This window comes from Protopterus annectens, chromosome 2.part2 (genome assembly GCF_019279795.1).
Source record: "Protopterus annectens isolate FY-2018-M chromosome 2.part2, PAN1.0, whole genome shotgun sequence".
In the NCBI taxonomy this organism is placed as follows: Eukaryota; Metazoa; Chordata; order Ceratodontiformes; family Protopteridae; genus Protopterus; species Protopterus annectens.
Window position 1 is genome coordinate 1049053885 of NC_056730.1, and position 72089 is coordinate 1049125973.

Genomic DNA, 72089 nt, shown 5'->3' on the forward strand with positions numbered 1-72089 from the left:
TCAGTCATACGCATAGACATTTATATATATATATATATATATATATATATATATATATATATATATGTGTGTGTGTGTGTGTGTGTGTGTGTGTATATATATATATATATATTATATATATGCATATATATATATATATATATATATATATATATATATATATATATATATATATATATTCACTTCAGAAGCTCAAAATACTGAAATTGAGAATTTCAGTATCTTGAGCCTAAGAAGCCAAATCCACACAACAACGAAAACTGAAAACCACGAAATTCAAAACCTCGAATACCGGAGGTTTTGAACTTCGTGACAGTACTACACACACACACACCATTCTACACACAAACACACACAATCTCCCTACTACATGAAAGCAGGGGGGTCAAGCCCCCCTGCAACCCCCCACTTAAATATTCTCACTCCGAGGTTGCACTACATACAAACACACACAAAACACCACCACACAAGCTACATTCTCCTCACACACACACACACACACACACACACACACACACACACACACACACACACACATCGCATCAGCAAAACACACTGACGCACACCATAGCCCCTATCTAAACCCCTTAACACACACACACACACACACACACACACACACACACACACACATGCTTACCTGAAGACATGACCACAGTGGAAGTTTAGAAGCGTGAAATTCAAAACCTCCAATATTCGAGATTTTGAATTTCGCACTTCTGAACTTTCGCTGTTCTGTGGATTTGGCTTCTTAGGCTCGAGATACTGAAATTTGAGATTTCAGTATTTTGAGCTTCTGAATATACCCCAGGGATTACCTCAGTGTCACTGCTCAACAGAGGCACAGCAAAATAATGGGTATAGTTCCCCATACTAAAGGGGTGGCGTAAGCCACAAAACTATGGGCTAGGCTTGTAAATGCCCTCGGGCAGATAGCCTAGTATGAACCTATGAACCTATGAACCTATGAAGGGAACCTATATATATATATATATATCTATATCTATATATATATATATATATATATATATATATATATATATATATATATATGTGCATAGATAAGACATCTCATAAAGGGTGTCTGTTGCGCCTGCTCCATGATGTTGTCATGACAGTACATATGTGTGTGGGATAAAGAATATTATGTTGTGTACCAGTGCATTTTGCTGTTTACGTGTTGCACATTACTGTGTGTGTAATATGTACACAGATATATTACTGTGTGTGTAATATGTACACAGACATGTTTAGCGCCATCAACTATGCTGTTTACTAATGTAAAATACATTAGTCTTTCACTTCATTGTAGCTTGGGTTGAATTCCCCACCATATGTTGAATATATGCAAGTGCAATGTGTCTCTTGATATATAATTGTCCAGCTTTATTGTGCACCTATTTCATTTGCTTGCATTTCCTTATTGATGTAGACCTCTGTTGTCCACCCTCCCTTCTTCCCCATTTTACCTTTGTCAAATATGTTGCACATGTACATTGCATACATTTAGCTTCCTTGACATTAGCATAATTGTCATGTAATTTCACTGTTAAAATAATACCTTGTCCAACAACCTCGACCTTATACGCTTACAAGGCATATGCACGCAAAGTAATTTTTCTTGTTGTATTTGCGTTTTGAGTACTAAACAGGTCTTTTTTTTTTTTTTTTTTACTTTATTCCGTGGCACAAGCTGGTATTCCTTATCTAGCTACATATACCTTACTTACTGATTATTATTCCATGTTATTGCTGTTTCTATGTGTACTGACTTTGCTTTCTGATTGGATTCTGTCCATCCAATGCAGGTCACATATATACGACAATGCATCTGTGTTGCCTCTGACATGGCATATGTCTTTCACATCTCTTGCACATCTGTAGTCCATTTCACATTTATTTAGGTTGTGTACACATAGTTGTGTAATACACAGTCGCATACTTGGTTTGCTATATTTCCATTTGGTATTGTGTTTGTTTGTTTATCTTTCACATGCATGGTTGGAGAGTCAGGTATAGGCATTTCTCGTATTCTCCTGTGTTTACCTGGCTGGATTTGTTCATCCACACTGTAACTTGGCTTACACTTACACTACTGCAAGACTTTATTGATTGGAATCAGTATCAACTGTGTACTGGAATCACCATTTATGTCACTACAAACCACTATAACAGGCAGTCATACTGTTTGGTTTTACTGTCGTATAGTTTGCAACATCTCCGCACTACATAATACATAGGTACATCTGTATTTCTGCATTGCATAATGGCTGGTATGCATCCCTGCCCTGTCTATTTTCACCAGTCTTATACAGTGTGCTCTCTGTGTACTTTACCTCACCTTAATGTTTCTTTCAACCTGTGTTTGACATGTATTGTGGTATCTGTTATATGTTTATCCCTGCTGTTTTGCCCTCCTCCTCCTCCTTCCCTGTCTTTTCCATTCCGTCTGCTCTCCAAAAAACAAAAAAGGGCCTATTTCCATAAAAAAGAAAAAATAATAATAATAAAATGCCCATGCCCCCTCTGACTTTCCCTCAGATTTTCCTGTCTTGGCATACCTCTTTGTGTCCCTGTTCTTCACCCCTACCCCAGATCTGCTGTTCTATATTCCTATTTCCCTGGGTGTGTGTTACTTGTGTTCCCCACATGGGTCTCACACATTGTTAGCCATGGTAAAGTGACTGTGATTGCCCTTTGCCTTAATTATTTTTTATGTGTAAATCTACAGATTCCATTGGATTCTGTATATTGTAATGACTGTACCTCTCTCTCTCTTTATCTATATATACAAATATGCAATATGACAAACTCTGTAATTATTTGTGAATATTATTCACTTGACTGTTGTTGTATCACATCTGTTGGTGTTTGTAAATATTTTCATCTGGTTGATGGATTGCTGAAGATTTGTCGTTCTTTATTGATTTTGTGTGAGGCTGCATTATTTAAATTGATGGACATTGATAATGCAGCCCGGTTAATGAAGCACTTGCCTGGACATATACTGATTTGCCATGCATGCTTCTGAGTGTGCTGACCTTGTTGGATATATCTGTTTTATACTGGGTAATTCTATGTACACTGAAGCATATTAGCATACTGGCTGCCTGGCTAGGCTGGAAAAGACTATAGGGCTGTTAATCTAGTATCCTCCTATGATCCCAGATTACCTGTGAAAATTAAACTTTTGCATGAAACTCAACAAAATGTGCCAGATTCAGTGAACATTATGGAATCCAGACCAAAATGGTTTGTGCTGAGGAGGAATCTGTTCTATATATACTATCAAATATTCCATAAAATCTTGAGTTATATATTTTGTGTAAGCCACATCCCCAGGTGGCATATGCATACTGGTGAAATAACAAGATTGTTTGCTTTTCTTTGAATAACATGGCAAAAAAGATCCTTCTATTTCCACTTCATAAAATTATATTTTTCATAATTTTCTTTAGATTATTCATCTGATATTTCTTGTATAATTAGTAAAATGTACTGTTTACTTGTAAAGCGGCTTCAGTTATTCTCATCTATTCTAATAAAAGATTGTATTTTGCTTTTTCATTTTAATTTTTTATCTATTTGAAGTAATAATCCAAATATATACACCATAAAATTGGAATGAATTTAATGAGGTCTCATTATTATCTAGAATTCTTTTATGGCATTGATAATTTCCACCCTATAAACTGACATTAATTTTATAATTAAAGCCTATATTAAATATAAGTATGTTTTTTTAATTTAACTTAAGAATCAGTAAAATAGTAGAATGATCTGACAGGATCCTTGGATAATTTAAATTTTCACTTCTGGAAAAAGAGAAAAAAAATTGAAGCTGAAAGAAAGAAATAGTCACATCTAGCTAACATTTTTTATTTTAATTCAAGATCTGTGTGTAACCTGGTAGGGAACCAAGATTGCCACAACTGCAAATATGATATTGTTCAAGTTAACAAAAAAATGAATATATGACTTAATATTTGCTAGAATATAATGCTTTCAGCTAATAAATGAACCTTCTGTAAACAAAATCAGGTTGTGATTGATTAATTAATTTAAAAAAATCAATAAATTGTTTATTTTGTCAGAGTAGTTTAAACCATTCACATTAGTTGATACAACTATCTTAATAAACTAGTAGGAGAAAAACAATTCCCCCAGTTGTCCAGGTGACCCCCCCCCGAAAAAAAAATAGAAAAGAAAAGACAACAAGTCAATACCTCTGGACTATTCAAATTTTAACTGCAATTAAGGGACAAGTTAATTGCACATAATTCCTTTTCTGCATCTTGAATGGAGTTAAAATCCAGAGCTAGCTAATTGTATTTGACATTCAGTATAGCTGGACAGATGAATTTATATTTCAATGATGCCTGCTGAAAAAGAGTCTTATAGGGCTGAATGCTGTTCTCTTGATAATAATATTTTGGGAAGATCCTAAAAAAACAGAACTGCAGACTGATGAAAGTACATGTTTCTGTGCCTTGAAGCTACCCACAAGTCTTTATTTCTGTCAGATAGAAATAAAACATGAACATTAATGCATCTATTTTTCCAAGACTATGTGGGCCTAGTCTATAGGCTGAATCTATTGTAATGTTTTTTAAATAAGGATTCTGAGTTATTTCAGCTGAAGTTTTTAAAATCCTTCTGTTATTTTATTTGGTGTGGTTTTCCTTATCTAAAGATTCTGGACACACAAATTACATCCATAAGAACATGCTTTCAAATTTAGCACTACTTCCTGTAAAGTAGATAATTGTTAAATCATTTCAAAAACTAGATTGTATTAAATTATCTTGTTTTATACCATACATATCAGAAGCAATTTCTTCCTGTTTATTACACAATTCTGCTAATGTTGTTGCTTGTTTTATAAGTGCAGGTTTGATATATTTTATCTAAACTGAAAGTTTTTTTTACCATTCCCATCAAAGTGGATAAACAATTTTAGAAACTTTCCTAGTAGCACAAGGAGGAGGATTCTTATTAGCCTCTGCATCTTTGGTATATCAGCCCCACAAGTTGCACTATAAGTAATCAATGGACCTGACATCACAGCATTAGAATAGAAAAGAGAATTAACAGTACCTGAATTATGTGGCAAAATGTTTATATCACTTGACTCCCATCAATGAGTCTGAGGCAGATTTGGTTGAACATAAGTTGCCATTGGAACAGGATGACTGTGCAGTGCATATTATCCATTGCTTGAAGATATTAAGCATTTGGGGCCTTAAATAAAAGATATTGTAAGATTTTTTTCCTTGACACGTGTCTGTTCCAGTGTTGAAAAACAAATTAGAAACGCCTTTTTCTGGCTCTGGCTCAGAAGTGTCTTTTTGAATGTTGCATTTCTCATCCGCAATAAGTTTCCTCTTTTTACCACTTCATGTTTTCCTCATATACATTACTTTGGCCACCATTCAATGACTATCCACTACTCTAGGGCACGTGACATTTTTTTAATCAATAAATGTCTTAATTCCGGAAAAAAATTAAAAAATGTTACACCTGCTCTGGATCACGACAGCAGGGTTGCAGAGTTACCTTAAAGCTTCCCACAAAGTGATGCACAGTGCATTAGTATGTCATCTCTGTTCCCTCATGGGAGAGTCCCTCCTCTAATAATCCATGATGGCCTAGTGATAGTAAGCCTTCTTGATACATAAAGGAATACAACAAGCATTGCCATCCAAACAGTTTAAACATGGGAGGTGTGGTGACTTTTACAGCCCAAAACTGAAGATAAAATAACTTCTCACGAATATTATGCCTTCAGCAGGTGGGACTTAACTGTGGATTTTGACCTTTGTCAAGGCAGTTTGGTGGTTCAAGTTTGAATCAAGATCCTAGGCGATGGGGATAGCATCAGTAAAGCAGAAGTTACCACTCAAATGTATTTATGCATTTGTAAAAAAAGAAAAAATAAGGAGTCCTGGAGGTGTTTAAAAATATGAAGATTACTAGTTGTGAGAGGTATGGCAGTTGTTGAAGTTCATAACCTCATTATCACTGAACATATCATATCAGAACTGGACACTGTAGTACTTCAAAATTCCCAAAGTGACACCTGTTTGGCCAACTGAAATAAAACAGTGACCTTAATGTCCTTAATTAGTTGTAAACATGGCCAGGTCAGCTGGTGATCAATTATTTTACCTTCAGTTTGCTAAGTGGGTTAATCAAACTGACCCTTTTGGCCACAGTTCATGCTGAAGAAATAGCAATGACCTGCAGCATACATTATTTACAGGAACAGATAATGCATTAGCAACAACAGCTCAGCACTGATGACAGTGTGGTATGGAACAGTACATTCAAAATAATGTTGGTAGCATTTTTCTGCAAAATACATTTGTCATTATAATCCACATTGTTGTAAAGTAGTGAGGCCATTATAACACTATTTTATTTCCACTGTAAATTATGCATAAAAAGCATTTAATTAATTTCTCATCCATTGTCTATGTAACATTCACAATATTTAACATTTACTTAATGTGATTTTAGTTTTGTTTGGAAATCTTTTATAGTATGTTGTTTTCTGGTGTTATTTGGGAGGTGGTTCCATGTATCTGCAGCAGTTTAAAAGACCCATGGAAGTTCTTTTATCTTCCAACCGGACTCCTAAGGGAAGCTGATAATTTAAATGTTACAGACATAAATAAAGGGGATTATGCCAGCCCAAATTCTCCAAGTAACAAAAATATATCAGACTGTACAAGAATCAATATAGCTTTGATATTGAAACACTAAATATAGACCATAAAGTTGGGATGTTCCAGGTCACCTTCCAAAGGAGTGAGACTAGTGTAGAGTACTATGTCTCCAACCATCACTGTCCCCAAACAAAAGTGTTAACTGCCCACTGTGATTTGGGACATACAGAAAATATAGACAAGAGAAGGACAGTGATCTGAAATGCCAACTCATGTATGTTTTTATAGTTTTTGTCTATTCAATTTGAGAAGGTAGAATGATTCCAAAAAGAGAATCAAAGGGCTTTGACGTTATAGTGAATACTAAAGCAATTCTCTGTCATCATCGTATCTTGTCTTCTTAGAGGAAGCCAATACCTGGCATAAAGAATGTTAAAAGGGCACCTTAATATTTGAAACCCCAGGCTTAGAATACCACGTCCAGTGACTTGAATAAAGGAAGTTACTGAGCGTCAATAAAAATTAATATCAGCTGTTCCATGAAATATGACAACTTCATGTCTCAAAAACTCCCATACGTATGGAATAACCATCACCCCCCCAAACTCAGCTTATCAGTTCATACCTTCTCGAAGGAATTGGATAACTGCATGAACACCTGTTAGTTCACAAATGGAATCCAAGGAAATAGACTAAACAAAAAATACCAAAACTAAGAAACTGGATGCTCTTGTCTATGGATATGGATAGCAAGATACAAGCAGCAAACATTTTTTTATACTTTTTAGTTTTATACACAGGTTAGGCATATTTTTATCAACCAGAGAAGTTGTGGATAGTAATTAATAAAGAGTTGAAGGATTTTATCTGGGAGGGGAAGAGGGCAAGATTCAAGTGGGATAACTTGATCCTTCCAATAGAACAAGGTGGCTTAGGATTACCCGATTTGAAGGGATAGTTTACAGCTATACAGTTAAGGTTCTTATACATAATAGGTTCATAGGTAGGTACTAAACTATCGGCCCAAAGGCCTAGGTAAGCCTAGCCAACAAGGTTCCCTGGCTTATGCCACCCAAGAAAGTTATTTTCCTGTGCCCCTGTCGAGCAGAGCCACAGAAGTGATCCCCAGGGTGTATTTCCTATTTCCCATCCACTTATCAAGATTTTTCTTGAGTGCTAATGAGGAACTTTGCTTGACATAGATGGGTAGCTTGTTCCAGAGTATGGAAAGTCTCTGGGACAGGAATCTATCCCACCAGCATGTCCTGTTTATTGTGGTGACAAGGTTTAGGTCCCTAGAGCATGTATCTCGGAGGGATTGGGATTTCTTTAGGTGTAGCATGTCCAACAGCTCTGGGTTTGACATAGCTTTATATGTTAGGCAGAGATCACCTCGGAGTAGGTGATATGCAGTTTTTTGAGACGGTCAGTTTAGGACAAGGAGAAAGCTATAATTTAAAGTGAAAAGGGATGATGATGAAGTGGGGGGGGGGTCAAGAAATAATGAGAGAGTAGTATTTTGTATGTAGATCCTTTAAGAGAATAACAACAATCATACAGAATATTATATTCATAAAATAGCAGAAAGTATTCTCAGAACTAAGCCAAAACAAGAATGGATAAAGGAGATTTTGTCTATAGAGATGATTGCAATTAGGAGTACAGAGAATAGGCAAGAGGGGGCTGGAATTTATTGGAGGAAACTGGCAAAGGAACCAAGGTATTGGAGCAAATAACTAGAGAGGGAAAGCTATTAGAATGGGAAGTAGCAAAGAAGCCATTTGGATTGCAGGTTATAGACTGCTGTCTCTATCAGGGATTGACATCAGAGTACAGGAAAAGAGAAAGGGGTAGGGAAATCCTAATTATACCAACTCTGCATCACTTTACTAGACACTATAAAACCACAGCCCACCTGTGCCCCTTTTGTTGCAGTCCCCCTAGCATTAGGTGCTGTGAGGCAGAGCATTAACTACCTTAGTTCACTGACAACCCCTTATTGTTATCAGACAAGGAATACTCTTGTGAGAACAGTAGATATAAATTTAAACTATAAGAAGACCTTTCATGTTCCTCATCTACCATGTCTGCATGTGCTCACAACACAACCACACTACCACATCACACAGCTAACACCAAACCAGTTTATGCTGAGGTACTATGTAAATCCCTCCCACAGTCTCAGAGGCACCAAGAAGGGATACTAATATTGTACTTTGAGCTCAGTCATACCTCACCCACCAAACTCTTTATAATGTTTCACTCATAAACATAGGACGCCAATAATGATATGCAGAAAACCCTTAGGATGGCTGAGCATATTAATACAAATGAGAACATATTTGCTATAGTTGACACCATAGTTAGACATACTGATGTTTTTCTCACTAGGATAAAGAAAGATAAAGTAACAGTCAACTGTCTGTCTGTCAGGTGGCAGAATGCACAACGTTACCAAGGTAGTTATATTCCTTCACACCAAATATGTATATAATCTGGTAGTTACATATGTGGGAGTCAATGATCTTCAATTTTCAAGATTGGAAGGTATAAAGACTTACATAGCTGAGCTGTTGTCATATACATTAGATGCTGCAGAAGGTCAGGCACCACTGGTGACTTGGGAAGAGCAGTGTGGAATCTTAGAGTATGAGGCCAAAAACTCTGGCTCTCCAGCATGCCCTTAGTCAGCCACAGGGCCTTCTCCTAACTAATGGTTTCTTTCCAGTGGGCCATGCCTGTCTACACATACACACACACACACACACACACACACACACACACACACACACACACACACACACACACACACACACACACACACACACACACACATGCATTTAAATGAAAATAATCCCTTAAATGCTATTTTCTCACTTTCCTTTTACCATTCAGTTAAAAATATATACATCCAAAATGTACTGTCTGAATAGTGGTACTGTTAGAGAAAGGGTGCTTAGCACTCTAATGTGTAGTGCTGGGGTTAGCATTAGCACATGACTATGGGTGGGGAGGGTGGCTTTATCTCCCTTTACTACCTTACTTATGCTTGTTAACCCTAACACTACCCCTTAACCCTAACCCCAGCACTAAACATTTGGGGTGCTAAGTACCCTTTCCCTAGCATTACCAACAAACAAGACACATTAACACACTTCAAATATACAAATACCCAAGTACACCAAAACATCTCTCCCATTATCTTGTCCTTACTCTAACCCTAATTCATAAACACTCATACATACAGACACAACTTCAGTTCTTGTGAAAAAGGAAAGTTTCAACATTGCCACACTGTTTCACTTACCTCTTTACATGCTCTGGTTATTGAAGCATATGTTTGACAAACTGGCAACAGAAAACTCTTACTAAAATTTACGCACACACACACACACACACACACACACACACACACACACACACACACACACACACACACACACACACACACACACACACACACACACACACACACACACACACACACACACACACACGCGCACACACACACACACACACACACACACACACACACACACACACACACACACACACACACACACACACATAAAAGAAACCAGAGCAACCATGAAAACCCACATGAGCACAGGAGAGATGGAGAGACCCTGCAAAGGAGGCATCCCAGCAGAAAACTGAACTGGATACCCAGACACTATGAGACTTACTCATGAGTACTGACAGTTTGGGACTGGATTCAAAAATTACTTAATTGTTGAAGCAACACACTGTACTTAGCAGTTATTCTGTAATCAAGTCCAAAAGCTAGGGGTCCACCAGTCCTCATTCAGAGTATGCTAATGGCAACTGTTGGACCCCTGCACCTGATTCCAAAAGGAGAGTCAGGCTTGCCTCACCAAAATAATTCAACATTGTTCATTGGCAAGGCTCACTTCTGTACTCGTCCATTGACATGAATGGGATTCTCAGTGAGGCAAATGTATGTGAGACTGGAGATAGTTCCTAGTGGGAAGCCAGACTGCCTTCAGTAACAAGTTTCATGTATATGTGGAGCTGTACTGAAGGTTTTAGGATGAGGCACATGTCTGGAACTGTATGGTTGGAAGGCTGTGTGTACTGCAAACAGTACCTTGAACTCCTGTGGGAATGGCCCATGTCAGTGTTTTTTTTTAAATGGATTAAAGTCTTGGTGGCTAGTGGTCATGCATAACCATTCTTCTTCAAAGAAAGAGTGAATTCAATCATGACAGCCATGCTGGTCATCATGCGGGCACTCACCAGTCTGCCCTACAGGTGAAACTCTTGCACTGGATGGCTTTATGGCTGTACAGCCCTACCTGTATGTCAGACCTGGTATTGCAGGTAGGCTCCCTGCCAGGATTGGACTGGTGCCGCACCCAAGGCCTTTGACCAGATTCAGTCACCCCAACATGTCCTTGAGTAAGCTTGCTGATACACTCAGAATATGTAGAAAGATTCATTAGCATAGATTGATATCCTTCCTTATCATTGTTATAGTATTTTTTACTCTTGGGATATCCTGCTGAGGATAGCAAAACACCCAGCCAGCATACCACAGCTTTACATCTTGTGGATGCTGTACTTCAGATGTATGTCCTGCATGCAAGTCATAAGGTAAGTATGTGATGTATGAATGGCTTATCCTCAAAGCTTCTTTGCCACTATCCCTAAATCAACATTTGAATTCAGTCTGCAAGCCATTGCCCGAGATGGTTCCACTACCAAGCTGTCTACAGATAAGTGCCCCACTGGAGTCTTTTTATTTCTTTCTTCTAGCTATTACCTTAGTTTATATGTCATCCAGGAAGGAGCAAATGTGAGTGTGGGAGGCAGATTTCTCATAAAGATAGACATGCTTGAGCAATGCTTAATTAATGCTTTAATGCTTCAGAGGCACGGAAAAGCATAGGAGTAAACCAGAAGAATTACAAGCACTTTGGAATTGAAGTGGAATCTGGGATTCATAGATTGAGATGAACAGGAAGAAGACCAGCAGTACGGAAATTAATGAATAAATGTGACACTGAAAGGCATCAATCACATTTGTAAAATATGACTGTACAAGAAAAAGTGGAAAGAATGGACTTTATTGACTGTTAAACTTGTGGAGAACTGAAAGGCATTTGTTTTATTTCATGTCATTAATGTTTGGAAAGACACAGAAGGGAAGGGAAGAAGTAGGAAAGGGTGAATGCAAGTTACAAAATCTGTTCTTAACAGTATTTCTATCAAATATTTCATGATATAAATTGCATGTTTATAGCAAAATATTTTCAATGATTATTGTATGTGATAAAGATATTAAAGTATCTTTTTTTTCTTTTTTCTTCATTTTTAGTATTAAGAAATGCAGGCAGTACAATGCAAAGAGAGAAAGAAAGGCTAGACAAAAGCATGTTTAAGTTAATCGTCTGTAATCTTTGGTTGCTGAGGAAATGGTGAGGTGCAAAAGTGCTCAGATTGTTATATATTCAAAAAGTACTCAGATCATAGTATATGGAGGGCTGATATGATCTGCCTTAGTTGAACATCTGGATTAAAATGATTGGCTTAATCTAATAGCAAGTTTTAAGTGTAAAAAAGTAAGTAAAAGAACAGTGAATATAATGAAAAAAAATTCCTTTAACAATAAATGCTTAAACTTTTCTTTAGAAGCTTGAAGGTCAGGGCTACATTTTTTTAGTATGTTTCTTTGGGTTCAAGCTGATTATAGGACAATAAAAAAGCCAAAGCACTTGTTTTTTCAAGGCTAAAAATAAATGTTTTCTAAAAGCATGCAAGTTGTTGTGTTTTACATCTGAGAGGGGAGTAAAGATAAAACAAGAACAGATGCCAATTAGTGTAGGTGGGAGCACAGACAGTAACATGAGTCTTGGCATGAATAACCTCAACTTTGGGTTAGGTAAGGCTTCTGTTTGCAGCTGTTTATTTGGGACAGTTACTCATATTAGGATGGTAAAACTTCATTATTTGTAGATGGATGTACATAGTTTTGTGTGTTTATATTAAACTAACAAGTTATGGGGATGTTCTTGGGGGGGTTCATTAAAGCAAAATGTCATAAAATGTGACATAGGTTCAATTGAGGATGATAAGAAAAAATGTATAAAGGATCAGTCTGCCAAACATTAGTGGGTGGATACATATCACAAAAGCTGGAAACAGACATTCAAAAAAGCTGTCATATATAATAGATGGGAATAATGATTTCTTGTCATAATGGCAACACTTTCCATATTATCTTGGAATGTGAATGGTCTCACAGGTATAGACAAAATGGAAAGCATATTTAATTATATTTATATTAAGAAATACAGTGTGCAAATAGCAATGTGAAAGGAGACACAGTGGAGGTCAGAAAAAGATTGGGAAGACAGATTAGAAATGCAATTCACAAAGAAACAATGGAACAACACATGTATGTCTTTCAAATATACAACAAAGTCTTGATTTAGGATTTTTGCTTGGAAGTGTTTGCATCAGTACTTTTTTACCCCAAGCAGAGTCCAAAAATGTTTTCTCAAGTAAATAGCAAATGTTGGAGGTGTGATATGGAAGAAAGGTTGCTGGGAGCATATGTTTTCAGAGTATAATATGTTGGCAGACTTTAACAATTCCCTATGAAGTACTCTGTCAAGAATACTGAGTAGGCAAATGAGTGTTACTAAGGAAATAATTTTTTTTGAGCTGGGATACAAGATCTAAATTGCCCAGACACAGTAAGGCCTTGTTAAGTTTAATTCTGGGTGCTGCCAATAAACTGTTACTAGAAAATGGAAATGAATGTCTAAACCATCTGTACTTGAAGTAGTGAATATTTTATAATGTTTGTAAATATAAACTTGTTAATATGATATGTTTACTTTTATATACATGTAAGTTTCTATGTCACAAGTAATAATTCAATAAAGTTTTTTTTTTTTAAAAAAGGGTCTCTGGACTTCAAGCACTCATGGCAGTTCCACCTTTTTTGTTTTTCTACAGGCACAGGTTGTCTGTTTGTATCAGTCATCCTCCCATACTTTATAGTAGCTTTTGCATTCTCCCAAGAGTAAAGCATAGTGCAACAGTGACAGGAAGGACATAATACAGTTGTGTAAGATTTACCATAACAACAGATGTCCTACTTCTCACTGTTGCAGTATTCTGTCTCTCCCTCCTACCCCTTGTTACTTTCTGTTGTTTTCCTTCTGGCCAATGGGTCTTTCTATTTCTTCTTCCTTTCCTGGATGCATGTGTTATTTCTTTCCTCTGGGAATCATTGGCAAGGAAAATAAGGGACTCAGAAATTCAAGGATATAACTGTTGCTCTGATTCGTCTAAGGCACCTCAGTTCTATGGATTAGGTGCTTGTATATTATATGTACCTTATACTTTGCATGTAGGATATATACCTTATGTATGGCACCTGGAAGATGTCAAGGCTTTGGTATGCTGGCTCAACATTTGGCTTTCTTGGTATGATATCTCAAGAGTGAAAAGTACTGAAACAGTACGAAGTAGGACAACTACTGATATGGTAAGCTCTTACACAACTGCCCTTTATGGAATCTCATTATCTGCTCTGGATATAGCAAGACACCTTTCATTTAAATACCTCAGTGTTCCAAGGTATTGAATTTAGCAAACTCTGCCCCCCAGATGACATCAATTTAGGGGCAGATTGGATTTTACTGTTTAGTGTAGTGAAAGCAGGATGGTGGGGGTGGTTCCCTCTCACTATGCCAGTATTTTGAAATTAGGCCTGTTAATTTATTTATTCAGCACAACGAAAAAGTTGAGGTAAAAAACACACCTTTATCAAACACAAAGCTTTCAGGTACAAGACCCTTTCTCAATGATAGACACAGGTACATTAAAATCAGACATTAAATGCATGCCCAACACATCACGTGACCCGCAGCCATGGTTATGTGACTAATACATTAAAATAATTGCATGTACTTATAATTTTAAAGCATAAACAAGTAAAATTAGATAAAATTCATACATACATATATTCGCTTACTTTTGTGTACTTATATATATACGTAAATACATTACCTATGTTACTTTATCTTAGTGTGTTGTATTTTTATTAGAACAGGTTTTAAGGAAACATCAAAATTTAATCCAGGGGATGTGTTAGCTGCTAGCCTTACTATCCACTCGTATTCTTTATTATCTAAATGATTACATAAATCCCCTCCTCTGATAGAGCTAACAACACATTCTATTACTCTAAACTTGAAACTGTGTGTAGAACCACAATTTAAAATATGCTTAGATAGAGCATTAGTCTCCACTCCTCCTTATACTTGATTTATGCTCTATGATGCCCTTAAGTTTTCTAGTCGTCTTACCGACATAGAAACAAGCGCATGCCTCACACGTTGCCAAATAGACAATGTTACTTGTCATACAAGTTGCATGGCACCGAAAAGTAAATGTCTTCTTAGTGACAGGATGAACAAAACTACTACCACATTCTGAAGAATCAGCTTTTTGTTTGTATATATCACTACAGCAACTACAATTATAACAACTAAAGGTACCATTACCTAGTCCATTAAGGGAAGTAGCATTCACATATTCAAAATCTTTGTAAGCTAGAACATTCTTAATAGTTCTCATATTTCTATATGTGAACAAAGGAACTTCACCTACAACTAATCTAATATCTTCCTGAGCTAATAGCACCTTCCAGTATCTCCTTATTATAGTTCTGACTGCATATGAAAGAGAATTGTAAGACATAATAAATCTTACATTAACCCTTTTGTTTAATTTGTCCATTGGGGCAACAACATCTGTGCTTGTATTCAAAAATACAGATGAGTACATGGAATATCTATTAGATACTACATGTTCTCTAGCTTCTACCAGCATACCTTCTGGATAACCACTTCTTCTAAAGTCTCCACATGCCTCATCAATTTGCTGTAAACACCTGACATTGTCAGTATTTAACCTACTAACTCTTGCCAGTTGCCCCCTTACTATACCCCTAAAAATATGGGGTGCATGCATACTAGACGCATGCAAGTATCTTCCTGATGAAACTTCCTTCTTAAAAACAGAAGTGTTAATAACATTGTTCTCCTTAGTTAAAGAAATATCCAGAAAATTGACAAATGTCTTAGAATAATCAGCCTTAAAGTGTAGAAAGGAAGTAGTATTATTCAAATATATAATATAGTCTTGTAACTCACTGGATGTTCCTTTCCATAAAAGAAAGCAATCATCTACAAGTCTCTGATACAAAACTATATTTTCATTCATAAAGGTAGTTCCATTACTAACATAAGATTTCTCCCATTCATAGAGAACAATGTTTGCATATGTATTTGCTACCTATAGCCACCCCGCTTGCTGCAAATAATATTCCTTGTTGAATATAAAGATATTATTTTTTAGAACTATATCCAACAACATGCAAATGTTCTCTGTGTGCCTAACAGTAAAAGTGGAAGAGTGACTTAAAAATTCCCTTATTGAATTGATGCCATATTCATTTGGTATGACAGTGAATAATGAAGTAATATCTAACACAACCATGTATATATTCTGACAATCCATGTTAGATTGCTTAACTTTTAAATACCATGTCCTAAGTTTAATAAGAAAATCAGTGCTGTCTTTAAGGACAGTTTCACATTTACCCAAAAGTGGTTGTAACTGCCTCTGTAAATACAAAGAGATAGGTTCTGTTATCCAACCATTTCCTGAGACAATAGGTCTCATAGGGGATTTTCACATGATTTATGCACTTTCGGAATGCCATATAGTTGGGGAATGACAGGACTAGAAACAGTGAAAAAATGAAAAAGATCCAAAGAGATGTCACCTGACAACTGTAAGTCATATATACACATGTTAACATAACAAATACACTTTTTTACATCAGCATATTGTATCAGTTTGTATGCAGAAGCATCCCCAATCAAAGATAATACTGAGCTTATATACTTATTCCTATCCATTAGAACTATGGAGCCCCCTTTATCAGCCTGCTTTATTACCATTATTAATGTACCTGTGTCTATCATTGAGAAAGGGTCTTGTACCTGAAAGCTTTGTGTTTGATAAAGGTGTGTTTTTTACCTCAACTTTTTCGTTGTGCTTTGTACCTTTGACTCTGCAGCAGTATAATTTATTTATTCAGGCCACACTTATTTTACTGTTTAGTGTAGTGAAAGCAGGATGGTGGAGGTGGTTCCCTCTCACTATGCCAGTATTTTGAAATTAGGCCTGTTAATTTATTTATTCAGGCCACACTGTATTTAACTGGAGGTCATGAGCCTGAAACTGGGGCACTCATGTGAGTCCATTCATACATCTGACTGATGAGGAGTTTATATAGAGAGATCACATAAGGACAGAAAATTTGACAATTTCTATAGGAGCATATAATCTTACAATTTCTAAAAACCTCTTGGCCTATGTAGCATATATTTTTGCAGCCTTTCTCATAAACTAGAAGTCAAACTTAACCAGCCGTATATTTTTTACCTTGTCCTCTCAAGTTGCCGTTTGTCTTTTCCATGCATTCTTGATTTATTTTTACTGTATTTGATTCTACTATGTATTGAGGGAAGCTGATATAATTATTCACCATCTTCTGTTTGCAGATCTCTTACAATGGCCCATATGTAAATGTTATGTTGAGAGTCTGCATTAAATGAGCAAGTATGCATGTAAGCCAGGGAGGTATAGCTTACAGAAATGGCTACACTGTAGACTTATTTCATACTGACCCTGAAATGAAAATAATAGACTGCTTGATTACCAATGATTACCAGGAAACTACTGAGTCCTTTCTCTTTTTTTAACTTGAAATAAGTTTGTGTTTGTCTGTGTCTCATTATGGATTCATTTGCAGACCTTCAGCATGGCATGGCATACCATCAAGGATCAGACTAAAAGTCAAAAACTGTAATGACAATGGCCCTATATCAGGAACACTCTTTAATGCATGTTTAATCAGTGTAAATGTACATACATGTGCAATCTAGTCACATCATGGACCTTCCAGCTGAACAGTAGAAAAGGAAAAATAACGTGACTGGTGTGCCATCATCTTTGAACTTTGCCATATGAAGGGTTATTAACCTTTATGAAATAACCATTCTCATTCAATGACGGAGTAGTCTTCATACTCTTATCTTCATATAATGACAGAACATGTACATGGCAATATAACTGTGACATGCATATTTGTAAATAGTGATCTCCATTTAGTAAGAGCAGTGGCAAACCTAATGCTTTTCTTCCATTACTTAATTTCATGTTATTTCCCCTTTTGGTACATATTGAATATAGGTCTCTTAAACATTTTCCCCATTTCCCATGACCTTTAACCTGTTAACATTTTTATATTTACAAGTGTTGATGCACCAGCTTGGAGATTTATATTCTCCTTATGAATTAAACCATACTTCTAAAAATACATTCAAAAGCTAAATAAGATATCTGCAGTAATACAAAAAATAGGTTCCTTTAGAAACATGATTAATATTTTACCACACATGCTCTCATTCCCAACCTCACAGATACAAATATGTTTCTATAGTAACCCTCTGATAACAATGTCACCAGGCTGCTTTTACTGTCCTTTGTTACCCCTGGCACTTGCATCAGCTACCCTCTTATTGACATTCATAAATGATATAAAATCTTTATTGTCACAGAACTCCATAAAAAGTCTTATTTACCTTAAATGTACCCATACACCCTGGGTGCTTTGAGTAAACATCCAGTATCTACTAAACTTCTTGCAAAATGCTCCATTGAAAACACAGTAAATTAAAAAAGTGGCTCCCTTTTCATAACATAGGTTCTTCCTCACTATGCCCAATACAATACAATAATCTATATTATAATCCATGTAGAGATTAACAGTAAACAGGGCTCTGATACTAGCATCCAGTGTACTGCTGACAACTAAATTAATACATTTTTAATCTGAAATCTGATGGACACAATGGTAAGGGTCTCAAGAAATACCACTTGTGAATAAAAAAAGCACACAAATCTAAATTACTAAGTAGTTTTCAGAGTGTAGCCTGATCGGAAAAACATGGCAAAATATACACTGTTGCCCTGGCTATGAGCTTACACCATACACACCCAAATAGGGTTTACAATAAACACCCTGGCAAGCAGAGTCTTTGGATTAGCTCCTCATACCACCTTTCTCATGACTCTCTCTTGGTTTTAGTGCATTCCAGTGCTCAGTGAACCACAGTAACCACACACATACATTAATTTCCAAGAAAGTCTGATAGCATATATGTCCTGGAAAAGGAATTAGGCTGCCAACACCCTACATTACCAGGCCAGAGACCTCCCAGTTACTGTTTTGCTCTTGTTAAAAAGCCATATATTTATAAACACATAAAAAAGTTTAACAGAGGCATCTGGCTAATTAGAGATTGACGCCAGTAGCATATCACAATTTTATGTTAAATATTCTCATCAGTTAAAATACTAGACAGTTAGCTACAAACATTTTTTAAAAGTGAATTAATGCAAATACTTTAGAAAAAAATCAGTTATGTAACAGCGTTATCTCTTAAAAAATAGCAATATATGAAATTACTCATGGAAACATAAAACAATCCTTATGGCAAACAGAATACAAAAAAAAAACTGTCTATAGCTAGTCTTTTCCTTAACTATTTCTTACCCAAAAGAATTACAGAATGCTACCTACAACAGCAATAGCTGAATTTCCAGAATGAATTTCCAGAATGCATTAGGCAAAGACAAAGTGCAGAGAACTCGCAAATCATGGGTTAAAGGATAGCAGTCTTTCTTAGCTATCTGGCTAATATATTTTCATACAGATCACATATGCAACTAAGAAGAGTCATGTTTACTTAGTGATGAGTTGTCTACCTGGCCTTGGCTAGTTATCTCCTTATCAGAACTGCTTAACTATTCTTTTATGACCCTTTAGCTTCCTGGCCAAGGAATAGTTGCATATCTTGAAAACACAAGGCAGAATCATTACATTTCCACAACCTATATATAATTGCTATAATCCCAAGCAGAATATATTTCACAGTTTCAATTACAAACTTTATATTCATTCATAGAAAAAGGTCACAGTTTCATACATCTTTTATTGCACTGGGAAAAACACATTGTAGATAAGTTTACTTGCTGTTGACTTTGCAGTGTTTAAGTGCAGCTCCCAAGTCTGTTTCATTGTAACTCAGGAAATAGTGGTATATTTATTCACAGACATCACAACCCAAACTATATCCATTTGTGACTCTTTATTTCATCTTTGAGACTGTTAATTGTTTGTATAACTACTGAAAAGCTTTTGCTGATCATTCCAATCTCTCCTTGCCTAAGGCACCACTCCAGCCATTTATACACTTCCCTAGTCAAATGCTCACACTGTCCAGGCCCATGTGACACTATATCTACCACTCTTTCAGTGGACTGGAACCATTTTTCCCCTGTGTACTCTAACGGGGAGTCCCTATAAGCACTGGTTATTTTTGTTTTCACGATCTGACTACTCCAAGACCTTTAATCCTTTATACTGAAATCTGCATCAGCTACTTCTCATACTTCTCTTTACTTTGCATATATAATTCCTTTACGTTTTAGTGCTGAAACATTGAATGTACTAGCAGGGATCTTTGTTTCCTTTACAGATTCTAACATTTATAGATGCTAATGGGGGGGGGGGGCAATTCAAAACCAGCTAAGTCAGTAAGGTGGCAACTCATTACCTTCATAGTACTTTCTACCACATATGGACATTTCAAGTTTTTGAGGATACAAAATTGATGAAGATAAAACAAAAACTATAGCTGTAAATCATGTAGCCACACATGAATTGTTTCAGCAATACTCATATTTATGGGGACATGATAAAATGAAGAATTTAGGATTATGAGTTTAAAAGGATTATGTCATTGCAGCTAAGGATATGTGGAAAGAGATTAAACAAAGGGTAATACAAAAACTGAGAAACTGGAAGCTCTTGCCTATGGTTATTGATAGCAAGATTCAAACTGTAAAAATGTTTTTAGTCCCTTTAGTTTTATACACAGGTCAGGCATATTTTTATCAACCATTGGAGAAGTTGTGGATAATAATTACTAAAGAGTTGAAGGATTTTTTCTGGGTGGTGAAGGGGGCAAGAGTCAAGTGGGATAAGTTGATCCTCCTAATGAAACAAGGAGGTTAAGGATTACCTGGTTTAAAGGGACAAGCAGAAAGTTACAATGTAAAGTGAAAAGGGATGATGATGAAGCATGGGGGTAATTCAAGAAATAAGACTGACTAGAATACCCCTTTTTTAGATCAACTGAAATGCTAGTAAAACAACTGTACTTCTGTGACTTTCTCTTAAAGTATACTAATCAATATTTAATCCTTAAGAAGCTTCCACAAGGCAAAAGTATAATTTCCTTCATATTGTACAGAATATACTGTGTCATGATTGTTTATATTGAATGTACTCAACAAGTTATCCATTCATATACTGTGCAAGTTATACTGTCATTTATTTTCACTGCATAATGACATTGTACTCCATATTTCTATCACTAAGAAATGCTATTTATATTTATATGGCTTCTTATTACTGTAAGTCTTGCATTGTTGTATAACAATTTTTGTTTAGTTGTTTGCTGTAGTAATTTTTAATTTGTTACTGGAGCTTTTCTCCCCGGGCCTCCACTGAAAATGGATTACTCTGACCCAGTGGACTTTCTCGGTCAACAAATGTCAATAAACAAAAAAATTAATTAATTAATAAGGACAGTGTGGGCTTTTGGATGCAGATCCTTAAGGAGAACAGCAGCAGCCATACAGAATATTATACTCACAAAGCAGCAGAAAGTATAGGAAAAGAGAAAGGGATAGGGGAATCCTAAGTGAAAGAAGACACATGGACACATATTTTCATCTGTAGTGTTGAAGAGCCTTGACCCATGTGTTTAAACGCTCCCCTGCAACCAAGTTTCTTTCACATCTTTTCCCAGTTAGGGTGGCAAAAATATTTACATTCATCATAAATCCTCATTTTTCCAGTTCATTCACTTTTGCTTATATGCCCAGTTCCATGGGGGAATCAGAGAGTTGCTGATGTCAGTATTAGCTATGCTATATTAAAGATCCAGTCACTGCTTTTGTACCTTATATTTCAAGACGACCTTCATCCTATTATAGCAATCAATGTATGTCTAACATTCTTATATATTTTACGCATTTCCTTGCAATTCTCACAGCAACTCTATACATTCTGTAGTAGCTGATAGAATGCTTACTCAGAAAGAAAACTGACAATGCCCAACATATACATGCTGATATAATCTTTAAACCTCCCCCCTTGATCCAGGTTCACCAATGAAACAATCTGATCTGACATGCTTTGCAGTTCCTCTCCAGCTCACATAGCAGATTCAAGTTGAAGGCTGTGGTTCATAGGTTCATAGGTGGTTACTATGTTGTCAGCCCAAGAGCCGTTTTAAGCCTAGCCAAGCTTACCACAAATTTACCAAATTTGCTGGTGTCAATACCCCAAGGTATTTTATGGTTATAATATAGGCTTGTACACATTAAGTGCTCACAGGTTATCCCTGTCATTTAAAGACATAGGTCCCAATCCAAGGATAAATTTGCAATTACTCATCCATTGGCCCAAGTTACATTTGAATAGGCTTAGGAATGAGCTTGTTTTTTTATGGATGGGAAGCCTGCTCAAGAGAATGAATAATCTTTGAGATACATATCTGTCCCTCCAACATGTCCTGTATATGTTGTAGAGGTTTAGGTCCTTAGAATGAATATTTCTGATGCTATTTGTTTTATGGACGTGCAACAAATTGATCAGTTTGGCATCAGAGGATGACTTGTTGGCTAGGCAAAGATCATTAGCAGCAATCAGTGGGACAGTGTGTACAGGCATAGGGCTATGATATTTTTTGCATAGGACTTGTTTACTCCTGTGACGTCCGGCTATATTTCACTGGACTAGCAACAATTAAATGACATCTCTTACTATCCTGGGTCAGTAACTAAGGAGCTTCAGTCCTCACTACTGACTCCAGTATGAGACTGTCACTTAAACTGAAGTAATATTTCACATTATACAATGCCTCCTCTAAAACGTGCACGCTGATTGGCCAGCCCAACCAGCATGCCCGTTGTAAATCCCTCAATATACTAACGGAAAAAGGTCCGGTCGCCTGGACTTTTTCCGTTAGTATAAAACACTGTCCCGCTATGTTAAAAGAGTTTAACATAGCGACACAGGTTTAAAAAAAGCAACGCAGATCTCCGTTGCTTTTTTTAAAACTGTCTCGCTATGTTAAACTCCTTTAACATAGCGACACAATATAAAAGCAACGGAGATCTTGCGATCTCCGTTGCTTTAAACCTGTCTCGCTATGTTAAATGAGTTTAACATAGCGAGACAGCTTTAAAATAAGCAACGGAGATCTCTGTTGCTTATTTTAAAGCTGTCTCGCTATGTTAAACCCATTTAACATAGCGAGATAGAAAAGCAACGGAGATCTTGCGTTCTCCGTTGCTTTTGCCCACAGCTCTGATGTACTGCGTAGGCATGCGCAGTACATCAGAACTGCCGCGGAACACCAGACAGCTGCGGAAGGGCAGCAAAGAGGCATTATACAATGCCATTATTTAAGAAAAGTAATTATTTCTTTTCTTAAATAATGTCATTGTATAATAGCAATAACCCACTTCTGGGTGTGGGTAATGCTGGATTTACCCACGGTTGTCTTTGTTTGGTCCCTCGGGCTTCACCCTCGGGACCAAACCACGCCAACCGTGGGTAAATCCAGCATTACCCACACCCAGGCGTGGGTTATTGCTATAATTTTCCCCTAAGAGAACAACAGGAACACACCCTATTTTCCTGGGACTGGACTATATGTCTCTGCCCACCCCAAATGTATTTTCTTATTATAAACTTCAGAGCAATGTGTCCCAGTTTATGACCTCTGATACATTCACACTCAAAGTAAATTTAAAACTACACATCCGAACACTTCTGGGGAAAGCCTGACACAGATTTTCAGCTGTGTCCCTTCCCCCAAAATAATACGGTAAGGCTGCCACCAATCAGAGTGTCTTTGTGCCCTTCTAAAGGGGTGTACAATTATGAAAATTAAATATCAAAATAAATTATGGCTATGACCATAACTGACCAGACCTTTGAGGTGACCTGGGGAGTATCAAACAGGTAGAAGCACACTCTAATCTTTAAAGAAAAGCACTGATTTCCAGCCACAATGAAAAGTAATGAAAAACATTTAAGAATAAGTAAAATGCTTACAGGAATTTAAATCAGTAGCTTTCAATAAACACCAGAACTCAATCACTTGAAATGTAAAATTAAACTGCAGGATAGGAGTCCATTATTCTAGAAAAAACTCCATCTTAATAACTGAGCTTTCCTAATCTAACTAAAGAATACTGTCCCTGATCTAATCTAACATGTAACAGCAAGGCAAAAAAAAAAAAAAAACGGCTTACAGTTTTTTGATGAGTTTTCTTTCATGGCTGTCTACTGACTGCACAGCACTGTAACTGACTGTACTTCACAAAACTGCTCAGCACTTGACAAACTGCAGTCTCAACTACCTTATTAAAAAAAACAGCTGTTTGAGAAAGTTCTTTTTCTGTCAATCAGCTGTTTAAATAATCACTCAGCCACCAGGAACATTCTAATGACTTCACTCACTGTTCAGCTGATTATCCACAGTACTTTAGAATGTCCCTCTCAAACATGCACAATTAGAAATGCATCAAAACACTGACAGATTCTCTAAACATTCTGTATAAATAGGGAAATATTTAACATTTTAAAACTTATTTACATTTTCAGAAGTAGACACGCCGGCATACCAGAATATACACAAATGTCCTGCCAGACATGATAGCACAGATGACAGTGTTTTAATTTTCTTTACAACTCCCTGTATTTTTTGTGAGGTCCCTCTGTGGTCTATCAAGTTGTTGCAAGTGCCTGATCAGGTACATGCCAAAGGGTGCATTATACTTAGTGACTGGTCTGATGAGAGATGAATACAGTGGAAAAATGACTTCATTTAACTTGGATGCCATGCCCTTACTTACAAGTTGTGCAGTGTAGAATTATCTTCTCATCACAGTAGAGTGGTGGTCAAAGGTCAGGTTACTGCCAATATGTATTTCCTGATTTCTGCCCACTGTTTCTAGTTTTGGAGTGCATTATCAATGTGGCAATTTCCAGGGGTGGTCATCTTTCCAAAGGGAAATGTGCATTTTTTCACATTGAGCTTTAGTTCATGGCTCTGGCACCAGTTGTTTGTCAGCATCAGGCTCTCTTAAAGGATATCTGTGTCTTTAGGGGATTCTGATATTATGCCTAATTTCAGTCATCTGCAGTCTTGGTCAGCCAGAGGCACTTGACAGTTGCCTTGACTTTAAAGAGGGAGATGGTAAAAAGGAGAGGGACCAGCACCAATTCATGTGAGACCCCACTAATGACTGGCCTCTTTGAGGAGGTGGATTCCCTTCTCTTAAATTATTGCATCCAATCAGTGAGCCAGTTGGCTATCCATCTGGTGACATATGGATTTATACCTAATTTTGTTAGTTTATCTACAATGCCAGGGTAAGGTATTTTGTCAAGTGCCTTGGCCAGGTCAAGGTAGGCAGTTTGCATTGTTTTGCCCTCATTCCTAGCTTTAATGACCTTCCCAAAGAACTCCACTAGGTAAATAGGCTCAATCTGCCTTTGACAAAGCCAAACTGGGTAAGGTCCAGAGTCTGTTTCCTATATTTTTGTTTATCAGATCTATGATAAATCTTTCCATGCCTTGCATATAAGACTTGTCAGACTTGTGGGTCTGCAGTTTTCTGGGGCCATGAAAGGTCCCCTTTCTGCAGACGGATAACTATCACAGTCCTACATTCATTTGGCACAAAATCTGTCTGGAGGCTATGGTTAAATAGAGATTATAGTGGGTCTTACAGATTATGTTTCATGTTATTTAGGATGCATCGTGAGATATTATCAGAGCACATCAAAGCAATGTTCTTGTCCTTAGAGGTTGCAGTGAGGACCTATTCCCTAATGATAGTTGGTTGAGAAATGATGGGGGTATTTCCAAGGGGGGTGACTGGGTGTGATAGGGGAGTAAAACTGGGTAGTCAGCAGATTTGCTATTTCCTCTGGTACTGTATATGCGGTCCCATTCCTGATTAGTTCAGCATGTTGTTGGATGTTTCCTCTAAAGTAGTGGACATAGCTGAAGAAAGCCCTAGGGCTGTCCATAGCTTGGGAGGCTATTTGTATCTCACACTTGGTTTTGTGGACTTGATTAGTCCTCTGCTTTTCATGTTCAGATTGATGAGGGAGTTTTTAGCTTGCTTGGTGGAAGCTTTCTTGTTTTTGGACATGATTTTCTTTCTTTTATTATACAACCTATTTATACTGGGTTTCTACCAGGGTGGCTTTATTTTTGGAGGACATCCTATGTTTATTTTAGGTAGCTACAGATGTTTCTGTGCAGCTATTTACATGATTGTACAGGGTTTCTGTGAGCAATTCTGCACAGACAGCTGTATTCTAAGGGTTTGCTGGAGCTTGGAAATTGCTAGACTGTCTTTTAGTGGGAGACAGCACTGTTGTATTTTAAAAATATTCTAGGGTTAGCTACATACCTCTCAACATCTTAGTGCAAGAAATCTGGACAAAGCCTGACAAAATGGGGGGGAGAAAAGCTCAAAAATATGGGCACTTTTTAAATATGGCTGTTATAAACTTATAAAGTTGCTAGAGTAACAATGTTTGTTTTAACATACACTTTCTGAAGGGTTTGAAATCTGAAACTCAAATGTATGTTATTATTTAATGACTTCAATCCTCAGATCATCCCAGTGATTTGTCAGCAAACCACAACTTTTCTGAGAACTGACCAAGAAAAACCTGAACTTTCTGCGAAAATCTGGACAATTTAGAAGTATGGTTAACTAAGGTCCCATGCTTAATATTTATTTCAACAGAGACATGAAAACATAAATACAGAAACAACTATTACACTTACTTACATTGCAACCATATCAGCCAGTAGATAAAACCTGTCATCTTAGAAGATATGCAATTTTCAAAGACTGTTATAACTTTACAGTAGTGAGCTGGAGTCAGTGAAACCAAGTTGTACTCATGAACATAGCATCAAATTACCGGAGTACCAAGAAGTAAAAATGATATAATTGCAAGACTAGCAATTCACAGAACATTTAAAGAGTACCACCATGCTGAGCTAACTTTTTTATTTATCACTGCATTGACTCTTAAAGAATTTTGTAACATTATAGCTCTAATGAAATGAAAACTCATAACTCAATTTGAGTCCTACAGTAGTGCTGCAACAACATCCCAGTATCTCCAATAACATTTTATAAGTATTATATCTAACCTCTACCAAAGACTCCTGTGCAGAATCACCAAGGTCCATTCTGTATTCAAACTCTTATATACAAGTTGGTGCTTTTTGTGGGGTCTATATTAGTTCATCGAAAAATATCTCCATCGAACACTTCTCCATCTACATGAAACCTTTGAAATTCACAGAATTTTTTCCCAGGGTGAGGAAGTAGTTGGCCAACTCCACAACTTTGCTTTTCTCCCCACTGTAGTGCGATCTTGGAGTTGGCATATAGAGTTAGGGGGTCCATTGGGGCAATGCCCCACACATTGGGGGTGTGGGGGTGAAGCCCCCCACTTAGGTGGGTTTGATTTAGTGCATTGTGTGATCCATTGTGCTATGAGACAATTGTTTCATTGCCCTGGGAAAAATTCTACGAATCACAGAAGTAAATTTCGATGATTTTGTGTTGATGGAGAGGTGCTCAATGGAGATGTCTTTCAATGAACTAATATAGACCCCTTTTTTGTGCATCAGTTAAAGGCTTGGCCCTCGCTTGGCAATAAACATTCAAAAAATCTGGGTATGTAATGGTGAACATATGCTCCTCTTGGTGACACCTTTACCGGGTCTACCCTGACTTTGTTGAGTTCCCTGGTGTGTAGCAAATTACCTTATGCCCTTTGCAAAACACCTACTGATAGCTATGTCTGTTGGACATGATTGCTTTTCTGCCTGTGGTACAGCACTCTGCTCTCATAAGGATGTTGGGTTGCATAGGTGTTACCACTGTGCAAGTCCAGACAGCATGTCTTTGAACATGTTCCTTACAGCTTGTTCACAGGGACATAACCCCATGCATCCTCTCATGGAATTTTACTTCCAGCGTCCCTGTCCTACCACTGTAGACTCATACCCACCTTACCTTGGCTATGGGGACAGTGACATAGTACATCTGTCTGCACATTGTTTTAAAAGGACATCTGGATTTGTGTACCTAGGCAGAGCTATCTGAGCTGGCCTTTGACAGTAGTACACCAGTATTTGCCATTATCGGTGGTCATCTGGGGCATTCATTGTAGTAATATAATGCTTTTGTCTCTCCTTCTCTTTGCCGCTATCCTTCTTTTTTATTTTATTAGATGTTTTTATTTTAATTTCTATCCATTTATTTTAAGATTTTCTGCAGTATCTGCCACTGCTGTGCCAGTGACATGGCATAGATCTCTCCCACCACTAGCCCCAGCTTTCTTCAGTCAGCACTCCATCTGCCTCTAGGCCTGTCTTCCTGTTTGGTGCAGCAAAGGGGTGACCTGGGAGTCTCCTCAGTGGTCTCTGGTGGTTGCATACTGAAGATGAGTCCTATTATTCCTTCTATTAGCACTACTTGTTCACAATTCATAATAAGATGGGAGTTAGTGGAAGTGTTGGGGGAAGTTGGCAGAATGGTGACTTGGTGGTCACATTGGCCACTTGGAGTGGATCGTTGTGTAACTTATACAGACAGTGCTGTCTAGCACTGCTATCACCTTAGGCAAGGCCCTGTGGAGAGGGCAGTCAGGGTGGTAACTTATCTCTTCCTGGGTCTAGCCCAGCTGTTGTGGTGTCAGGAGAGGGATACTCCCCTACTCCCCACCTGATGATGTTATCCTTCCTTTTGTGTCACCTACCTCCCATGTTCGTTGTCCATTCCTTTCTATCACCAATTCTCTCTCTCTTTCTGTCAAAAATTCTCTCTCTCTCTCAGTGTGTCACACATGCCATTGCCAAATCTATCCCCTTTGTGTCAGCACCTCTCCTGTTGATCTTTGTATTTTATATTTGCTTGTGTGTCTATGCTTCCAGAGCTGTATCATTCACTGCCTTACCCTTACACCTTTCCCCATCTACCCTTCTTAAAAAATGGGTACCTGTTCTTCAAAGTTAATATACTCTTCCTCCCCTCTCCCACTCCCATTCTTACCTTCCTTGTGTCATTGCCTGTGTTCCTCTCCTTGCTCTTCATCCTTATCTTACCCCAATTTAAAAAACTACTACCACATACAAACATCACTGGGAGCCACATTGTGTGGAATGCAGACATTCTGGCAGTGTTGCAAGGTAGTGCATGTTTGCACCCATAGGTGTGTAGTCACATCCTGAAAATAGTCCTCCTTATTCCTTCACAGAACAAATGTTTCCGCAAATAAAACAAACCAGCATGTGAAAGAAACACTGGATAACTAATAACACAAAAACTAAGGTGTTTCAAGGAAACACAAAAACTAAGATGGTTTCATAAATACCCAGTTAAAAGACATAAATCTTCAGTAAAAGTAAATAAGACAAGATGGCATTATAGACTCATATGCCAGCATATCACTCACCTCTGGACTAAACTTCTACTATATATCAAGCAAAATAGTACCTTGTCACTTTCAAGGTAAATCTAGATAATTTGACAGGCAGCTTCAGACTCTTCCCTGAAGCAGGAAGAAAGCATGGCTTATTGGCTAGGCTTGCAATTGCTATTGTCCTGATTGCATAGTACATACTCATGAGCCTATAAAGTAAAATAAAACTTAATAAATTGCATGGGATTACATGTGCTCAATAAACTAAGAATTCTGTTGTCAGTGGTATTGTTGAAGCCATTCATTTCTGATCCCAAGGGTCCCCTGAGTTTTGCAGTTTCCTGGGAACACCAGACTTCATGTGCTTTGTCAGAGTTCATGAAAAAGTAAACATTTCAGTATTAAAAATGCCTTCAGCATACTTCCTCTGTTACTCCGAGAAACTGAGTTAAAGATCCACTTTCTCTACCCCCCCTCTTGTGTTTCATATTTCTTACCCTTACATATCTTCATTTGATGAACACCTGTATAAGGACAATGGACTGTCTTCCTCCCTTATCTTGCCTGTTGTAGGAAAAAATGATGAAACAGGCCTTTAAAGCTAATTGAAAGATGAAATGTTGAAGATATCAGCATGTTTGCAATTTCAACCACTGAATGGTGTACCTCCAGCCACCCCAAAAAGAAAAACATATAATGTAAGTATGTGCTTTGCCACATAGCTTATGCCCTGGAGTTTGAAATTATGCCACATATCGATGTCTGGTAAGTAGAACTTAAATTCTTATAGGCGAGTGAAAGTTTACTCATACATTACTGCCTCACTCTTTTAGAAGCCATATTGCTTCCAGTACAAGCCAGAACTAACACTGGCTTCCTACTTTTCAAAATACTCAAACTTTTTCACCCCTTCTCCTCTGTCTGCTAAACTTTTTACGACAGCTCAAAACCTATAACCCCAGAAGCCAAGTCAGAGCGGGTCCATCACTAGAAAGACCTTCTATCAGATTACACTCTATTACTCATTCTTTCTTAGTTCTTGCCCCCAAACTGTGGCAATCACTTCCCCCAAACTTAGCTGAACATATAAACTACTCCCTGTTCAGGCAACAGTTCAAGTACTCCATATTAAATAGTGTGAATACAACTGTCCATCCAAAGGGCACGTCACTTTTTCTCAGTTCCTATATACTGCTTACACCCCACCAGAGACATACCTGGCTTATCTAGCACCCTGTGCCAGCTCCTAATATGGCATCCTGTGCCCTCAGCTTCTCATATGAAGAACAAAAAATCGTCAGATGAAGAGCAAAAAAAGAAAAAAAAAAAAAAAAAGACTACATCCCTTGTTTGTTATTTCATGCCAGGACCTATTCGCCACCTACACCTCCCTCAGCTGTTTAAGCCAGATCCATGCCCCCTGCCAGTACAGAAATAACAATGCAGCCAGGATCTACACTTTCCAGTTGTAAACACTTTGGAGTCCCCCTTCACCTCACCCTTGCTTTTGTACCCTACTATTATTTCAAAACACGCCCTCCTGCTACAGATGGGCGCAATCTCAACAATGGATTGGGGTGACTATACCAAGCTATTCTACATTCTTTCAGAAAAAAAGTACTGTCCTCTCACTCTGAAGTCATAGCATATTACTAACTTTCCTAATCAAGCTATTACCACGCTAAAGTCCCTCACTTCTCTTCTCTTCTAGTAATTTTGTTTTGTCTTTCTATTCTCCTTATGTAAATTTGTAGATTTATGACTGTTGTTTTTCGGTGTGCATTACATATGTTAACTTCAGTGTAAATACTTCATTACTGCATATATTTCTGTACTTTTTTGATTGTGAAATGCTTTATATTTTACTTGGACTAATCTTGAAATTGGTCAGTACTGGTAAATGTGCAGTACCCCTTTAAACAAAAACAATAATAAATAAGTAAGTAAGTAAATACGTAAATAAATAAATAAAATAATACACAAATAAATAAATAAATAAATAAGTCTACTTGTTTCTGTATACTCTTTTGTTACATTATGATGCATCCTGGACTTTGTTGTTTATATGCACGTTTTCTTCTTTTTTATTTTGTTGTTTTTAACAGATATTACTTTAAGCCTGCAAATAGTCATTTTTTGATCAGCATTCTAACCCAGATTAATCAAATACAATAAATACATCAGCGTGCTGTCTACTAGTGGAATAATTCTACATAAACCCAAAACTCCTGTCTGTCCACAAACTTATCAGATCTGCTGGGCATTGTCTGTACTTGTACCATCTTGCCAAGGCCTGGAACTCCTTATCTCTATTCTTCAGGTCAATACCCTCCCTCCTATCATTCAAAACCTTTGTGAAAGACTTTCTAGCCAAAAGCTGCCTCTGTTCTTGCTCAACACCAAGATAAGCTATATCCCTAAATATGGACAAATACTGATTCATGCCCTACATCTCATTATTCTCCCTTCTTCAAACACGTCCTTACTTTTATAAACTTCTACCCCCTGGCTTTCTCTCTAAGTATACCATAAGCCTGCTTTTCTCTCACTTCATATTGCAATTCCTGTTTGTATTATACTAACTTACCTTTAATTTCTCTATAACTGGCTAAAATTACTCTATTAATCATTGTAATATAACTTGTATCTACCTTTAATCAGTGTTTTCATATCATGTCTAATTTGTTATAATTATTTAAACTGTATTTGTTTTTTGTATTATTTTTAAAGACTGTAAAATTATTATTCTTAAAATGTTTTGTAATACTTTGCAGCTTTTCTCCCTGGACCTTCACTGAAAATGGAATCCTACCCTGTTGGACTTTCCCGGTAATCAAATGTCAATACATAAAATAAATAAATAAATTATGCAGTAGATAAGCACTTGGGAATAGGTTCTGTGACAGGCATTCAGATAATGCTAACAAGTGCAAGTCAAAGAAAAAGTATCTACTGTGTCCATTAAATTAATCAGGTGAATAAGTAAGCAAATAAATAGGTGAGCAACATTTTCTGTATTCATATGAACTGGACATCAGTTTTGTCTTGGCACATCTTTTCCAGTGCATTATGCCAATAGTTTACTATAATATGCACGCTACTGTTAAAATGCACATCGGAGAATAGCAAAATGGTGAAACAATTAAACCAAGTGCATTCTTAATTTAAAATTTTCTATAAAATATGTAAAACCTATCTGCAATCTAAGCAGAATGATTTAAATGTTTATTTTACACTTAGGAAGCAACCCAAAAGTATGGACACTGGTTTATTCAAATAGTTTTAAGTATGTACATGCAAATATTTAAATAGAATGGGAATATACAATCTATAATATAATGATTAGAGCACCAGAAGGTCAACCAATTTATTTATTGTTTCAATGTTAGGGGAATTATATAAATTAAAAGTACTTTGAAAAGCGAGTCTTATTTTTAACAGTGTTTGAGGAGAATACAGCTACTACAACCTACTTAAAAGACAAATAAATAAATAAAATAAGACAAATTATATGTTCAGTGAGCTTGACTGTTAGTATGCATCTAGCCATGTATGCAGTTTAAGTCTGTAAACATCCATTATTTTTGGCTGTCAGTTGCCCACTGTGAATTGCTTAAACAAAAGCTGTAGCTATTAACCTGTTTAAGTGCGCACTCTATCTATGGGACTCTGTTGTGTGCCTATGGTTAGCTGGCAGAAATGCCAATATCCTGCTGCCTTCTGACACACATTTCATTAACACAACAAAGGGTACTGCAATGAATAGCTTCTTCTTTGTACAAGCCTCATACTGCTAATGTCAACCCCCCCCATCTCCACCATTCATAAGCTCAAGTGGTCTAATTTGCAGTAATGAGGGTAATAAAGTCATAGACTCCTTTATTATTACAGGGGGGAGGATAGGATGTCACTCTCATCTTCTCCGCCCATAAGTCCCCCAGGATGACCTGCACAGACTGTGCTTTTCATGCCCTCCCAACCCACGTTTATCTAATTAGTCAACTATTGTTGTAACAATACCCTAGCCATCTGGTGTGCTGTCACAGACATAGTGAGGGGTGGGATGGAACGGGTTTGTGAAGGGCCACAGGAGTACCACTACTCAGCATAATCCTTTTACACAGACATGCACAGGCTTGGCAAGAGCTGAGCACTAAGCCCCCTCCTTGCAAAATCATATCCCAGCATTCCATCATCGGCTTAAAGAGAGACTGGGCATACAGAAGTCTCTCCAGGTGAATTAATCCTTCCTGTTCATATTATTCATACTAGTGATTGATGCTAGCAGCACACACTAAATTTATCTGTCATGTTTTCTAGTGCTTGCAAAACAAACAAATCTATCTGCAGCTCAGCATGTGCAAGATTAAGAAATGAAGACAATGTGTGTGAAGATGCAGTTCAGCGTTTTTATAGCAGATGTAATCTATACCAGATATATTAAAAGTTCTGCAGATCGCATGGACTTTTATGCCACTTAATATTAAACAAGAAAATGTTGACGATGGCCTTTATGTTGCTTTTCACTAAATAAAATAATGCAGCTTTTGAGCTTTGGTTGAACTTTGTCTACTAATTACAGTGTCCAGATATCACTTTGTTCATAATATGTTGGTTTTTATACCAAGTGGGCATTTATTTGCAACTCAAAAAGCAGACGCATCAGAGACAATAAAGTAATGGTATTTTAGTAAAGGTCAAATGCTAAAAAATAGACATTACCTCTTGTGTTTGCATTTCTGATTGCTGAACTTTAATGCGCTGGGAATAATTTGCCAGATCAATATATATATATATATATATATATATATATATATATATATATATATATATATATATATATATATGCTATCTTTATATATTTAAAGAACATTTGACTTTTTTTTAGTTAGCTTATTGTTTGTTAACTGAATAAGTGGGCTGGCCCAATGGCCCTTTTCAGGAATGATCCAGTGAAAAGGGAAACTTACAATATGTACAAATATTGTGACAGTACATATAGTAATACTCCACTGGAAATATGTAGTTGCATTATATACTGATCATTTAACATATACCGTAACTTATTTATGCATGATTTACAATGCAAAGAATCATATATTTTATTTAATTTTGTTTTTTTTTTGTTATTTATGGAATGCCAGCTCCAGTGACAAAGATGGATAAATCCCTGACTACAGCCCACATAACCTGAGCTCGATTAGTGTCTTGGACCCTTGATAGAGTTGGCAGAGAGGATGGTTGTCCTCATCCTGTCAGAAAGAAGATGAGCCTGTCATGGCTTGTAGCAGTTCTTTGGAGGAAGTAGGTGGGCCCATGACCTGGGGAATGCATGTGGTGCACCAAGCCACTAACTTATGGTAACATTCATTGAGCAAATGCATGACAGCATGCACTGTGTGGGGGAAGGTGTAGCTCCTGTGGTGGTGCAGGTTGCCTGTCTCTCCACCCAAGGAAAGGGTTAGGCTAATAAGCAAAAATGTTCATATTGCAAGTATGCCAACAAGGAAATAAATAGCTTTCATGGTTGGCTAAATGTTGGCTCCTAGATAGCTCTTGCTGTATTGGATCTGGTTAACTCCCACCACTAGGGAATGAACAGGGTCTAGTGTGAATCAGGGGTGTCTCAATGGATAGCAGGCATGCCAGAGACTACCCTTCTCTGGAACAGGCTCTGCACCTACAGTTCCTCCCTAAACCAATTCAAGTGTAACTTGGACAACTGGATAGGGAACAGTAAATTCACCCCTGGTTTGGCACCTATGTCTTTAATGGACACAGGTAACCTGTAAATGGTTCATCTCCCTGGTCCCTCCTTGTAAATGTTTCAACTTCCAAGTCCCTGCTTACAATTAACAAGGGTACCAGAACTTGTCAGAGATCTGAGATGCATGGCTGGTTTTAAAAGGCCCTTGTGGCCATTAACTTGGTAAACATCTTTGAACCTATGAACAAGGTGTCTTTGAAAGATTAAATTACTACATAAATGCAACAGAAACAAGTCATGAATATACTATGCATTAGAAAGAAGGATAAAGAATAACTGATAATGTATGTCACTGGTTTTTTTTTTGCATTATTATCTTATTACATGTATAGGTAATATTTATTTCTTTATTTGTATTTGGTTAAAAGAGTTAACCCTACTGGAAAAAGGCCCATTTTCAGAGGGAATCTGCAGGGAACCCCCAAAACAAAATGAATCATCAACATCCCCACCACACAGTGTGTGGCTTGCAGTTAAAAGGCTCTATTTCTATAATACAGTATTTTGTGATTCACAGACAAATTAGCTACAGTGAGAAAAAAACTCATTATCGACAAATCTGCATGTCTCTCAATCATGTGAACTACCGCAAAATGCAGATCAGCACTTGCTGTAGTACTTAGCAGTGTTGGGGGCCACATCATGAAAACCCGCCACATCATTCACTTCACCACACACAAAACACAGACACACACACACACACACACACACACACACACACACACACACACACACACACACACACACACACACACACACACACCACAGATTCCATATTTTTCTGAGTTCTCTGAACGTTCCCAATGTCTCCTTTTCCTACCCTTATAAATCAAAGAAGATTGCAGTCACACATTCATGCCAGACATTAAGAGTTTCTCCATGTCATATCCTGCTGTGTTACTCCCTGATGTTCTAGTGTAATTAAAGTATGACATATAAGAAGGAGTCCCTGTGTCTAGTGTTTCCCCAGTCTCTGTTTTACTAAAGTGCCATTAAGGCATGGGGGGAATTATCCCTGGTGGCTAGTGATTCCCCCAGTCCCTGTCATGTTAAAGTGTCATTGAGGCACAGGTAGTTACTGGTGTCTAGTGGATCCCCATCTTCTGATCTCAGTTCTGTCTAAATGCTGCTCAGGCATGACTTTTAAGAGTTATCCCTGGGGTTAGTGGTCCTCCTACCCAATGCTGCAGGCTCTAGCTATTAGTCTAAGAATGTGGTGAAGAATAACATCTAACCCGACCTACAAACACACACAGAAATACACACACACACACACACACACACACACACACACACACACACACACACACACACACACACACACACACACACACACACACACACACACACACACTCTAATCCCTCTCTACCCCTTACTGCTTATAGGTTCATAGGTTCATAGGTTCATACTAGGCTATCTGCCCAAGGGCATTTATAAGCCTAGCCCGTAGTTATGTGGCTTTTGCCACCCCTTTAGTTTGAAGAAAACTGTGCCTATTATTTTGCTGTGCCTCTGTCAAGCAGTGACACTGAAGTAATCCCTGGGGTATATCTGCGATCTCCCATCCATTGGTCAAGATTCCTCTTGAACAAGGCCAGCGAGGTGCTCTGCCTCACATGTACCGGGATTTTGTTCCACAGCATAGGGAGTCTCTGGGTGATGAATCTGTCCCTCCAGCACGTTCTATTAATAACCATGTCAAGGTTTAAGTCTCCCGCCCTTGTGGTTCTGAGGGATCTAGATTTTTTGAGGTGAAGCATATTCATCAAATCTGGGTTTGACATGGCCTTATATGTCAGGCACAGGTCACCTCTGAGCAAGCGGTATGCGACTGAATAGAGCTGGAGTTCTTTCAGTCTGGCAGCATAAGACATATTTTTGAGACCCTTTATCCTTTTGGTGAGGAACCTTTGGGGCCTTTCCAGCTGCTGCAGGTGTCGGGTCAGATACATTCCGAATGGGGCATTGTACTCAATCATAGGTCTAATGAGTGATGAGTACAGGGAGACGATGACCTCCCTAGATCTAGATGTGAATCCTTTCATGATCAGGTGGGCAATGTAGAAGGTTTTCCTAACTACTTTGGCAACATGAGTGTCAAACGAAAGGTTACTGTCAACCTGGGTCCCCAGATCCCTGATGACTTCTTCTGTGCTCAGTGGATTGCCACCTATATGGTAGCTAGGGGTAACCTTGTTTTTCCCGAAGGGTATGACTATGCATTTCTTGGCGTTTAACTTTAGGCCATGGCTCTGGCACCAGTTATCCGTTTCTGTGAGGCCCTTCTGAAGGATATCTGTGTCAGATGTGTTTTCGACTATGGCGCCCAGTTTGCAGTCATCTGCAAACTTTGTCAGCCATAACCCTCCTGTGTTTGCTTGTACTTCAGAAAAGTAGATGCCGAACCTCCCAGGTAGCCACACATTGACATATATACTTGGGCATGCAGCCTCTTGCATATACTCACACACACACCTTCCTGTCCTATCTTATCACTAAACTCTTCAGTACTTAATGCTAACTTAATGATTAACCATTTCGATGTGCAAGCAGCAGCTGTGCTAATCTAGTTGACCAAGCGATTTGGTGCATAGATGTCTTCAGTGAGGTAGTCTGGGGGGGGGGCACATGGCTAATTAGCATATGTCTCTCCCCTGGACTGCCTCATTAGCTTGTAGCACTGCTGTGGAGACAGCACAATGTGGTGCTCTACATCTTCTTGCAAAACCACTGTGTTAGAGCTGACTCTGAATAGCAAAGATTTGCCATAAGGTGTACACCTTCTGCACATCACAAGGTGATCTTTAAGAATCCAGGCCTTTGGTTTACTGATATCAGATTACAAATGTTTAAAAAAAAAGTGACAGAAAAACATTAAATATGGTATTCATTGCCTGTGTTTCATCAGGTAATGTATAGAGGTGAAAGATAAGAATGCATGCTAGCATGCAACAAACAGAAGCAAAGCAAATATGAAACAGTACAGACATTCTAGTATTTTGTTTGATGTAGTAATTCAGCAAGGCAATACAGTAACGACCAAGGAGTAAGCGGTTATGATAGCTTGTGTAGAGAAACCAGTTGTTGTTGTTGTTGTGTCTTTCGGCTTTTCCTGGTTAGGGGTCGCCACAGCGGAACTCCGGTCCGCTAATGATTGGCAATAGATTTTTACGTGCCGAATTGCCGGCCCTGACGCACAACCTTCAATGAAGGCATGCCCATTTACACATGTCTCCACACAGAAGATGCTCTAGCTGAGAATCGAACAGGACAACGTCTTACTGTGAGGCGACAACGCTACCACAGCACCATCACCGCAGTCTCGTGTAGAGAAACCAGTAACAGTAACTAATTGGTTGAAGAGAAATAATAACTCATTTGGAGAATCTGATAAGTAAGGGCAGTAAAACACGAATAGTGACAGTGAGTAAAGGCAGGATTAAAAAAATGGCAATAAACATCATAAACAGAACAGTCATAGTTCAGAGGTAGAAGCAAAGTATAGGGTGTGGAATGTCTATTTTCTTCATATGAGGAATCATAAAATATTAAGTTGCTGAACTCTTGGATTACACAAGAGTGGCAGGCAGTAATAACTGAAGCATCAATAATGTTTTAAGTAACTCTGAAGGACTGGTATTAAGCTGGGTAGCTAAGATAAATTTTATTTTGTTTGAACAATATAGTGGACGCACAGATCCTTACTTCTGATGATAATTGGTTCCACTGAAATGCTAGTTCCTTGGGACAATGTCACTGTATTTGTTACTTTTTTTTCTACATCTAGTAGAAATTAGTTAACATATCTTAGGGTCTACCCATGGTGGTTTAGGATAGCATAATAGAGAAATCATTGCGGCATGCTATGAGTAGCTTGTATATTGTTGGTGAAATGGATTAACTTAATTTATTTCTCATTTTCCATCCAGTTAGGTCACGTAGGGTACTTCAGTGGTGGAAGAAGAAATATTTCTTCACATCAGGTTTAGAGATTTTATTAAGGGCTGCTTTCATATCACAGTGAAATTATATTATAAGCACTGTGGATGTATGCCAAATTGTATATTGGATGGATATAACTCCATTTCTATGCTGCTACAAGTGATTTGTGAAAATGGTAAATAGTATAAGTTAATGACAGTGATGCTGCAGCAGTGGTGGTAATGTTGGTTGATAGGGTGTTGTTTTGCCAGTTGACTGTGTATGATCAGTTTTTAAAGTAGGAATTGTTTCAGGATAGATCCAAAGTGCTACAGTCTAAGTCCTGCATTTTTGTAGGAGTATTTGGTGGTTCATTATGTAGAAGGCCTTGGAAAACTCAAAAACAGTGCAGCAGCAGCAGTTGGTAACCCTTTGATCACAATGAGTGTGATGTCTTTTGATCACAATAAGTGTGACGGAGTACTGTATTCTGAAAGTTTTGTCAGAGGAGTTTGTAGCTTTGCCCAGATTTGCCTTGTTAAGTTGGCATGAGTAGATGATGTTTGGTCATGCAGTTAGTTGTTTAAATACAGTTCTCTCAAGGATTTTCAGTAAAGAAATTAAGATAGCGATGAGTGTATAATTACACATTTTATAGCCCTTAGATTTTTAAAAGAGGAATATGTTTAGGCTTTTTCCAGAGTGTGGGGCATTAGTCCTCCTGTATGCTTCCGATTATTATGAAGAATAGATGTGCAATGAAAGAAGCCAATTTTTGGGTTTAGTTATATTGGTAGGAGACCATATACAGAAGCAGAGCTGTTTTCCTTTAACCTTGATCAAAGCTTTCTGACTATAAAATAGTTGCTGCATAGAATCTGAATTCAGAGTAAGTTGTATTTTGGGTGCATCTAACTGAATTTATGTTGTAAAACTTGAATGGTCATCCAGGAAGCTTTTCAGTCACCACCTATGCCACAAGGAATGGGGTAAATCCTATATCAAGACACATTAGAGTAACTAATCAACCATCATGCTTTTAGGTGTGCACAAGACTAGACCCATGTAGACACAGGGTGAGCATGCAAACTCCAGACAATGACCACAGATTAGGACTAAACCTTACTCCCTAGAGTTATAAGGTAGAAATCTTAAAGCACTGAGTCACTGTGCAGCTTAGCAGTTATAAAGTTATAAGATCTCCGTTAACTGACATACAAAATATTTGCTAGATTTAACTATGATTGTCTGCTTCATTTTGTTTCTATTTAATGGATGCTCTTTAAGTGATCATAGACAATTTACCAGCTAACTGGTGTCTGGCAGGTGGCACACAGGGTTAAGACTATGAGCTATAGTTCCTATGATACAGAGTTTGATTCCCTTAGCCCTTATTTGCCTACTGTGTAACCTTGAACAAGTCACTTAAGCAGACATTGTTCCCAAGTATCCAGTGGGCCTACCTGGTTAACAAATGGGTATTATTATTAACTGGAAGACAGCTGTCAACCAGTCAAATCGGATAATCCTGTCTGCTATACCAGGCTGTCTTGGTGTGCTTCCAGGTAGAGATCTTCATCCACATTTATCAATGTAATGGTTATACATTGTGATAATGTTACTTATGTGAAATATGCCAGAAACTTCACAATCCTGCTGACTGATGGTACTGTCTCTTTGGAGCATACTGTTCAGTCATGGTTACCCTCAGAAGGTCTTCACCTCAATATCGATACATCTAAGTCCATGATTTTCACAGTCAGGAACTCAAAGCCTGACCATATTAATTCAAATGCCTCCAGTAACAATACTTCGATCAACAATGTAGATAAAAAATAATTTCTGTGAAACTCCTAGGCCTACTCTTAGACAGTCAACTCAAGTCTGATAAAAATAGTAGTACTGTAATTGTGCAAACTAATCAGGAGTTGAACAGGTTGTATAAGATGATAGTCTTCTTTACCTAGATACCAGATGCTCTATTGCATTTTTTTTTGCTTATTTAATAATTCCTCCACCTAACTATCAGTAGACCACAATTCCCCTCCTCAGTCACTAGATCTGTTTCCCCTCCTGGCGTGCTCTAGACTAATGAATCAAAACTACCAGAGAAAACTAAGTAAAATAAAAAAGGTCCGAGAAACCACAAATGCAACTGCTGAATCTCTGTCTTTAATGGAAACACACAAAATATTGAGCACTTTCGTCTCAATAAAAAGGAGATTTCATCAGAATACAATACAGAATAAAATGAGCAGTTTACATACTCTCTCTCTCACATCTCTACCAATCACATTTAAAAAACAATTAACTTTTTAGACACACCATTAACTTTTAAAAAACAGGATATGATAAATGCTCCAACAAAGCAATCTGTATATTACAGTATTGCAGTTTGCACAAAAAAAAAAAAAAATATATATATATATATATATATATATATATATATATATATATATATAAACTACCAAAATCTAATGTCCCCCCCCCCCGCAGATAAGGGGGGTGCTGTCATGGTCATGGATAGAGATTTTTACTTTAATTCCATTTTTACTATGTTGAGTGATGTAACTTTATATGTTAAAATCACATCCAGTGCATGGTTTCTCAAGTACATCATGTTATACACGATTGTTTTATGGGTGAATCTATTTCAGCAGATTTAGGTAGTTATTTGACTATTGAACATCCCTGTATGCCTACTTTTCACGGGTTACCTAAGATACATAAGGACTCCATACACCCCCGCTTTAGACCCATAGTAGTGGGTGGGTGATGGGACCCTTTTCTATCTTTGTTGCAAAGCTATTGAGACCAGTGCTAGATGGTTCCACAGTAGTGTTGAGAGATTCCATTTTCTTGAGAATCCATATGAAAATGTGCATGATCGTATTATAACACAACAATGTTTAATGGTTACCATGGATGTGACTTCACTCTCTACTGTCATCACAAATAGAGATGGCATACAGTTGGTTGGCGAATACCTGAAGCAACGCAGTGGGTATGATGGTAAATTGATCGATCTGATTTGCCTCTTTCTTGAGAGGTAATTCTCGAAAATAATGTTTTGCTGTTTGATGGAGCCTATTATGTTCAGACCTCTGGCATAGTTATGGGCACATCTTGCGCCAATAGCTATGCCAATATGGTCATGGCCCAATGGGACAATGGTCATATGTTGAATGGAAGAAATAGATTCTTTAAGTATATTAGCCTATATAATAAGTTTGTTGATGACATTTATATGTTGTGGTTGGGAGATGAAGAGGAGTTACTATGTTTCCTGGATTATATACATAGTACCACTTCCTTTTAGAAATTTTTGATCAAATATTCACCCGATGAGACAGAGTTCCTGGACGTGAAGGTTGTTAGATTACCAGATATGACATTTAGCAACATGTTATATAGGAAGGAGTGCTATAGGAATTCCCTCCTACATAGGACTAGTATGCACCCCTCATATGCATTTCATAATATCATTAAGGACAGGGTATGCAAGCATCTAGACTTAATGCTCGAGATGCTGGGTTTCAGGATGAATTGGCTGCTCTAGAATGCAACTTTAAAGAGAGGGGATATAAAAGTAGGGAAGTGGAAGTTGGACTTAATGTTAGACGCCACCTTAGATCTGATAGGGGGTGAGCATACTTTTCTAGGAAATATAGGGAAGAGAATTTAGAACAGAAAGAGGAACCACTTAGATGCTTCAGCTTACCAATAACATATTGCAGGAATGTTAATGATGTTACTGCTGTTATTAAGAAGCATTGGCCGGTCCTGTTAATGGATGAGAAGATTAGGACCATTTTGGGTGATGAACCTGCCTTTGTGTTTAAAAATAAAAAGAATCTTAAATGGCTCCTTTACTATCCCAATAGAGTTAAGGAGAGTAGAAGGTGGAATTGAAAGAAATGGCTCATTTCCATGTAGAGGATGTAAATATTGTACATATATTGAGACAGATAATGTTTTTGTTGTTGTGTCTTTTGGCTTTTCCTGGTTAGGGGTCGCCACACCGGAACTCCGGTCCGCTAACGATTGGTAGTTGATTTTTATGTGCCGAGTTACCAGCCCTGATGCACAACCTTCAACGAAGGTATGCCCATTCACGCATGTCTCCACGCAGAAGACGCTCTAGCTGAGAATCGAACCGGACTGCGTCTTACTGTGAGGTGACAACGCTACCGCAGCACCACCACCGCGGGCTACAGATAATGTTTTTGTGAACCCTGATAATGGCAGGAGATTTTATTTTAAAGTCTCCACTAGCTGTGACACTAAAGATGTTATTTAATTAGTGCACTGTGTCACATACTTTTCATTCTATGTGGGGAAGAGCAATCGTAAGTTTAAGGCGCGTCTAAGGAAACACATTTATTCCATTAATATCAAATACATGTCAAATGCTCTAGCAAAACATGTAGTGGAAAGGGGAGCTGAGCATATGTTCAAGTTTAGAGTTATTGACAGGGATTTTGAAATCCTGAGAATGGGTGACATCAGGAATTGTACAGAGACTGTGGAACTTGAGTGGATTGTTAGGATGCAAGCACACAAAGGGCTGAGACCAAATAAGAATGTCCCCCTTAAACCTGTATTGAAAGCACACAGGTTGTTTAGGTGAATATTTTAAAATTTTTGTTATATATAAATATTTTTTATGATATGTTTTTGACTGTATGTATTTGTACCTTTAAATGAAAAAGGGTGTGTGAGTCAATTTGGCTCATGATGGGTGGGGTATGTAGTATTTAAGCTGTTTCTGTTGTGAATATTGTGGATCTGATGAAGCAGAGTTTTTATTTTCTGTGAAAGCACTTATCCTTGTTTATCTCTGAGAAATAGTTTAACAATAGGATTGAGGATATCAACACATCCCATGAAAGACATGTGAACAAGGCTGAAGAGTGTGTCTTAACAGAAAGAATATGACAGACCATTAAAATGAAGTTTGTAATGATACTCAAAGATCTGCAGTTGAGCTTGTAGTGACATTCCTTTAAGTCCTTCAGAACAATATATAAACCTTTTATGATTTGAAAAATAAGACTTTCGAGCAAAATATTTTCTTGCTTATGTAAGTACCATTAACTTGTACTAAAAATAAATTCCTGTTTGGAGTTACACTCCATCATCTAGGCAGTGAACTTAAATGACAGTAGTGTTTGAAGTAGAGATGAAGTGAGTGAGAGGCTATCCATTTCTTATGTAAAAATTATAATGGCTGCCTGGTCCAGAACCAAGCTTTCAAAATTAGCTGAAATTGTTTTAACTATTTGAACCAAATGAAATGGACAGAACTGATAAGGCAGGTAAGTTTTCCAAAGCCTTGATAGTTCATTGTAGAAGCTCATCCAAAACATGGGTAACTGATTATTCTCTGAAGATGTGAGCAGATACTAGCACCACTGCCCTATACCAAGCAATTTCCTGAAAACACTTTTTGATGCAGTTATCACTAATGATCCAGAGGAACCACCTGGATCAAACTTGGTTAACATTTTGTTTGTGCCAAGCAGGTGTCTTTAACGGCATCTTATTGGATATTGCTAGTTTCCAAACCTGTATGGCCACATTGCAAAGGTGATATGACTTTTGTTGTGACACCTTGCTTATTTATATACCATAAGACTGTTGAGGTTTCAGAACATACTTGCAGCACTTTAAAAGGCAGTCTGTTTTTTAAGCATGTGAGTGCTTCAGATAACTGTAATATTATTTTTTAGGTTCATATGAATGTGCATTTTGGCTTTCACAGGAGGCTCTGTTTTTTTTAACTGAATGACATTTAAAATAGGCATGCAAGCAATAGTATAAGGCATCTTCTGCAAGGGAAGCTATCAGCAGATAATGGTATGAAGAATTTACATAGATTTGTCTGCTCTTTCAACAACCATTGATTCAGTTCCAGCACCAGAAATAGGAAAGTTTGAGGTTCAGCTGTTGTGACATCGGAGTCCACACACTGTTAAGGTAAGGTAAGGTAATACTGAAACTTCCTCATATGCAGTCAGGCACTGGTTGTTAAGATGGTGCTACTTGGCATATGGTCTAAATGTTCCAGAAATGTCCTGCCTGACAGTTTAGACTGAGCAGGTATCACATCAGCAATGATTCCAGCTCATTGAAAGTCTTCCTTTTAGCAGGCATTAAGTCTGATTTTCTTTAATGTATTGTCCACTTTAGGGATCTGCAGAAATAGAATGACTGTCTATAGACAGTTGAATAACTGTTTTAAGTCTAAATAAGACTTATTATCTGGATACTATCATTTTTTTTTTTACTTCATCTTTTATGTGCCACAGAGGTCAGGGCTAAGTCCTTTGAGAAAACTCTTGGACCAAAAGAAAAAGCCAGAAAGCTTTGCTTTCCCTTAGTTAAACTTAATAATGTATTGTGAGGAGGAATTGTGGGGACTGACTAATATGCGTCTTTTGCATCCAGAGTTCATATGAAACAATTGGTGAAACATTAAAGACACCTTTATGAATTTCTGAATTTTCAGTTGGCTGTTCAAAGATGAGAGGTATATAACTGGTCTCCAGGTTTTGTTATCTTTTTACGAAGCATTAAAAACCTTTAGTAGCACCATTTCAGTTACGGCATGCAAGACAATCTTTCTATAACAACTTTGGCATGTCTTTTAAAGACAGACATTTTAATGTCAATGAGATCAATTAACACAGGGACTTTGAAACAACGTTTATTCTGTTATTTATTTTCACGCCTCTTCCAACAACCTGTCTGGTGTAATCGTGTCCTACAAAGCTCTGAAACTGAGTATCACCTCCCAGCAGTTAATGTCACATGAATGCTGAGGGTAAAAATTCAAGTTTGCAGGTAGATGGGTAGGAGAGGAGGAAGTGAGTGTTTGCAGTGAACAAATGCACTCCAATATATCCTTTGAAGGACTTCACCTCATCAAACAAGAGAAAACGGCAGCCTGTGAATTTGTCTGTGCTGAGTTTTTACTGCCCTTAAACTCTTCCATCATTTATAACATAAAGTTTATATTTTTGTGATTGTTGCTTACAGAAAAATAACTGATCTTTATTAGTCTTATAGAAAGAAAACTGAGGTATAACTATCATTCCAAGAAACAGAAACTTGCCTTACCATGAAATGATGAAGAAGAAAAGCCGTCTGAAGAAGGATCTGAAGTCAAGTCACATAAATATAACTGTGCAAATCTACTTTTTAAATGTAATTTGAATTCTATTTTGTTTCGGTGCATTTCGCTTCTTTATTATACTTCACACTTTGAAATCTTTTATTAGTATTGAAGTAAAGAAGGGTTATATTTAATAGGTCTCTGGTATCCTATATATTTATCTGCTCATTTAACAAATGCTTTATTAGTTAGTTGCACTTGTGTAAGTATGTGTAATTTTATTTACCTTTGCTAAATGCATCTGCTATTTTTTCCTCTATGTACATTTTGTAATTCACTTTAATTTCTTATTTTTATGCCATTTGACTTTTTATTTGTTACATTTTATTTAGCTGTGTATTTATTATTCCTGTTGGATGCTTAGGATTAAACTCTTTACTAAATATAGATTGGCTAGCTCCAAGTCAGGGGTCAAGGAAGCTGCTTCTTAGTTAAACAGGGTATCTATAAAAGACTAGAATATTTCTATTTGTTTTTTGGTCCCTATTGGCATATATGTAACCATCCCTGCCCCCAGGTCTCCACTATACATCTTAACTGTCTAGATTTTTTTGTAGAATGTCCAGATGTTTGCCTTATATTTTCAGTCTGTTTCTTATAATATTTGTGGTTTTCTGGCAAATCACTGAGGACTGAAGTCACTAAATAATGACATACGTTTGAGTTTCAGGCTTCATAGCTATCAGAAAATGCATGCTAACATAAATCTAGCACTTTCTAAATTTATAAAAGCAAAATTTAAAATCTATCCCGATCTTTGGGCCTTTGTTCTTCCAGTATTTTAGGCTTTGTCCAGATTTCTTCTGCTAAGAGGTTGAGAGGCATGTTCCACATCCATGCCAGGTCTACCAGTCCATCTCTTACTGCCTGGACTTACTGTGATACTGCTGGGGCTGATCATGGATCTTAAGGGTGTTGTGGGGGGGGGTCAGCTGTCTCTGCTTCCATCCTAGGGAGTTTATTTATATGCTATACCTACACACTGCCCTGCCTCCCTTGATCATTGACTGTGTTCAATGGCATTCTCCTCTTTAAGCCACACCTCCACTAAGAGAACATCATCAAAGAATGCCCTCCCACTCAGGATGGGCACACCCATTCCTCCCTCCCTGCCACTCCATCAGTCACCCGGGTTGACTGGGTCATATTCACAATTTTATCTCTCTATGTCAATGGAGCAACAGAATATTTCTAATCTTGGTCAGAATATCTTCATCATCAAAGAGTTATTTAAATATCTATGCCTCGATCCCCATCTGATGCTACCACTAGAATCATTGAAAAATAAGTCAATAATAAACAAGTTTGTAAATATGCTGATTAAGTCAAGAGATTTTGACAATTTCCATGAACCTGAAATCCTTTTTTCACAAAGGTTTATTATTTTTTTTTTGGTTTTGAGCTCTGTCTTGTGTGTTTGTGTTATTACCCTGAGACACTTCTCACCTCAGTACTGTAAATTCTTTATGTTGCTTAACTTGGGTTGAACCCATGTGGATTCAGGTTGCCAACTCCCTGGCTAGCTAATGACAACAGGTGACATGGGAGAAAAGTAAGTCTTGGAGGCACTCTGTCTGAGTGCAGAGGAAGGTGTGATGAGTTTATCCCTAAAGTCATTTTTTTTTGTACATGCACTCTATGGAGCGAGGGAGGGATATGCAATGATTCTCTGTAAGTGATGTCCCCATATCCACAGCTGATGTCCTCATAGGATGTAGCCCCCTCAAAGGATACTTTAGTGATAATCTGGTCTTCTCTTAGAGTCATACCAGGGGAAACACCCCACAAATATGCACTCTAGTACTTCACCCTAAAGAAGGACAAGCAGGTAGAGCCTTATTCCTCTTTTCTTCGACCCACAACAGTCTTCAACAGCTGTGTGACTTGCCCGTTAAACCTGGACTATCTGGCCCATTGTTAGGGCTTTGTCTCTTTGTGCCAATAGAGCTGGTAATAGTTCTAGAATCTGCATTCTCAACATCTGCACCCCAAAGAAGTGATATTACTTGCTCATTTTTTTCCTGGGAAGCTGGCCATGGACATAAGATTATTTGGGCCTTTGTTCTTTCAGTATTTTCAGGTTTGCCCAGATTTCTTCTGCTAAGAGGTTGAGAGGTATGCTCCACATCCATGCCAGGTCTACCAGTCTATCTTTTACTGCTGGGATGTACTCTGATACTTCTGGGTCTGGTCATGGATCTTAAAGTCATGGGTGGAAAGCTGTCTCCACTTTCATACTGGGGAGATTATTTATATGCTGTACCGATACACTGCCCTGCCTCCTATGATCAATGACTATGTTCAATGGCAATATCCCTCTTTGAGCCACACCTCCCCTAAGGGAACACCATCGATGAATGCCCTCCCACCTAGGATGGGCACAGCCATCCCTTCCTACCACTTCATCAGTCACTCGAACCACTAATCAAACCCGGGTTAACTGGGTCATATTCACAGTTTTCTCTCTCTATGTCAGTGAAGCAACAGTATATTTCTAATCTTGATCAGAATATGTTCATTATCAAAAACATATTTTAAATATTTATGCCTCCATCCCTATCTTATGTTGCCATTAGAATTATTGAAAAATACAGCAGTAAAAAACAGGTTTATAAATATGCTGATTAAATCAAGAGATTTTGACAATTTCCATGAAGCTGAAATCCTTTGTTTCACATGGATTTATTGTTTTAGGTTTTGAGCGCTGTCTTCTGCATTTGTGTCATTACTCTGAGACACTTCTTTCCCCAGTACTGTAAATTTTTTATGTTGGTTTATTTGGGTTGAACCCATGTGGGATGAGGTTGCCAACCCCACTGGCTAGCTAATGATAACAAGTGACATGGGAGAAAAGCAAGCCTTGAAGGCATTGTGACTGAGTGCAGAGGAAGGCTTGATGGGTTTATCCCTAAAGTCGTTTGTTTTTGTACATGTACTCTACAGTAACGAGGGAGGGATATTCAAGGATTTTCTGTAAGTGATGTCCCCACATTCACAGCTGATGTCCTCATAGGATGTAGCCCCCCCAAAGGATAATTTAGTGATAATCTGGTCTTCTCTTAGAATCATACCAGAGGAAACACCCCACAAATATGCACTCAAGTACTTCACCCTAAAGAATGGTGAGCAGGTAGAGACTTATTCCTCTTTTCTTCGACCCACAACAGTCTCCAACAGCTGTGTGACTTGCCCGTTAAACCTGGACTATCTGGCCCATAGTTAGGGCTTTGTCCCTTTGTGCCAATAGAGCTGGTAATAATTCTAGAATCTGCATCCTCAACATCTGCACCCTGAAGAAGTGAAATGCGTTATTCATTTGTATCTCCTGGGAAGCTGGCTATGGACAGAAGATTATTTAGGCCTTTAATAGTTGTCATTATACGTATTTTTGGCAAAGGCGGTGTCATACATTTTAACATTTTTGTGAGCAGGAGTTGAAATTTCCAACAAACTTTTCCCATCCTTAGCTACCTCAATAACAGTGTTGTGTAAACTGTGGCGTAACTCTTTTCACAGCCCCATATATATATATATATATATATATATATATATATATATATATATATATATATATAAGTTCTGCCAGATTTTCATAGAATGGAAAATTATCAAGCATATCTGCATTACTATCTTGCTATTTCCTGAAAAATTATTAAACAATCATCTCTCTCTCTCTCCCTGTACATTTGAACAGTTGTCATTCAAAATGTTCAGACAGTAAAGAAATAAATTCATGAAAACTTGAAATCTTCAGAAAGATTAAAGTTATCATTTTAGCTGACAGACTGAGCCTTACAGAGATCAGATTCAAACTTATTGTTTTTTATTACTGTTAGGAAGAGACAGTGCATTGTTTTATACTTGACCATTGCAGAAAATTAATTTGGCCTTCTGAAAAATTAAACTTATTTCCAACAAAACATGAACATTTTCTGTATACAAATATTTTCTCTTCTTGCAGAAGAGCTGCTATTGTATTCAGAAAATATTCTGGACATTAATTCTGAAGACAATTAGTAGTTAGAGCTCTTTACATGTGTAAGTTTTGTGCCTGTATTGCTGTGCTTGCAACTTTTGAAGTAATTTCAGTGACACTTGAAAGAGAGTTCTTGTAAACTAGTATATGTGTCATAAGCATATATTGTTCTGCCATTACAAAAGTGCTCAAATCATGCAGAATCATATTATGATAAGACATTTTACAGTCCTAAATTAACAACAATCTTCTTTGCAATACCAATACATACAAATTCAATTTCATTTTCAATTAGACTAAAATAAGTTCATATAAAACATTTGAAACCCACACTGTCAAAAAGCAATTTGAATTTACTCTTATTAGTAACTTTATTTTGTCTTTGCATAGTGTGTAATTGACATTTCTTCTTTATTTTGTTGCTTTTTTTCTCATATACTAGCTTTAATTGGTAGTTTTTGGATCAGTCCATTCACTCAAGTAACAAACTTAGCACACATGCAGACAGAAAGTTAGACAGATAGCTATAGATAGATAGGTTCATAGGTTCATAGGTAGGTACTAGGCTATTGGCGCTAGGTGGTAAATGGTAAATGGTAAATGGTAACCTGGTTTTTGCCAACCACGAAAATTATTTTCCTGTGCCCCTGTCAAGCAGAGCCACAGAAGTGATCCCCGGGGTGAATTTCCTATCTCCCATCCAGTCATCAAGATTTTACTTGAAGAGTGCTAATGAGGAGCTTTGTTTGATATAGATAGGTAGTTTGTTCCAGAGTATGGGAAGTTTCTGGTACAGGAATCTATCCCTCCGGCATGTTCTGTTTATTGTGGTGACAAGGTTTAGGTCCCTAGAGCATGTAGCTCGGAGGGATTGGGATTTCTTTACGTGGAACATGTCCAACAGCTCTGCGTTTGACATAGCTTTGTATGTTAAGCAGAGATCGCCTCTGAGTAGGCGATATGTGACAGAGTAAAGCTGGAGTTTTTTGAGACGGTCTGCGTAGGGCATCTCTTTGAGGCCGGTAATCCTCTTTGTGAGGTATTTCTGTGGCCTTTCCAGTTGTTGTAGATGTCTTGTGAGGTACATACCAAAAGGGGTGTTGTACTCTATAATGGGTCTAATGAGTGATGAGTAGAGGGGAACAATGACCTCTTTTTTCCCTGGATGAGAAACCTTTTGTGATGAGGTGTGCCACATAGAAGGATTTCCTGACTACTGTGGCGATGTGATTATCAAAGGAGAGACTACTGTCCACTTGTGTCCCAAGGTCTCTTATCACACTTTCAGTGTTAAGTAGATTACCGCCTATGTGGTAGTTCATGGGTACAGAGTTTTTACCAAAAGGGATGACAATGCACTTTTCGGCATTGAGCTTGAGGCCATGGCTTTGACACCAGGCATCTGTCTCAGTGAGGCCCTTTTGTAGGATGTCCACATTGTTAGGAGTTTCGATTATGGCTCCTAGTTTGCAGTCATCTGCGCACTTTGTTAGCCAAAGACCTTCTGTGTTAGCCTGTACTTCAGAGAAGTAGATACCAAACAGGAGAGGACCTAGGACTGAACCCTGTGGTACTCCACTTATCACTGGTCTGAAGTTGGATTTAGAGTCTGCTACTTTCACAGTGTGGGTTCTGTCAGTCAGCCAGTTGGCAACCCATCTTGTGACATAGGGATTTATACCTAGTTTAGTGAGTTTATCTATAATTCCAGAGTGGGGGAAGGTGTTGAAAGCCTTGGCGAGATCTAGATAGGCTGTGTGAACCACCTTACCCTCATCTACAGCTTTGGTGACCGCTTCAAAGAAGTCTATCAGGTTTAGGAGACATGATCTGCCTTTTACAAACCCAAACTGGGTAGGGTCCAGAGTTTGGAGATTACCAATGTCATTGGTTATAAGTTGCATGATGATACATTCCATAGCCTTGCAGACCAGGCTCGTCAGGCTAATGGGGCAGTAGTTCCCGGGGTCCATGGTGGCTCCCCCTTTGTGGAGTGGGATAACCATTGCTGTGCACCATTCAGTGGGCACAAAGCCTAAGTTGAGGCTATGATTGAACATGGTACTTAGGTGGGGTGTCAGTTCATTCTGTAGTTCACGTAGAACGCAGCCTGTGATGTTGTCAGGTCCCATGGATGCTGTGTTCTTGGCTTTGGGGAGTGTGTTTTTTACCTGTGCAGCCATGATTACAGGAACTTTGCATTCTTCCGGTATAGAGATGGGCCCATTAGGGGATGAGAGAGGGGTAAATTTAGCACTGAACCTATCTGCCAGGATGTTGGCAATATCAGTTGGTATTGTATATTTAGTGCCATTGTGCTGTAACTCAGAGCAGATCTGAGTGTTGCCATTGAGATTCTTGACATAGCTATAGAATGCTTTATGGTTGTCTTTAGAATCAGTGGCAATTTTGTTTTCATAACTAGCTTTGGAGGATTTTATGAGGGATCTCAGCTTCTTACTGAGGCTGACCACGGAGTTCCTCCAATCATGGGATTTTACTCTTTTTTGCAACAGTTTCTTTCTTCTGTTGTAGAGTTTGTTTATAGCAGGGGACCACCAGATCGGCTTCCTTTTTTTGGAGGATAGCATCTTGGTTCTGTTAGGGATTGCACGATCCATGCACTCGTGTAAGTGCTTATAAAGTGCAATTGTATAGGATTCAGCAGTCATACCTCTATTGTCTGTCAGCATGGGTGTCGTGAAGTTTGCCACTTCTGTCTTAAGAAGCATGAAGTTGGCCTTGTAGAAATTTTTTACGGTGGTTTCCCTAATGGGGGTGGGGGTGAGATGTAGATGTCTAGGGTGATTTGCTTGTGGTCGGATCTGACCAACGAGGAATTGACCTCTGGTGTGGAACACTGGTTGCCCATGTTGGTAATGACCAGGTCTAGGATATTGCTTCCCTGGTGGGGGTGTGGATAAGTTGATCCAAGGCGTTGGAATTTATGAATTCCAGAAAACGCTGAGCACAAGAGTTGGTACATGAGTAGTTTTCCCAGTTAATGGTGGGGTGGTTGAAATCACCCATTATTAGGGTGTTAGGTTGTACCCTAATATTTTCCATTGTATCAAGAAATGAGGAGTGGGAATTCTGGGGCATGATGGGGGGTCTGTAGCAAGCTACAATTTGGATTGCAGTCTTGCCCAGAGTTAGTTGCACTTGGATAATCTTGGATGCATTATGCGAGCAACTAGCTTGGAGGTGTGGATATCCTTAATGAATATGGACACGCCTCCACCTTTAGTTCCTTTAGATAGATAGATAGATAGATAGATAGATAGATAGATAGATAGATAGATAGATAGATAATAGCATCTTTCTAATGCTTTCAAAAATAAACTAATCTTTCATATGCAGCTTCATAGCTTCAAAATGGAAGTTTATTTATATAGACAAAAGAAAGTGCAGAATAAGCAGAAAACAAAATTCAGACCTTCATACACTGTTGAGATTTTTCACATTCAGTTCCATAAGTGCAGTGCCAAAAACTACACAGTGATGTTTTTTTTCACTCATATGTGTCATATAACTATTCAGTATTTACACCGTTCAGTCTTTTCCTTCCAGGGCTCCTTTTCCATGTATCAGGCAGGGGTAATCCATCAATATTTCAGCAAAGTGCTACACTCCTATTCACCCCTCAGATTTCAAGTTTCTAAAGACTTGGCTGTTGTCCTTCTAACCTAGAGGCCTCAAACCTGGACCTACTGGCTTCTGTGAAAGCCTTCATTATATTCTACAAAGCATTCATGTTCTCTACTAAGATGTGCCTGCCTGCACAGTGTCTTTTTCTTTTAATTTGATACCCTACCTTCACTCCATGGTTAGCACTCATGTTATGCAGTTGATCCTCCCAGCATACAACTACCAGTTCTATCCCCACCAGACTAGACTCTTGGCCTGAGGGAGCCCATCTGCACCTAGGTGACTGGAGTTAAGCCATGATAGATCTTGAAGTGTAATGCTAAATGGATAAATCCCATCATGATAGTTTACAATTACAATCCTTTTGCCTGTATAGCCACTGTAAAGGGGTATTGTCTTTCACCAGGGACAACTTTGTACCTAACAAACAATATTTAAGAGTGGTAATGGCTCATTTTATGGCAGGACACTCCTGCTTGGGTCTATATTATGTTACTGAAAATGTGTTCAACCAATATACAGTGAAAACACTAATCTCTGAATGGCCACTTCAGCAAATTATTTTTCCCAGGGGAAAAAACTCTTGGCCGTTGTCAGTGATTTGCCCTTTTCCCCACTGTAGTGTGATCTCGAAGTTGGTAGATTTAGGTAGGGTGGGGTGGAGGGCACATCCCCCCCACATTGGGGGTTGTGGGGGGGTGAAATCCCTCACTTTGTAGGGTTTGAAAGTTTGTTTTGTTTTTGTTTGGCCAAGTGTTTTTTTTTCCTCTGGGAAAAAAATTTGCTGAAGTGGCCTTTGAGAGATTAGTGTTTTTGCTGTATACTGGTTGACAAAAACGTGTTCGAGGAATATGTTTTTCGATGACATAATATTGACCCTCTTGTTTTATCGCTGTATAGCTTTTCTGAGCATTGCTGAGTTTTTTGCTTATGTGGCAAATGGGGTGTTTGTCCCCATCTGTCACCTGGGACAAAACTGCATTTATACCCGCTTCAGAGGCAACTGTGTGCATCAAGAGTTATTTGAAAAAAATTGTAGCCACTAGTACTGTTTCCAAAGATAACATATTTTTCAGTTGCTGAAAGGCCTGTTCTGCCTCAGTTACCTACTTAACTTTAAGGAGAGCCTTAGCCTTAATCAGGTTAGTCAGGGGCAAGTGATAGTATCAGTGTTAGGGATACTGTGTTAAAATAGTAGCTAGCCAAGCCTAAAACAACTTAACTTGTTTCTTGGTGACTGGCATGGGGTCAGTTTTTAAGCTTCAACTTTTTGAGCTTATGATTTCACTATCAGTTGGCATATTACATACCCAATATTATGGGTTTCAGCCATGCTTAATTTAGACTTTGTTTTTCTTCCTTAGTGACTGACCATCAAGCCCCCTCTGCTGGCCAAATGCCTCCACTTGCAAATCCCAGTCTGGCACATCCCTAGTGTTTTCATACCAAAATGTTTTCACTTCTGGCAGAAATGTTGATCTGAGGAAGTCCCTTTCTTCTCATGGAAGCTCCAGGGGGCTAGGTTCACCACAAGGAAAACAAGTGAGTCAGGTTTGGCAGATGCACCATCATCCTTTCCATGCAGGATTTTTCCTGTTGGCCTAACTACTTTCCCCATGCTAACATTGTCCTTATGTCACCTGAGATGGGCTAACTGAGGGCCATGAACACATGTCCTGTCTTCAAATGTAAGACAGACATGCATTCTCACATCCCTCTGCTCCCTAGTCCAGTGTCAGTGCTTGCAAGTTCTGGCCTCCACCAGGGTTCATGAAGTCATTCCTCCCAGCACTGTTGGTCCTCACCTGGATTGGCACATCTGTCCTTTCTGCTACTCCATCAAATGCCCAAGACACTATCAAACTTGGGTCGCCTGGACCATATTAAGAGCTTTATATCTCTGTGCCACTGGAACAACATGTAAATTGAACTTAGGTTAACAGTCAATTCATCATAATGCAGGGAATTTAAAACAGCTTGGACTTTGCCAGTCCTTAGAAAATGTTACCACATTGGCCAAGCAGGCTGCAGCATATCTGGTATGTGGCCCAAGGATTTATTCAATCAATTTTTGGAATGTTGCAGATGCAATGTGGAGATAAAAAGGAAGGACTCCATAAAAGAAAAGTCTATCTAGTGTGGAAAAAATGGTAAAACACAAAATCCAAAAGGCTCCAAAACCAAAACAAATCCAAGGCAGAAGGTTGTGAGCAGCAAATGTTTTATTTGGTAAAACCACTTAAAACCAAAACAAAAAAAACTGCATATATATTAAGCGCTTTCATACCTTATCGAAACTTCATCAGATTACAAAAACAGTTAATTTACAAAACTTTTATACACACATCCATGACAACATGAGCAATGACAACACTTCCTTTGATGTTTCAAGAGGGAGTGTCTCCAACCCTTCCTAGGCAAAGTGGTATCACAATGTCATCTAGTGTTCGGAAGATTTAAGTGCACTTCATCTTGACTGTGTAATCTTGCAAGCCAGCTAAAAACTGTAAACTTTTTGTATTGAACAGATTATATATATGGGTCTACTTCATATGATCGAAAGACCATTTGATCGAAACCCATTTGATTGAAAGTTCATTTGATCGAAAACCAGTATTCAAGGCATAAAACTGGGATTTGTCACCCTCCCCAATATCGTGCAACCCTGGAGTTGGTATATATAGTTGGGGGTGTGTGGGGGGTGCAGCCCCCAACATGGGTGTGTGTGTGTGTGGGGGGGGCAAAGCCTCCCACCCAGTTTCCTTTAAAAGAAGAAAATAAAACAAAAAGTACAGATTTTAAAGGAAAATAGGTAGAGGGCTTTCAAGTTTACTTTCTCACCAAGCACAGTTTTTATGCAAAAAGTAAAAAAAAAAAAAAGTCAAAAAGTAACTTTATTGTCATTCAGACTGTACTCAAGAGCACAGCTGAACAAAATTTTGTTTCTCAAGCTCATGTGCAAACAGAAATCGTAGCAATACAGAAACAAATATAAAACACAAATACAGCAACGAAAAACAACAGTGACCAAGCCAGTATATAAGGTACATAAGCCGCCATCACCCTCTCCAATATCAGCAACAACCTAAGTTCCAATCCAGTCCTGTTAGACACCAGAACACCAGAGACCTAGTCATTTCCAAAGTAAAACAAAAACAGGCAAACAAAAACTGGACTTCTGCCACCTGCATTCGACATGACAGTCACTGCCTGAAGGCCTGAACAGCCACAACCAGTCCAACGATTCTCCCCAAATCCTCACCATCCACACCGACTCAGCCACCAATTCCATCTCCGACATCACCTGCAGCTTCCAAGTCCAATCCAACTTCCTCCTTCTGACTCAAACAAATCCAACTCCACTTCTTCTCAAACTGAACCCGGTAGTCAAGAGTATGACCTCCGCCTTCCATACCTGCACCTTGCACAACTCGACACTGAAGGCCCGAGCTTCATGTTCACTCCAAAAACCCCAAAAAACAAAGCAACAAGGTCATTACAGACACCACGGACACCACAGCTGCACCCGACCGCACAGCCGACCCAACCGAACAGTCCAACCATTGAGTCTCAGACAGAAACTGGAAAATATTAAGATACAACTAAACACCTAATACTGGGTGATTTCAACTACCCTGCCATTAACTGGGAAAACTACTCGGGTACCAACACCTTTTCCCAATGGTTTTTGGAATTCATAAATTCCAACACCCTGGATCAGCTAACCCATTGTCCCACCAGGGTCTCCAATATCCTAGACCTGGTCATTACCAACATGGGAGATAGATGCTCCACACCAGTGGTCACCCCCTTATTGGTCAGGTCTGACCATAAGCAAATCCCCCCTGGCATCCACATCTCTCCCCCCAGTAAGGAAACCTCTGTAAAAAACTTCTCCAAAGCCAACTTCATGCTACTTAAGTCAGAAGTGACAAACGTCATGGCACCCATGCAGACGGGAGCTGAAAGTTTGACTGCTGAATCCTACACTAAGGCACTGTACGATCACATCCACTCGTGCATGAATCATGCCATCCCAAATAAAACCAAGATGCTGTCCTCTAAAAAAAGGAAGCCAATCTGGTGGTCCCCTGCCATAAACAAACTATACAGCAGAAGGAAGAAACTGTTGCAGAACAGAGGAAAATCCCAGGATGCAAAAAACTCCCTTACCAGCCTCGGTAAGAAGCTGAGATCCCTCATAAAATCCTCCAAAGCTAATTACGAAAATAAAATTGTCAAAGATTCCAAAGACAACCACAATGCATTTTATAGTTATGTCAAGAATCTAAATGGCAATGCTCAGATCTGCTCTAAGCTACAACAGAATGGCATTAAATATACTGATCCCAAGGATATTGCCTATATCCTGGCAGATCAATTTAGTGTCAACTTCATGCCCCTCTTGCCCCCTAAAGGGCTCATCTCAATACCAAAAGTTTGCCAAATTCCGGTATTCATGGCCACACAGGTAGAAACTGCACTCTCCAAAGCTACGAATACAGCATCCATGGGACCAGATGACATCCCAGGCTGTGTACTACATCAACTACAGAATGAACTGGCACCTCACCTAAGTGTCATGTTTAATCATAGCCTCACCTCAGGCTTCATGCCCACTGAGTGGCGCACAGCTACAGTTATCCCACTCTACAAGGGGGGATCCATCTTGGATCCCGGGAACTACCGTCCCATCAGTCCAACGAGCCTGATCTGCAAGGGCATGGAACGCATTATCATGGAACTTATAAACAAAGACATTGGCAACCTTCAAACACTGGACCCCACCCAGTTTGGGTTTGTGAAGGGCCGATCTTGTCTCCTGAACCTGACTGGCTTCTTTGAATCAGTCTCTAGAGCTGTGGACGAGGGTAAGGCAGTCCACACAGCCTATCTGGACCTCGCCAAGGCCTTTGACACCATTCCCCACTCTGGAATCATAGATAAACTTACTAAGCTGGGCATAAATCCCTACGTCACTCGATGGGTTGCCAATTGACAGAAGTCAGACTGTAAAAGTAGCCGACTCCAAATCCAGCTCCAGACAAGTGACAAGTGGAGTACTTCAGGGTTCAGTCCTGGGACCGCTCTTGTTTGGCATTTACTTCTGTGAAGTACAGGCCAACACTAAGGGACTTTGGCTAACAAAGTTCGCAGATGACTGCAAACTGGTTGCCATTACTGAATTCCCAAATGATGTGGATATTCTACAAAAGAGCCTTACAGAAACAGATGCTTTGTGCCAGAGCCATGGGCTCAAGCTTAATGCCAAGAAATGTATAGTTATCCCTTTTGGGAAAAACCATGTACCCATGAATTATCACATAGGTGGCAGTACACTAAACACCGAAAGTGTGATGACAGACTTAGGGACACAGGTGGACAGTGGTCTCACCTTCGATAACCACATCACCACAACAGTCAGGAAATCCTTCTGTGTGGCACACCTCATCACTAAGGGCTTTTCATCCAGAAAAAAGGAGGACATTGTCCCACTGTACTCATCCCTCATTAGACCCATTATAGAGTACAACGCCCCATTTGGTATGCACCTCACAAGACATCTGCAACAGCTGGAAAGGCCACAGAAATACTTCACTAAAGGAATCACAGGCCTAAAGCAGATGCCCTATGCTGACCATCTAAAAAAACTCCAGCTATACCCTGTGGCATATCATCTACTTAGAGGCAATCTCTGCTTAACACACAAGGCCATGTAAAACCTTGAGCTGTTGGACATGCTCCACTTAAAGAAACCCCAATCCCTCAGAGCTACACACTCTAGGGATCTAAACCTTGTCATCACAATGAACGAAACATGCTACAGGGATAGGTACCTGACCCAGAGACTCCCCATACTCTGGAATAAACTGCCCATACATGTTAAGCAGAGCACTTCCTTGGTCCTCTTCAAAAGGAACCTTGACGATTGGATGGGAGATAGGAAATTCACCCCGGGGATCACGTCAGTCACCCTGCTAGACAGGGGTCCAGGGAAGTAAATATTGTGGGAAGAAATATCCGGGGGAATTGTTTGGCTAGGCTTGTATAGGCCTTAGGGTCTATAGCCTAGTACCAACATATGAGACTATGAACCTATGAAAAACACAGCACGCACACTGGGAGCTGGAGAGGCTGCTGCCACACAAGGCACTGCCATTTTCCAGAAGTTATGTTGTGTTGTATTAAACATGTCCTACCCATCAACTCCCAAAATATATCTTTATTCTTATGTATGAATTGTTTCACTTCCTTTCTGTGATCCTATCTTCAGGATATGTTGTAAGAAATTAACTTCTTCTGAAAAGATATTTACTACATAAACTATAATTTTCTCCAAAGGTATTGATCATTTACTTGCTATAACTCTTCAGGCTTTCCTTATTTTTTGGTTTGCCTCACCTTATAATTCACTTTACTTGCTTTCTCTATAAATTCAAATGTTATTTACCACTTTGCATAAATATTTTCAGCAGTAAATACAAAAACAAGTACTTTATCTCTTAGCTTGAATTCTTACAGATGAGCATTTTTATTGCCTATTGTGCCTCCTGTGCTCTCTTCATATGTTCTGTTACTTTAAGCATTGCAGTTCTTGACCTGTCCTGCACATCCCAAAAATGCCATTCTCCTCCAGGATTTCTTTTACTATATCTAGCAAGTTTCAGGGATGTCTACCATGTAGTATTTCAAATTGATTCTCGTACAGCAAAGAGAAGATATAGAAGCAGATGCACCCAGTATCTCCTATCCAGCTGTATGGCCTTCTGTAGCATAGACTTCAAAGTTTTATTACAGTGCTCAACCAGTTCAACTGTTTAAAGGTAGTATACAGAAATCTTTAGCTGTTTCACTTTATAAAACATGACATCGTTCATGCACTACTCTGAATATGAATGGTTTAACAGGTTCATTAAGAATTTCTCAAAGAATTTTTACCATAAAAAATTACTTGTTCATTTGCTATGGATGTTGCATTGACTCTTCACAGAGGTACTGCTTAAGGAAATGTTGCTGCATAATCATTAATTGCAAGGATATAAAGATGGCCCTTACTCACCTTTGCAAGTGGACCTATAGTGTGCATTGCTATTTGATAGAATATGACATTGGTGAATGGTAAAGGTATGAATAGGTTTTCTGACACTCTAAGCAAGATACTCAGATGTTCTGTATGTCCTTTATAATACAGGTTGATAAACTGCAACTAACATTCAGACGTTTATCTTATTTGTTCCAAAATAACTGTCAAAAATATGGCTACTTGTTTACTTCGTTACATATGCTCTCAAAGGAGCTGCAACTAGTAATCGTCTCACCATCTGTCAATTGTGTTTTGGTTACACTGAAGACTGAGTTATTTCTTAGTTGAAAGAATGGTTATGAAGTGGGGTGTTTTGTTCTTTGGGTTCCCCTTCTACACTTACCATAGTCTCTCTAGCTCTAGTTAGTATAGTATTTTCCCACTAGACCTTTTTAAAATTGATCTGGCTTATATCTAGGTCAGAAAAGTCAATATTGTTTTCATCATTATTCTGTCAAGAAGTTGGGCCACAATACCGCTACTGACATTTCTCCTGCCTCTAATTCATCCTCCAAAAAGATAATTCACAAAACTAATTTTTTTGCCGCCAAGGGTACTGTCAGTTTCTCATTCTCCTTCACTATTTTTATTATTATTATTATTATTTTTTTATTCTTAGAGTCCTGCTTTTGTTTCTGACTGATTTTCTGAATTGTTTTATATGATGGAGGGTTAAGTGTTCAGGTTCTCCTTTCCCTTTTTGCTTTCATATGAGATTCTTTTTTTTCTTTTAAATTATACACTAAATTCTCTTAGTGGATTCTTAATTATGGGCTCTTCCTGAACTGACTTCCTTTGTTATCTTAACGACTGGAATCTTATGGTAAAATTCATCTTCTCTGTCAGCCTTCACATTTACTTCCTCTGTTATTTATACAACTGGAGTCCATTGACAAGACTTGGATTTATCTAACTCATCCATCCATAGCCAAATCTTAAGCGCCTATTTTGCATTTTTACTCTATACCTTTTTCTTTACTAGGACTATCTTTGCATTTCCTGCAGTATGTCTGGTTGAATCTTTCCCTACAATTTCCATAGCTGTCTAAACTGAGGGAAATTTTGGATAATTATCTCATGAATGTGTTAAGTTAGGCACTGCAATTACTACCTGACAAAGTTTGTATTTCTACATGTTATAGAATATTCTACTTTCTCTCCATGTATGCGTATTACTTCATTTTTTTATGCTAGTTATTTTATACTTGCATATTGTGATGTAACCACAGTAGGATATTTGATACGTTTAGCAATAGCACAATGACAGAAAGCAGATTCTGGACCTCAAGTAAGTAAAAGTTCATCATTTTCACATTCCATAGGTTCACATTCAATGAGTATGCTTTCAGGTACTTTTACTTGCAAACATTAACAGGTTTATAGGGATAATATTGGCTCTATATAAGCAGTACTGGCCTATATGTCCTTTTCTAGAGTGTTTAAAACAAACCAATTTAGATGGTGACTTTTTTCCTTGTTTGCAGGCAAAGTAGCATACTTAGATGAAGGCTGGTCATTAGCTCTTTATGCTTGCAAGTTTAACTTGTGGTTTACAAGTTCATTTAACAATAAATATTTTACTACAGCAACTAGTTGTTCAGAAGAATTATCACTTTGGAATACCCACTTTCTTAAATTACTAGGAAGCACCATTTTAAACTGGTCTATGGCTAAGATTTTCAAGATGTTACTTATATTGTTTACATGAGGCTCTAGCCAGTAGCATAGCAAGTATGGGACAAGAGGGGCAACTGCCCTAGGCTAAATTGTAGCAAGCAGTTTGCTACAGTTTAAAAGAAAAAAATGACTAAAACCTGAGCACTGTAACACTCTGTGTAGGCAGGGTATAAACTGTAGCAACTATTTACTACATTTGTGGCAAACCATTTGCTACAGTTTAAAAGAAGATTTGTTTTTAATGAACTATGTTGAAGGAGGGTTGGGCAGGGCACAGAAATGGGACCAGAATGGCTGTGGCAGCAGGAGGGTGGGGCATATCATGCATCTCATCTGGCTACCTGGTTGGTGTGTCAGTAGAAGGAATGCCCTTTTCTGGGGGTGGAATAGATTTAACTGTAATAAACAGATTACTTACAGTTTAGCGACTGACTTTCCACAGCGAAGCACTTTTTATTTGCTCTTCACTTGCAGAGCTGAGGGGGTGGGATGCTGGTACACAGTACTGGCCCAGAGCATTAGTTGAATCAGCTTTGCTTCTGGTGCTAGCCACAATTTTAAAACCAAATTTCTGACCTTATCAATCTGTCCAAAAGGAATAATAACAAAAAAACACCACAAACATTGTAAGGGAAATTTGGAGGAACTGAACTCCGAAGAAAAAGCATAACCACACTTTATTTTCTGCTCTCGTCTTCAAGGGACTTCATCAGAATCAGTGCACCATTAACACTTCAACTATATAAAGGTAAAACCATCCAATAAAAATGTTTAATAACTTGAGTCAAACACCCAATAAACAATAAAAATATGTACTAAAAAAATTAAGACATCAATCACATTTTACTAATTTCAATCTTGTATCTTTTAAAAAGAATTTGATATTAATAAAATCAGGATCAGGTAACTTATCTGCCCCAAGCTTAAGTTGCCCTAATGTTTCTTTTTGTTCTGCTTTATTTTTAAAATCTCCCCCTCTCCTATCTAAAGGAACTGATTCTATAACAGTAAAAGGAATTTTTTTTTAAGTCGAACAGATCTGTGAATGTTTGTAAAGAGCATTTGTTTCTTTTTTTTTGGATTTTATTGCATAAAGATGTTCTTTGATTCTCACTTCTAAACTTCTAATAGCTGTGCTTATATAGTTTATTTCTTCCAAATTTCCCTTACAGTGATTGCAGTGTTTTTTGCTATTATTTTTGGTTTGTTATTTTTTTGTTGTTGTCCAAATGGAATGTCCACTTGTAAATCTTAAGGGATTGTGCTTTAAGTGAAGCTTCTACATTGTCTTCAAGACCACTGGCATTTGAGACTCTAGGTGAGATGGGCTATTGTTTCACAATTGTGGAAATTTGTTTTTGCAAGTTAAGCAGTTACTGATTAGTAGCTGCACTCCTTTCTTGAAAGCTAACCAGGTGTTGATCAGTGGCTTAACTTTGCTCTTGAAGGCTGACCTGGGTGCTGCTCAGTGTCTGCATCTCTTTTATGAAGAACTTTCATCAAGCTCACTAAAGCCATATTAGCAATCACTAAGGGTTCTGTGATTTTTTTTGTCTTCACATGATTCTGAAGTTGTAGTTCAGTACAACAGGACTTTGGTAGGACAGGCAAATGCACAACCAGACAACAGCTGCAGGACAACCCTTTTTCACTGCCACAAGAATTCTTGTCAAGAAAACATCCCTGTATCGGTACAAGCATTTAAACATTCTTCAGTTTCTTCAAGCTTTGCAGACACTACATCACAAGTTTCTGCCACTTTAAAAGAAGCATTCATTCTGGAAGTTTACCTGTTTTAAGCAATCTGTCAGTAACTGCTGTTCAAAAAGAACTTGCATTTCTGGGTGGGAACCTCAGGCAGTGCAGTTTTCAGGTAGATATTTAAATGTTGCAGTTTATAAAAATTGTTTTAGGGCAGCTAGAGCTACCATTATACTGTTACAGTTTATAGCAACTCTTTTAAGGCCAGCTAGAGCTACCAGTGCAGTATATTCTAGTGTTTTCAGAAATAAACCAGTCTTTCATAGGCAACTTAGTATTTTAAAAATGTAGGTTTACTTACATGGACAAAAGAAACTGGGAGATAAGTAAAAATACAATTCTGCCATTCATGCACTATGAATATTTTCACAGACAGTTCCTCAGAGTCCAAACATAACATTTTTTTCTCTCAAAGCTGACATATAAATACTAAGTACTGAAGCAGTTCATTTTTAACTTGTAAACATCCTTTTCCACCCACCAGGCAGGATAATCTATCATCTCAGGGAAGTTTTTTACACACACACACACACACACACACACACACACACACACACACACACACACACACACACACACACACACACACACACTGAAAATTATCAGGTAGCCTACTCACTCTTAACTGACACAGTGAAGGCTAACATTTTGTGAAATTGTTTATGTTGACCACTGTTCATGTTTTCCAGCTTGCAACACACTTCCTTCACATTTTTTAAATGATTCTAATTTCCTTGTTAAAAATGAGCCTTGTGTGTTTATCACTTTTTTTTAAACACAAAATGTATTTATAAGTAGCATTTCAGTTCTTTTATAGCAAGGGTTTTACTGGACAAGATGATGGCATCAGGGCAGAGTTATGTTTTTCAGTTTTTAATTTAACAGAGTTTGAATTTACTGATGCTGTAAATGAACATATTTAACTAACTATAGTTTAGAGGATTTAATATATTTTCAAATCACCCTGTATGATATTAGGTATTTGATTTAGAGACAAAAAGGAATGAGAAAGATTGGAAGTACTTACAAGACTGGATGATATAATGAGTCTGCAGCAGCCCACAAAAGATCATAGGAATATGTGTGCAATTCATGAGGTCACCCAGGAAGAACTGAAGATGAAAATAGTCAAGTTAGAAGACAGGTCTCAACATCAAAATGTGCACTTCGCGGAGATGCTGGAGAAGGCAGAAGTAGACAGGTGTTTCAGATTTGTGCAGGACATCATTAGTATATGGACTGCTATACCTGAGGATGAACTGCAGATTGAATGGACGCATGGGGTCTATCTACCACCACCACCAGCAGCACCACAGAAAATGCCACAACCTGTAGTAGTGAAATTTCAAACTTATCAACAAAAGGAACTGGTTCTAATAAGGCTTTGGAGAATAGAAATAAACCTGATATGGCAGCATACATGCGTTGTGGTTGAGAATGACTATGCAGCACTTACTCAGCAAAGAAAAAAAACAGTTATGCATGCCATTAGGGTACTTAGAAGTCTGTGGCATAGATTCTGACTCATATACAGTGATTTTTAAGATATTTTACTCCATGGGTGTTAAAACATACTGGGAGGTGGAAGCAGCATTGGAGGCCTTGAAGAAAGAGCAGGAGAAAGACATTGGATATACCAATAAAGGACACTCATCAGAAAGAACCAAGGACAGATCAGTTAAGGACAAACAAAAGCTTAAATAACTCTTAAAACCCCTTCCAGTTTTCAGCAAAAACCTGAAGTGAAGAAGCAGAGGAAAATGCAGGAATATTTGCAAAGAGTAACAGCAGATGCTAGACAAGTACAGGATATGCTAATATGGGTAGATGGAGAGGCATGATGAACTGTGACCATTATATTCTTGTGTGTGTTTTTCTGCCTTCTCTTTACATCTGTTTCTCATGTGGAATTGCATGGTATTTATATATTTAAACACTGCAGGTGGATGATCTATAAACTATATGTAATACAAAGAATGGCTGTGATGGTAACTGATGTTCAAATAATAGCTAGGTTATGTAGACAGTTGAAACATTTGGACCTGGCATATTCTTTCTAGGCATGTAGATCATTTATGTTTCTGCCTAGTAATCTGTTTTTTAGTTAATATGTTTAAAATGTATTTTCCAGCTGCTAGACAGAGTCTTGGATGGGATAACATTTTTATAGCACAGGTTATATAACTCCTGAGTTTAAAGCAGGCTTCTACTTCGCTTATTTAAATTCAAGCAGTAAAGGCAATAGGGGAAGGAGCTTGTGACAGTATCATTCTGGGTAATAACAGAAATGAGGAGGATATTATTGATGTGACAGGGAAAGAAAAATGAAAAATGTAAAAGGATAGAGGAAAAAAATTAGGAAAAAAAATGTTCAACTACTGCTACACCACATGGACCCTTGGGCTGGAGTCAGTTTGTAGGGTATAACCGCTACAATACACATAAGTTACAGATATCAGAAAGTTATGTGATAGGAAATTTGTAAGAATGTGTAAACTGTGATAGATGGGTTATATATAATGAAGGCAGAAAAACAACTGTGTTGGAAAAGTTAAGTAGGGGTGGAGGTGTGAAATTAAATATGAGAGATCTTGATCGATGAATACCTAACTTGCAATACCAGTCAGTTGCTCGGATGGTATGGGTGCACTTAGTGCCCTCTATGGTTTAAACAGTTACTTGTTGGATATAGTCGGTGTGTTTTCTCTTGGTGAGGGAGGTGGAACAAACAGAGCAGGACAAGAGAAAGAGGCTAGCAAATATAGAAATAGCTGGTTGAAAGGATGAAGGAGAGGGGCAAAATCAGTGGATAAAACAAAATGATGCCATTAAGTCAAGTCAAAATGTAAAGACAATCCCTGGGATTCATGAAGTTTGCGCCAGGTGCAGGCCTAGTGTTGGAGTTCTAACACCAAAGATGGCCGCTGAGCGATTCAGGTATGCGCTGTTTCCACGTGCACTACCTGCATACGCTACGCCCGCACAACTCCCGAGCCTTGTATGCTGATTACCCCATGTGCAGCAGTGTAGCATGCAAATGAAGGTATGTAGCAATTTAGGAAGTGGTGCAGGCGTAGTGTAAGCATGCAGAAATGTAAACCGTAGAAAATGGTTTACATTTTTGCAAAATTAAAATTGGAGCCATGACAGCCGACCAAACACATATATTATATTGTTAATAAATGCTAATGGCTAAATATATAGTCATTGGCATAAAAAATGTACAAAGTATAAAATTAACATTTAATATATATAGTCACACTATCGTGACCTGGAAGCACAGGGCAGTGGTGTGCAAAGGGGATTGCAAGGAATATATAAAAATATAGAATAAAACCGCAATGAAACACATATCATGATTTCCCCATAATAGTCAATGGCAGGCATGCTACACCATACTCATGGTGCAAGAGTTGCTAAGGGGCAGTGACAGTGTTATGCACAGTAGCTAGGAATTAGTAAGCAATTCCATGCAAATGAGAGGAGTAATAGTGAAATGCAGATTCCCCGCTGGTGTAAGGATGCACCTCACAGCGTAGCATTATAACAGCGAGGTGTGCTCTTGAGATAAAGATGACATCAAGAGAGGGGTGTGTCGCCATTGCTGTAAGCACATTGGAGCATTGCTAAACTGGTCTGCCCCTAGCTAGGCAAAGCTGCAGGATAGGGGTGTGTTGAATTGCCCATAGCTATGCTTAGCTGAGAGTATACAAGGTAACCAAGTATGCATGTGAACAGAGATGAAAACACGCGTAAACCTGGTAAACAGGTATGCACGATGCGCACTGCAGCTGAAACAGGAAGGATATAGGAAATAAATAAGGAAATGCTACAGCAGTGAAGTTGGAGTACAAATGACTAATTAACACCTAGGAGCCTACAGTGGGCCATTGACAACAGCTAACAAGGCTGCAAGCAGCTACCTGCAGAACAGGGAAGGTGAGGGGCTGTACTGCAAAGAAAACAGCAAAGTGTCAAAGCAGAACAAAGCCGATATGCAGCATATCAGCTACAAGGCACATTTTGCCATGACTGGGTAGGGAAAGTACAAAACAAGAAAGATGGCAGGTGGATGCATGCCTGATAATGGTAGGGGATCCAGGTCTAAAAGTGAATTCAAGGGCAACAGATTAATCAAGGCAGGCAAGTAGATCTCCACAGTAAAGGCCCCACACTTGCAGTACTCATTGCAAAACCCATAATTAAGACACACAGCAGCTGGAATAACTCATACACACCCACTTACATCAGCAGCATCCATAGCACAATACTAGAAAGTGTGAAGGCACCTCACACATTTGTGTATTCCCATACACTCTGCACCAGTGGTGTATACAGATGGGAAACTTTTATTATGTACATGTTAGGGGCTGCCATAGCTTTGATCCACCAGCATGTGTTGGATACCGAAGGTGGTGTGGAGGATGATGCACATGACCACCTCAGGCACCAGAGGAGGAGGAGAGTGTTCAGACCCAGGGTAACCTACCAGGGGCTACATGATCTGGAGATAGTAGAGCATTACAGGGTGAACAGGGACACCCTACAGCAACTTGTGGAGCTATGCTGGCCATGCCTCTGAGCCAGAACAAACAGAGGGGAACCCATCCCAGTGGATAAGAAGGTATGTGTAAGCCTGAGAATACTAGCTACAGGTACCTTTCAAAGACCAACTGGGGATATCATGGGGATCTCACAGGCATCAGCATCCAGGGTACTACACCAGTTCCTGGATGCCATGTTACCACATGCCAATGCGCACATATACTTCCCCCAAACGCAGGAGGAGTTGGCCAGCAATATGCGTCACTTCCACCATGTGGCAGAGTACCCAGAGGAATTGGGTGCAATAGACTGCACGCACATACACATCAAGTCACCACCCAGTGAGTAGGGTAGGTGCTACATAAACTGCAAGGGATACCCCTCCATCAACTGACAAGTCATGTGCAATGGCCAGGGCATTATCATGGATGTGTGTGCTGGCAGCCCTGGAAGCTATCATGACTCCCACATCTGGCATGCCTCACAGCTGTATCGGTTATTTGCCAGGGGGAACATCCCAAATGGCCACCTGATAGGGGATGCTGGCTATGCACTGGAACTGTGGATGATGACTCCCATCAGAAATGCACACACACCCATGCAGGAACACCATAATGAGGCACATGCACAAACAAGAATCATCATAGAGCGTGTGTTTGGGATGCTGAAATCACGGTTCCATTGCTTGGACATATATGGTGGAGCCTTGCAGTACTCTCCAGGCACATGTGCCCACATCTTCATAGTGTGTGCCATGCTACACAATATGGTCCTGTGGAAACAACTGCAGCAGGGACAGAATGGTGAAGGCCCTCACAGCCCACCACCATTGCCAAGGACCCCACAGGCACAGAGGTACTCAGACCATGAACACCCTGAGCCAGCCCCAGTAGGCAGATGGAGGCATGCCCAGTATGCCCATGCCTTGGCAAAGAGGGAATGTATAGTACACACACTGACAGTGTAGGCACCTAGGGACTGACACCTTTCTCCACCTGCACACACAGTAAATTGTCATGTATAGGCAGTCTACTGTGTGCATCCAACATAGGCAGCCCTCAACTATTGTACACACAACAGCCATTGGCACAAGGTAAGTCAACACCTGAACAGTAAATTAAGCTGTCAGCATATGCAGATACTGTATGTATAGATTCATAGGTAGTTAATTGGCCAACTGCCAGAGGCCATTCATAAGGCCAGCCAAAATGTGTCAGCTTTTGCTACCCCATTGATTCATTAACTGTCCCTCTGTGGAGCAGAGCCAATGGCGGGATCCCTGGAGTGCATCTACTGTTCCCCATCCACCCTTCAAGGATTCTCTTGCAGTGTGTTAGTGAGGGGCTCTGTATAATGTAGTTAGTGGATGTTGTTCCAAAGTATGGGGAGTGTCTGTGACAGGAAGCTGTCCCTTCAGCATCTTCCAGTTATTGTTGTGGCAAGGTTCAGCTCACTACAGTGTGTGGCTCACTGTGACATGGATCACCATAGATGGAACATATGCATCAAGCCTGAGTTCGACATGGCTGTGTTGGCCAGCGGAGATCATCTCTGGGTAAACGAGATGTCACTGAGTAAAGCAGGAGTTTATTCAGTCTGGCTGCATAGACCATATGTTGCAGGCCAGTATTCCCCTTGGTGAGGTACATTTGTGGACCCCCCAGCTGTTGGACGTGTCTTCTGAGGTACATCCCATATGGGTTATTATAGCCTATGATGGGATTGATGAGTGATGAGTAAAGGGGCACTATAACCCCAGTATGTCTAGATGGGAATCCTTTAGTAATCAGATGGCCTACACAGAAAGATGTCCTAACTACTGTGGAGATATGATTGTCAAAGGGGTAATCACTATCTACCTTGGTCCCCAGATACCTCATTACCTTGTCTGTATTAAAGTGGCTGCCACTTATGTGTTAATATGTGGATGCCAATTCCACAATGGAATGACCATGCAGTTAGTGGCACTTGGCTGGAAGCCATGTCATTGGCACCCTGTGACATTGGGATGTCTGTGTCAGCTGGACTATCAGTCATGGCTCCCAGTTCGCAGTCATTGCCAAACATGGTCTGCCATAGACTACCTGTGTTTGCCTGTACCTCTGAGACATATATGCCAAACAGTAGGGCTCCTAGGACTGTGTCCTGTGGGACACAAGTCGTGACTGTTCAAGAGTTGGACCTGGAGACCGCTAAGTCATAATATGTGGGTTCTGTGTGTAATCCCATTGGCAACCCAACCTGTGATGTATGGGTGAATGTACAGGCTGGTGTGTTTATCAATAATACCTGAGTGGGGCATGGTGTCAAAAGCCTTGGTGAGGTCCAGGTAGTATGTGTGAACCACCTCCCCAATTATCTAATGTCTTAGTGACTGTATATAAGACGTCAAACAGGTTCAGTAGGCATGAACTGCAATCAGCCAAGCTGACCTGGGTTGGGTCACGTGTTCGGAGGTTACCAATGTCATTGTTAATGAGTGCCATGAGGATGCGAACCATACCATTACAGACCAGGCTAGTCAGTCTTATGGGGTGGTAGTTACTATGGTCAGTTGTGATTCCACCTTGATGGAGTGGAATAACCATTGCCATGTGCCATTGTATGGGCATGTAGCCTGTGGAGAGGCTAAGGTAGGAATGCTTAATTAGGTGGGGGGCAGGGTGTCTTGTACAGTTTGCAAGATACAGTCTGGGTCAACATCTGCCTCCATTGATGCTGTGTTCTGCTGTTAGAGAGGGCCATTTCCACCTGTGTGTCTCTGATGGTTGGGATACTGTACCTTTTGGGTAGTGTTGTGGGCTCTTTAGGGGGTGAACTATGCACCAAATGTATCTGCAAGGATGTTGGCGATATCAGTAGGGTCAGCATATTTTGTGCTATATTTCACTGGCACAGTGCAAATCTGTGTGTCACCATGTAGAACCTTGACATAGCCAAAGAAGGCTTTGTGGTTATCTTTTGAATCCTTGCGTATTCTCCTGCTGATGTTAGCCTTGGATGATGTCATGAGGGACCTACGTATCATACTAATAGTGGTCACAGATGCCTGCTCTTCGTGGGTTTTGCTGTGTGTCTGGAACGCTGTCCTACTTCTGTAGTATAGCCTGTTTATTGCAGAGGTCCACCAGACCAGTGTCC